The sequence below is a fragment of the Phascolarctos cinereus genome, unplaced genomic scaffold (genome assembly GCF_003287225.1).
Source record: "Phascolarctos cinereus isolate Bilbo 61053 unplaced genomic scaffold, phaCin_HiC Scaffold_1;HRSCAF=81, whole genome shotgun sequence".
Taxonomy (NCBI): Eukaryota; Metazoa; Chordata; class Mammalia; order Diprotodontia; family Phascolarctidae; genus Phascolarctos; species Phascolarctos cinereus.
The window spans coordinates 134,108,720-134,169,667 of record NW_027555514.1 but is presented as its reverse complement, the minus strand read 5'-3'; the positions used below and the strand labels follow the sequence as shown (position 1 = coordinate 134,169,667).

The following is a 60,948-nucleotide window of genomic DNA, read 5'->3' as shown; positions in this document are numbered from 1 at the left end:
TCTTAGGACCAACCTAGCAAAATGGAGAGAGGCCCCTAACAGAAGGCTGGCTACAAGCTGATGAATTTTTCAGCTATGGCTACTGTCAAAGATGATATACTAAGTTGTGATCTACCCATGTAGAGTGTGGAGGGAGTGTCTACACTAGTGAAATCATTGATTATGGAAGTATTAAAGGATGGATCTATTTGATGATGTTATGAGAAAAAAGTAGCAGTGGTGAGACAATGACAGTGTTAGGCCTGGTTCTAAGTAACTTATTAATCATCTTGGTGAAAACTCTGAATGTGCAGTTATTCCTTGGGACAAAAGTTGCTGTAAAGGTTTAGGGCTAAAACAGTATCTCCTCAAATCATTTTGGGAATTCTGGATAGGAAAGAGTGAGATGGGAAGTGGATAGTACCATGACTGCTGCCATCTTGTCATTCTATCATTAGCTTATGTGATCCCTTGTTACATAGACTAGGAACAGAACTTCTGACAACCATAGGTACTTTGAACCCAAATGATAATGATTAGGCCTTTTCTAGGGGGTTTCTTCCAAAGACACATACCTTTGGACTGATAAACAAGTTTATATCAGTGACTGATTTGCCATTTATCTCTAAATTTATCTCTTTGGATAATGCTGTGGCACATTAGAAATAACACTGTTGTTAGAGTTAGAAAGAAACCTGGGTTTGAATCTCACTTCTAATACTTGTTTCACTGTGGGCAAATCATTTAACCTCTCTAAGTTTCAGTTTCCTCATCTGAAACTGAGGATAATTAATGTCTATCGTCCTTCCTCATAGGGTTAAATTAAAGATCAAAAGAGATATAACAAGAGTCTCCCTCTGTTCTGGAGCCCTTGCTACTCTAGGTTCAATGTGAGGTTGTTGTTGTTTTGTAATCATAATTATGCAAATTATGGCCCCAGCTTCCATACCAACACATCCTTTATTCACACACCAGGCAAGAACCACAAGTAAATAACAAAACATTTAATTAATTCGTAACAGAATAGCATAACATAATAACAACAAAGGGGGAAAGAATTGATTCAGAATAAGGGCAGGTTAAGGGGGAAGATAATGTGCTCAATTTTAGGCATGTTGAGTATGAGGTATGAATGGGGTATCTAGGTAGAGATGTACAATTGAAAATGAAGGAGTGGAGTTCAGTGGAGGGGTTGGGAGTGGGGCACATGATGATAATTTGGGGGGTCATAGGCATAAAACCTTTAATTGAAGCCATAAGTATGGATGAGATTGTCACAGAAGAAAATGTAGAAGAGAATAGAATGGAGCTTTGGACTGAACTTTGGAGGATGCCCATTAAGTTCTGGGAGGAAAGAAAGGAATCTGTGTAGGAGGGTGAATTGGAAAGAAAGGAGCAGAGCCAAGGTAGAATAGCATCTCAGAAAACAAGAAAGGAAAAAGTATCAAGTTGGGTAACAGTTTTAAAAATGACAGAAAGGTCAAGAGATATGAGACCTGAACAAAGGCCCACTAGATTTGGCAACCAGAGGCCTTTTGTAGTCTTAGAATAAATGCTTTTAATAGACTAATCAGGACAGAAGTCAGTTTGCAAAAGGTTAAATGGTAAGTGAATAGTAAAGGCATGGAAGCAGCAAATACAAGCTACTATTTCTAGAAGTTTGGCATTGAAAGTGAAAAAGAGATGGAATGATGGCTTGAATGGTTAGAAGGGTCAAACTTGTTTTTTTCAATTAGAGGAGATACAAGCCATGCTAATCCTACCATCGCCATCAACCTCCTTTCAATTTGACACATTTGAATACTGGCAGAATCCAAAAACAATTTTAGTTCAATCTATAAAATCTTTGAAGAACTGTCTTGACATATCTGGGTTGGTGATAATATTGATTTATAGCTCCAAATCATAGTCCTGTTTTTTTTAATCTAACTCCCACCTACTTAAAATAATTACTGAGGATTATATTTAAGACAAAATAAAAATGACTACCTAGCTTTGGTCTTCATAAAACTATATTTATTATATTTATTAATAGATAACAAATAAACTTATAATAAAACAAAATTATGTTAAAATTCATACAAAATATGATGTTAAAAATCATACTTTGTACTTGAAAAAAAAGACCAACAACTTAAAAAAAACAAACAAAAAGGTATCCTACTTTACCAAAATAGACACTTCACAAAATAAGATGTAGGCCTGGAAACCCTGATCAATTAAGCTTCCATCCCACTAGATAAAATTGATTGGGAGCAATGGATAATAGAGACAATGAGCCTTTGTGGGGTGTGCCACTTTTTGGACACTGAGTGGCTCATTTGTGCTTTGTAACTAGTGTGATACTGCCCAATTTGCATATGAAAAGGTCAGGAAACTCATCTGGGGATAGGTGGTGGCTGTGGATTACCTTGCGCCCTTTTTCTGCTGTCACAGCTCTTTTACTGACATAGGAAAATATGAGAATTTTTAAATAAGGAGAACTGACCCTAGTGAATCTGCTAATAATAACAAAAATAATGATAGTTTGCATTTATAAAGTGCTTAAAGGCTTTTAAATCTAATGTTAAGTCATTTGATCGTCAAAGCAATCTATGGGGAAGGTACAATTGTTATCTGTTTTACAGATAAGGAAACTGAAGATTAAGTCACTTGCACAGGGTCACACTGCTAGTGAGTGTCCAAGGCAGTATTCAAACTTAGGGCTTCATGACTCTAGGTCCAGTGCTCTATCCACTGTGCCTTTTCACCTTTATCTTGTTCCTCTTGGAGAGTTCAGCAAGGCGGCTGAGGGAGAGAATTTCTCTCTCCTCCTCCTTCATTGGCAGTGGCATCTTGCAGAAGAATAAAGTGGCAGCATCCAGTGGAGAGAGAAGTCTAACAGTTGAGTCAAGTTAAGTTCGGTTGGCAGAAGTCAAGAGACTGGTGCTTGCAGCTGAGATCTTGTTCAGTAAATGGCAGGCCACAGTGTTCAGACTTCCGTTGGTTCTAGAGTATGGGTTCTATAACTTTCTGAAAGTGTATAGCAAAAAAAAAAAAGAAAGAAAAGATGGAAGGAAGAAAGAAAAAAGAAAAAAGGAAGAAAGAGAAAGAAAGAAAGAAAGAAAGAGAGAAAGAAAGAAAGAAAGAAAGAAAGAAAGAAAGAGAGAGAGAAAGAAAGAGTACAGGAGCACCCTAGGCCAAGATCTCAGCTGAGCCCAGAGCTGGAGATGGCAGAGACCATGGCCAAGCACTAGAGCCTTATACCCAACCCACGAGCAGGCCCAGAAGGCCAAGTGATACGGGAAGTAAAAGTTACTTTGTCTATAGGCATTCCTCTGTGTGTACCTTTCCACCTGTGAACTCTATTTTCCCCTCTAATTTGGTTTGTATTTATGAAAGAGAGTGCTATAGGTTTATGGGAAGAAGTTTTATGGTGACTTTTCTTACTATGCTTTTTCAGTAAATGCCTTTGCTTTGCTCTAATGATTGTTGACTATTGAGAGGTAAACAGAGTAGTAGTTTTGTGTTTTTAGTTTTTGTGAATTATAATTTTAGGAGTGTGGACCTGCAGAGTGCTTTCAACCTGAGGTAACTATGTGAGTTTGGGAGGAGAGATCAAATGTGTGAGACACATAAATATATATACACACACACACACACATACACATACATATATGTACATATACACTTGTATGTATACATACATACACATATCTGTGACAACATTATACATATGTGCATATAGGTATACTATTATATTTACATAAAAGCTACTACAGCTTAAAAATGCACCAAGATTTTGGGATACCCTGTCCTTGTAGCACTGTATTATATATACACAAACATACAAACATACACATACACACACATTTTATATATATATATATATATATACACACACACACACACACACACACACACACACACACACATATTTGCACATATAGATACCTATTTGTATATATATGTCTACATCTATGTGCATATATATGTGTGTGTGTTTGTTTGTATGAATATGGTATTAAAGCTTAAAAGCCTACCAAGACTTTTCAGATACCCTGTAACTGTAGCATTCTTTTGGTCTTGCATAGTTGCAACTTGCAACTTGCATAATTGTCTCCTGGGAGAGTTTAAGGCAATCTCTAGTTCCATATTTCTAAAACTATAGCTCACAAGTGTCTATACATATATGTATATTCACATGTACATGTTAATAAAATGCCATATAATTAATTAAATGTAAGCATCTCGTTAAATAATTAAGACAAAGCAAAGGGTTTTTTTTTTCTTTGCTACTTCAATACTGCTACTACTATTTTACTACTTCAATACTTCCAGGTAACTAACGCAGGTATTCCTTCCACCATCACAGATTGTAGCCTACACTGTCTCATCCTGTGCAGTCCTTTTCCTCTGTCTTTCTGATCCCCCCATAGAGGATCTACTCATCCAGTGCTCTGGAGACTTTCTTCTGCTTCTCTGAAGATATCATGGATAATGATTGTTCTTGTTGCTCAGTCATGTCTGACTCTTTGTGACCCCATTTGGGGTTTTCTTGGTGAGGATACTGTAGTTCTTGGCCTTTTCCTTCTCCAGCTCATTTTATGGATGAGGCAGCTGAGGCAAGCAGAGTTAGGTGACTTGCCCACGGTGACATGGTGACATTCTGAGGCCCGATTTGAACTCGGGAAAGAAGAGTCTTCCAAGCCCAGTCTTCTATCCACTGTGCCACTTAGCTGCCCCAGTTGTTTAAAACTTTAAGTTGCAGAAAGGTTAGTGATCTATATTAGTGAAGGGAATTCCCTCTCCTGATGAAATCCCTGGTCTAGAACAGAAAAACCAAAACCAAAACCAGAAACAAGTATAGCACCAGCACTCAGCTGTCTGTCTTTTAACCTCCTTTCTTGCTGCATTGAGCCCTGCAAAGTACTACCCTGATGCTTCATCACAGTGTGGAGGTGACCCTGGGCTTTTAAAGGTGATGCAGGTGGAGTAGAGAAGTTCTGGCAGATCCTACCAAGCTATAAAGTACAAGCCTAGGCCCAGAGTGTGTCTACTGTCTAAATAGCCTAGTGAAGTACTGAGAGGCTCCTTACCAATAGGTCAGCTACTAGATGCTGACTTCTTTCACCAGAGCAACCAATGAAACAAAGGAAAAAATTCCATATTTTCCTCTATCCTACACATTCCCCTTCCAAAGTGACAAGGGAAGAGTAGAGGGCACTAAGAATCTTGGTTTCTACAAAGCTGTATTAAAACAAACAAAAAAACCAAATTATTTTTTAAAAGTGAACCTTAAGCTAATTCAGAAAACATTATATTTTATGAAAAAAGGTATCTCATCTTCCCTATTACCAAAGTACACATTTATCCAAAATGCTATTTATTAGTAAATGTAATCAAAACATGTATGAGAATTAATTAAATTTCAGAATATAATTAAATAATGATTATTTATTTTTATTATTTGTTATTTAATGCATAAGCTACATAAAAAAAATCACTTGCAATAAGTGGGATCCTTGCCTTCCTCTTTATTAAATATACTGTTCTTCCCAATTTTAATTTTCTTCTTTGGTGTAGAGGATTGTGCTTTTGATGATTCATCACTACTGGTTGTTTTATGTATTTCATCATTGCTATTAAAATAGAAGCAAGTTAAGAGTACCTCCCCCTACCTCATTGCTCCACCTCCCCCCCCCCCACAATATTTTGCAGGCTGCAAACCATTGAAATGAAACAAAGGATTCCAAGTGGCCCCTAAACTGCAATGATTACCCACACCAAATGGACGAAGTTCCTTCTGAGAAGCAGTGTAGTATACATTGGATAAGGTACTGGATTTGGAATAAGGAAGCCCTGGTTTTAACTGTTGCTGCTGATACTTACTAGCTGTGTTACTGTGGACAAGTCATTTGACCTTGGAGACTCAGTTTTTTTTCTCTGTATAATGGGGCTAAAAATACCTGCTTCACAGGATTGTCTCAAGGTTAAGGCTCAGATGGGATCACATCAATAAAGCACTTGGCAAACTTTTAAAGGTTATCTCAATGTCAGTTATTATCTATCAACCAGCAGGTATCCATTTACTTCTATGTGACAGGCACTGTGCTGTATGATTTAATAGGAAGACATAACTGAAACCACCCCTTTCCTCAAGGAACTTACATTCTAGACATGGAGACAATATGTACGTACGTATAAATGTAGATGAAAAATGCAAAATAAAGACCAAGGTAGTTTTTGTGGGGAGGCACTATTAGTTGGAGGAATCATGAAAGTACTCATGTAGGAAACAGTGTTTGAGTGAACTGTTGAAAGAAACTAATTCTGTAGAGAGGTGATCAAAGGTATTTCCTTGAGTTAGATGGTCAATAAACATTTATTGTCTATCACATGACTGGTACAGTGCTAAGCTGGAGCTTCCAGGTGAGTTTAACTTGATGAGCTTGTAGGGAGGGGAGCCTTTAATGAGGATTTTTGAAAGAGTCTTCCTATAGAGATGCATTTGCTTATTGCCACCTTTTTGAGAAGACTAAATAGCACCTGGGCAGCTAGGTGGCTCAGTGTATAGAGTGCCAGGCCTAAAGTCAGGAAGACTCATCTCCCTGGGGTCAAATCTGGCCTTAGGCTGTGTGATCCTGGGTAAGTCACTTAACAATGTTTACCTCAGTTTCCTCATCTGTAAAATGAGCTAGAGAAGGAAAATGGCAAACCACTCCAGTATCTCTGCCAAGAGAACCCCAAATGGGGTCAGGGAGAGTAGGACACAACTGTTCCAAGATGAATTGGTTGGTTTGGAGCCACCTTCTGACACTTCTTGGAGGGCAGGTTTCAACGACAGAGGCTGTATTAAAGATTAATTGGTTGGCTCGGACTTTTGTGAGGACTTTTACGCTTGTGAGGGAATGCATCCTTTTGCACAGACTTATAAAGGGAGACTGTCTTTTCCACTTCAATCTTTCTTTTGGAGAGGTCCTAAGAGTGCAACATACCAGAGGGGGAAGGTGTTCACCTGCTCCAAACCCATTAATGGAATCTTTGGAGTGCCATGTGGTATGCCTGTGCTTGTCCATAGTGCCTGAGAGGGAAACAGCTAGACAATGTTGTTTATTGTCCTCAGCCTGGTAGAGGAGGGATGATTTCTGGGGCAAGGATAGCCTCAGGAAGACAACCTCTTGCAAAGTAGTCATTTATTGCTAAAAGGGGAATTATCTGAACAGTCTGCCTTTTGGAGAGATTTAGGAAGAAGAGCAGCGAGGGACTAAAGTCACAATATGAAAGAACAAGGGACCTGAATTTAGCACTCTGGTATTACGGTGAATTATTCAATTGGTGTGGCTCCACTGGAAAGTGGTGTGGGTGTGGGGGAGCAGCGTTGCATAGCTAGCACTCTGTTTCTGCTAGGGGCTATCTAAGACTCTAGAAGTTTTGAGTTTAAAGAGAGACTCATCAGAATGTTGAGGTGCTGTCTGTCTAGTAGCCTCATGTTCAGTTTTTCTCTGAGGGGAGTACAAACCATAGGATGACACTTAGGGACTTTAGGACCCTGTAGAGAAGTGGTACCTACTGGAGAAGGGGGAGAAGTGCATTGATAATTTATAGGCTCACTGATTGGCAACTCTATTGTTTATACACAGTTCTGGGCCACAGTTCCAGGGCAGAGAAGAGCATAAGCACTTACAGCTGCAGGGAAGAAGGGGCCTTTCCTAGGTAAAGACCAGAGTATGGACCAGGAAAGCAGTAATCACACCGGTTCCCAGATCACACTGCCGTGGATGAACCAAAACCTTGCAGACACCTAAAACTAGCTTGAAAGCTTGAGAAGGTGCCTCCCTACTCTCAGGTGAGCAGAGCCCAATTTTAACATAAAGTTCAAAGTCAAAACATAGCTGAGAAAATGAACAAAAAACAACAGCAAAAAAGAACTTGGCTATAAAAAGCTACTACAGTGTCAAGGAAGACCAAGACATGAACTTAGAAGACAACAATGTGAAACTAGCTATAAGCAAATCCTCAAAGAAAAATGCTAATTGGATCCAAGGCCAGCAAGAATTTCTACAAGAGTTAAAGAGATAAGCATAGTGGAGGAAGAATTGGGAAAAGAAATGAGAGTGATGCAAGAAAATTATGAAAAGAGAGTCAATGGCTTGGAAAAAGAGACACAAAAAATACTGAAGAAAATAACACTTTCAAAAACAGAATTGGCCTAATGCAGGCCTATACAACTTATAGCCCACAGGCCGCTTGTGGCACACCAGGATTTCAGGCAGCCAGCAAAAAATGTAGAGAAAAACATCCTTTGTATGTAGAGGAAATCCTTTAGTGTGTCACAAGCAGCTCAAGGCCCATAAGTGGCCCAAATGCAGCAAGTTGTGCAGGCCTGGCCTAATGGTAAAAGAAGCATAAAAATTCACTGAACAAAACGATTCCTTTAAAAGTATCATAACAGTCCAAAAGTAAAAGGAAGTACAAAAATTCACTGAAGAACTCTTTAAAAATTGGATTTGGGCAGGTGGAAGCTAATGATTCCATGAAACATCAAGAAACAATAAAACAAAGTCAAAAGAATGAAAAAATAGAAAAAGAACGTGAAATATCTCATTGGGAAAACAACTGACCTGGAAAATAGATCAAGGAAAGCTAATTTAAGAATTATTGGACTCTCTGAAAGCCATGATCAAAAAAAGAGCCCAAACATCACATTTCAAGAAATTATAAAGGAAAATTCTCAATGTCTTAGATCCAGAGGGTAAAATAGAAATTGAAAGAATCTACCAATCACCTCCTGAAAGAGATCCCAAGGGGCAGCTAGGTTGCACAGTAAATAGAGCACAGGCCCTGGGGTCAGAAGGACCTCAGTTCAAATCCAGCCTCAGACATATAACACTCACTAGCTGTGTGACCCTGGGCAAGTCACTTAACCCCACTGCCTAGCCAAAAAAAAAAAAAAAGAAAGAGATCTCAAAAAGAAAACTCTCAGAAATATTATAGCCAAACTCCAGAGCTTCAAAGTCAAGGAGAAAATACTTCAAGCAGCCAGAAAGAAACAATTCAAATATTATGGAGCCACATAAGATTTAGCAGCTTCCATGTTAAAGGAGCAGAGGGCTTGGAATTATAATCAAGAATAACCAACCCAGGAAAACTGAATATAATCCTTCAGAGGAAAAAAAAATGGTTATTTAATGAAATAGGGGACTTTCAAGCCTTCCTAACAGAAAAGGCCAGAGCAAGGGGCAGCTAGGTGGTTCAGTGGATAGAGCAGTAGCCCTGGAATCAGGAGGGCCTGAGTTCAAATCCGGCCTCAGATACTGGACCTTTATTAGCTGTGTGACCTTGGGCAAGTCACTTAACCCCAATTGCCTCACAGAAAAAAAAGGCCAGAGCTGAATAGAAAATTGACTTTCAAATAGAAGACTCCAGAGAAGTATAAAAAGGTAAACATGAAAGAGTAATAATAAGGGACTCAATAAAGTTAGACTATTTATATTCCTATAGGGGAATATGATTCATGTAACACCTAAGAATTTTATTATTAGTAGGGTACTTAGAAGGAGTCTACACAGACAGAGGGCAAGGGTATAAGTTGATTACGTTGGGCAATCTCCCAAAAAAATGAAGAGGTGAGAAAGGGGGACGCCCTGGGAGTTAGGAGAAAGGAGAGGTAAAATGGGGAAATTTTTCTCACATAAAGGAGGCGCACAAAGAAGACCTTTTATAGTGGAGGGGAAAGTGGGAGGGTGGCAGATCATGCTTGAACCTCACTCTTTTTGGAATTGGTTCAAAGAGAGATACTCAGCTGGATATAGAAATCTATCTTATCCAATAGGGTAATAGGAGAGGAAGGGGATAAGGGATACAGAGTTGGGGGAGGGGGAGGAGGGATTATAAAAGAGAGGATGGATTAAGGCAGGAGTGGTCAGAAGCAAAACAGCCTTTTGAAGAGGGATGGGATAAAAAGAGAAAGAAAGATAAATAGAAAAAAAATAGGATGGAGGGAAATACACAACCATCATAACTGTGAATATGAATAAGATGAAATCACCCATAAAATGGAAGTGGATTGCAAAATGGATTAGAAACAAGAATCCAACAATATATTATTCAAAAGAGATACACTTGAAACAGGTAGACACACACAGAGTTAAAACAAATGTTTGTTTTAGATTCTGCTATTAGAGCAGAATCTATTATGCTTCAGCTGAAATAAAAAAAAGTCAGATATCTCAGACAAAGCAAAAGCAAAAATACCTAATTAAAAGAGATAATCAGAGAAACTATATTTTGCTAAAAGAGTAACAGTATCAAAAAAATTTTAAGGACAAATTTCTCTGATAAAGGCCTCATTTCTCAAACATGTAGGGAACTGAGTCAAATTTATAAAAATAATATCTATTCCCTAATTGATAAATGATCAAAGGACATGAACAGGCAGTTTTCACAAGCAGAAATAAAAGCTATCTATGGTCATGTGAAAAAATGCTCTAAATCACTATTGATTTAAAGAAATGCAAATTAAAACGACTCTGAGGTACCACTGCACATCTATCAGAAATAACAAATGCTGGAGGGATGAGGGAAAATAGATACACTTAATGTGGTTGGTGGAGTAGTGAACTGGTCCAGCCATTCTGGAGAACAATTGGGAATTATGCTCAAAGGACTATAAAACTGTGTCTATGCTTTGACCTAGCAATACCACTACTAGGTCTGTACCTCGTACAGGATGGAAAATATATACAAAATGTTTGTAACAATTTTTTTTGTGGTGGCAAAATCAAAGGACTCATGATGAAAAAATGCCATCCACTTCCAGAGACAGAACTGATGAACTCTGAGAGCAAAATGAAGTATAATTTTCTTTCTTTCTTTTGCAATATTGCTAATATGGAAAATGTTTTGCATGATTTTATATAAATGTACATATATATACACATATCAAAAATTTGCTTGCCTTCTCAGTGGGTAGAGGATCAGCAGGAGGGAGAGAGAAATTTAGAACTCAAAATTAAAAATAGAAAGAATGTTAAAGGTAAATAAACAATTACAAGTGCCAAATAGGGAAGTGTGGTAAAGGAATTTCCTTTGGCTTACAGAGTTTTACTTTTATTTTGAGAAAGGTTGAATTTGAGGTGGTAGTAAAATATTCAGGTCTAAAAAATAAAGAGAAACATGGGACCTCCCTCTGTTATTATCTCTAATTTGTCTTATATATAGCTTGTTTGTACATAGTTATTTGCATGTTACCTCCCTTGTTAGAATAGTCTGTCTTTTGCCATTTTTTTTGTACTTAGCACATAGTAGGCACTTAATAAATGCTTGTTTCTTCCTTCCATTAGTTTTAGTGGAGAGAGAAGTTTTAATAAAGTGATGAGAAAGGAAAACAGATCTCAGAAGATTATGTAACAGAGTCAAGAGGAAATGGAGACAGCAGATTGATTTACATGGCAAAGGGAAAGAGAAATAGGATAATAACTTAAGAACATAGCAGGGTCACGTGAAGGATTTTTTCAAGGGCAACTTATGCTTGTATGAAATTCGAAGAAAAGAGGGCAGAATGATCCTGAAGAAAGAGGAAGCAGAAATGATCAAGATGTTGGGAGAGGAAGAGACTGAGATCATGGGAGAGTGGTTAAACTTGGAGAGGAGTAAAATACCTTCCTCAGAGAGAATTGAGGAGGTGACTGGAGGGATGTATATGAGATGGAGAGGAAGGCAGATGAATGGGCTTGTTCCAGATGGTCTTGATCTCAGTGAAGTAGATGGCAAAGCCCACTGATGGTCGTAGGTGGGTGAGCGAATTGAGGGTTTGAGAAAAGTGTAAAAGAGATAAAACAGTAATCCATAAGGGGAATAAATAGTTGAAGAGCAGAACTTAGGGCCCAATACCTTTTAACCCAGCAATAGCACTTCTAGGGCTATATCCCAAAGAGATCATAAAAAAGGGAAAAGGACCCACATGTACAAAAATATTTATAGCATCTTTGTCTATGGTGGCAAAGAATTGGAAATTGAGGGGTTGCCCATCAATTGGGGAATGGCTGAACAACTTGTGGTATGTGAATGTAATGGAATACTATTGTGCTCTAAGAAATGATGAGCAAGCGGACCTCAGAAAAACCTAGAAAGGCTTGTATGAACTGGTGCTGAGTGAAGTGAGAAGAACCAGGGGAACATTGTACACAGTAATAGCCACGTTGTGTGATGACCAACTTTTATAGACTTAGCTCTTCTCAGCAATGCAAGGATCCAAGACATCTCCAAAACTCTTATCCTGGAAAATGCTGTCCACATCCAGAGAAAGAACTAAGGAGTTTGAATGTAGATAGAAGCATACTATTAGCTCTTTTTTCCCCTTCTGTTTTATTTTGTTTCTTCTTTCTTGTGGTTCCCCCTATTGGTTCTAATTCTTCTTTACAATATGACTAATGTGAAAATATGTTTAATAGGAATGTATATGTAGAGCCTATATCAGATTGCATGCTGTCTTGGGGAGGGAGGCTAGGAGAGAGGGGGAGAAAATGTAAAACTCAAAACCTTTATGGAAGTGAATGTTGAAAACTAAAAATAAATGAATGAAAAAAAAAAGAAAAAAGATTAAAACAAAGAAGTTTGGGCCTAGCTGAAGTTAGTCAGCAGAAATCTGTAGTGGTACAGGTGTAACCAATTTTCTAAATGTGATTTGATTTTAATCCAAAAACTCTGCAAGTGTAATAATAGTTCCTTTGAATAACAGGAAAGCTTTTTACACAAAATAGTCCAACCTCCCCCTACCTTTTTTTGGGGGGGGAGGAGGGGTGTTAATGGATGGAGTAGGAAGAATTAGGTTGCTGAAGGACCTGGCTTCTTAATTAGGCATAGGTTATTAGAAACAAGTTAGGCCGCTAGGTGGCCTAGTGGATAGAGTACAGCACTTAGATAGAGTTAGGAAGACTTGAGTTCAAATCCAACCTGAGATGCTAACTGTGTGACCCTGGGCAAGTCAATTTCTGTTTGCCTCAGTTTATTCATCTATAAAAGGGTGATAGTAATAGTAGTTACTGCTTAGGATTGTTGCGAAGATGAAATAAAATAATATTTATCAAGTACTTTGCAAACCATAAAGCATTATATAATGTTAATTATCATTATTATTAAAAAATTCTTTTATTCTTTATGTATAAAGATTATATCCACTTCACTAGAAGCTCCTGTCTGAAAAGCAGTATTACAGATATTTTACTGTCTTCTCATACTGAAAAAAAAAACCAACCCCATGGTAGCAGTCATTTTAGGAAATAGGAACTCAGGAAATGCCCACATTTTTACTGTTATCATTTCCTTTGGGTGGTATTCTACCTAATTTTAAAATTATTTCCATTCTACCTAACTTTAATCATATTGTCAAAATATATAGACTCTGCTAGCTTACATTGGATGATTTTCCTGTAAATCCTTTGATGCAATTTTAAAGCAAAAACCTTGGCAAAATTAAAAAATAAGTGTTTTATTTTGATGTCTCTGTAGGTCTCCTTTCAGCATCCTTTATTCCCCTCCCCTTCTTCATTTTTTCCATCCCAGAGAAGGGCAGCCGTCTCCAGCGTTCTGCCTTTCACAGCTCTGCTAGCAGTCTATCTGCGTGTCAGGCCTTACTCTTAAGCCATCATGCCTGTCTCTTTTTCACACTTTCCCCCTACCCTTTCCCTAGAAAGAATTGTAATCAGTTAGAAACTCTAAGTGAAAGGACATTTAAGGGAGGAGGTTTCTATTCATTTGAATGCTAGAACCCTAGAATGTCAGAGCTAGAAAAAGCCTCAGAAATCATCTGGTCCAACCTCTTCATTTTACAAAGTGGAAATGGATGCATAAAGAGGTTAGGTCAGGGCCACCCAGTAAGTTAGGTGGAGGCAATAAAGAAAGCCAGATCATATGCCAACTCATTGCTCCTTCTATGATTCCATGTTGCCTCTCTCAGAATATATTCCTGCTATTTATCAACAGAAGAAATTAAAAAAAGCTCCACATACCTTTATCATGTTTCCCTGATCCTCTGCATTACATTAATTATAGGGAGTCAGTTGTGGTACAATGGAGAGAACATTGGCTTTGAAGTCAGAGGACTGATATTCAAATCCTTTCACTGCTGGGTGACCTTGGGCAAGTCACTTAAACCTTTTTTCTTATCTGTAAAAAGAGCAGTATGGACCAGAGGACCTGACATGTTCCTTGAAGCTCCAAGTCTGTGATCCTAGATTCCATTTTTTCTTGATTACTATGATTACTGCTATCAATACTAAAAACAGATGGATAAACTAGAGTATGCTATGTATTTTAATTGTCTTTTTTAAATGTAAAATTACTCTCAAGAATCACTGATCATTCAATATCAATATGGTATATTCCTAGCTTTCTGTGTTTCCCCTGGAACCTAGAACACCGTTTTTCCTTATTCTCTCTCATACAATACCCTATTGTGCACCTGGGGCCCTATTAGCACATGCAGATACATGGTGATTCTAGTAGAACGTAGCTCTTGGAGGACACATACTATTTCGTATTTATTCTCTGTAGTCCCAGAATCGGGCCTGAAACATGGTGGGCATTTAAATAATACTTGCTTAATGGAGTTGAATTGAGTCAATCTTACGTCTTTACTAAGGTGGATCCTATTTCCATATACACACCCTTTTTCTACCATAATGAGACTATGGGTCCTATTGTTTCCCAAGCTTTTGGGACTTTTGTTCTATATGATGACAACAATCCTACATGGTGAAACCACCTCCCTGCCAGGAGGATCATAGGTACAAAGTAAAAAAAAAACAAATCAAAACAACCTGAAAAATTTATCTGACTTGTCTACTCATGCCCCCAGTAAAAGGTACACACACACACACAGAAACACACACACACATTCCATATATGTGTGTATTTGTTATATATACACGCCTAACCAGTATCGGAGGGAACACAGCATAGAAGACAGAGAGTTAGCTATGAAGCCAAGAGGACCTCGGTTCAAGCTCCATGTTGGACACATATGGGCTTTGTGACCTAGGGCAAGTCACAACCCTCAGTGTTCTAGGCAACTCTCTAAGACCATAAGTTATAGAGCATCTGCATTGGTAGAAGGAGTTTCCTTACTTGGGAATCCTGGGATTGCCATGAAATGAAAGGTCTAGGTTGGATTTCCAAAGGGTATTGCTTTGAAAGGGCCAATATTCAGTTTGATATGAAAGTTCTAGTGTTAAAATATCAGTCCCATTATGGAAAGAGTGTTGGATTTTAAATCAAAGGACTTCTGACCTGTGATTCTAAAATAATAATAGCTAGCATAGTGCTTTAAGGTTTGTGAAGTACTTTATAAATATCCCATTTTATCCTCACAACAACCCTGGGAAGTTAGGTACTACTATTATCCCCATTTTACAGATGAGTAAACTGAAGCAGACAGAGGTCAAGTGATTTGCCTGAGGTCACATGGCTCAGGTTGATTTGTGACTCAGGTTGGATTTGTCTTCCCAACTCCAGGTCTAGCTATTCATAACTGGTATGTGGAAATTATGCACTGTCACTAAAGGGGATTTACTCCTAAAGAAAGGAATAAGTGTAAGGGCTGGGTCAAAGGGCACAAAACAACAGACAATCCAGGATCTGGGTGTGGTTACTAGCCAGCAGATTTCCTAACACAAATGGAGTGATGCCGAGTCTAATCTTATTCCCTTCATGTTGAAGATGCAGACAGACTTTAGGATTGAGGTATCACAGTGTGTTTTCCACGGTGGCTAAAGCTGTCACACGGTGGCTATCGGCTGGGATAGCATCATCTGAGAATTTTTTTTATGCTGACAACTGCCCCCTGAAAACACACAGGAAATAATATATCATAGGCAATATGGAGAATGAATATAAGTGGGCAAATGCACTTAAGAAACCTATGGTCATACACCCCAAGTCTGCCTTGGTATTAGCCTTGAGAACATCCCTTTGAAAATACACAAAGGTTGGTTGATTCCATGTTTGTGCCACAAATAGCCCAATCAATGGATTGGTCCATCAACAGGCAGGTATTAAGCCCCAGCTACATTAGCTATTAGGGTGTGAAAAGAAAAAACAAAACAAAACAATAGGCCCTGCCCTCAAGGAGCTTATATCCTATAGAACTTATGGTCTATAGATATCCTATGTCTCTAGTCTGTATATTCCTTTTATACAGAATAAATGCAAAGTATGTCTGTGGAGGATTAATAGCAGCTGGGAAAATAATGAAAGGCCATCTGTAGGTGGTGGTGTTTGAACTGAACTCGGAGGGAAGGGAAGGAGTCTAAGAAGGGGAGAGGACGCAGATGTGTTCTTAAGTAACTGGGCTGGAACTTTCAGGACCATAATGTGCACACCATCAAAAATCATTTATAATGGAGATCATTCATATGGATAAATAAAACACGTGTAAACACATATTAATCACAAAAACTGCATTGCAAAAACAATTTATGAACATTGCCTTATGGGTAACCATTATTTAATCAAACGGTAAAATTCATCAACAGTTCTCAGGCTTCGTGAGTCTCTCTTTGAACCCAGCAGCTCAGCCAGTCATTCAGCTACCACAGCAGCATAAATGTTAGAACTTCTCCAGCCACAGGGACCCAGGGTCCCTTCAGGAATCAAGTCTAAGGCCAACACTTCTCGTCCACTGCCTGACTGTGAGGCTGCCTTCTCTGAGGCAAGAAGCAGGACACATCTTCTCACTAGGATACTCTTCATTGGGAGGTATCCAACCAACAAAACACACCTGGGATTCAACCAACCAAATTAAAATAGTGACGGGGTCTCTAGTGACCATCATTTAACTTGTGATGCAGCTGGGCATGGCAGAGTGTAGAGCAAAGCCCTAGAACATTCCTCCATGATAAGAGGTGGTGTTGCAGTGGATTGAGCATTGGACTTGGAGTCAGGAAGACCTGAGTTTGAATCTTGCTTTAGACACATACTAGCTGTGTCACCATGGGCAGGTCACTAGGCCCTATCAGCCTCAGTTATCTGATCTGTAAAAAGGGAATATTAACTACTTCACTGGGTTGTTGTGAGCATTAAATGAGATAACATAACTACATGTACACACACACCTATATGTTTATACGTAGGAGTATGTATATATATATATATATATATATGTATCTAGATGTGCATACACATATAAATACATACATCTGTCTACATATACATGCATGCATGTACACCTACAGACATACATATGTATGGAGAAAGACAGTTGCTGTTGTTCTTCAGTCATGTCTGACCTCTTGTGAACCCATGGCCTGTACTGTCCATGGGGTTTTCTTGGTAAAGATACTTGGACTGGTTTGCCATTTCCTTCTCCAGTAGATTAAGGAAGGCAAACAGAGGTTAGATGACTTACCCAGGATCACATAGCTAGTGAGTGTCTGAGGCCAGAGTTGAACTCAAGTCTCCTTGACTCAGGCCCACTGCTTTATTCATTGAGCCACCTAGTTGCCGTGTGTGTGTGTGTGTGTCTGTGTATAGATATAGATATATAGCTATAGCTATAGATCAGTCTATCTATCTAGAGACACATACATATGAAAAGCACTTTTAACATTTTAAAGCACTATATAAATATTAGCTATTATTAGTATGGTCTTCTCTTGGGTTCACAAGTTGAATAGAGCTGCTCTCTCAGCTTGCTGCCCTTCCTACATCAATTAGTGTGTGGGCTGTTTTCTCTGGGGTGGGAGTGGTAGGGCTACGGTTTGTTTTTATTCTTCCCTCTCAAGACAATCCGTAATCATACTCGTTCAGCAGAGAAAATGAGCTGCCCCCGCTTCACTCAATTGAAATCCAAAAATGAACCAAATGATGAGACTATAGTTTTCACTGCAGAGGGCTCAGATGAAATCAGTTCCTCATTGCTGCCTGCCGAAAATGTATAATTACAATATTTGTAACACATTAGCCTTCGTTATTTTTGGAAACTGGAAAATGGACATTTCACCTGATTAGGGAAGCTGCTTCTCCTGGAAGGATAGAATTTTAGATCTGGAAGCGATGCTTGAGATAACATAAATTATTTGTTGGGGGTTGGAGGAGGGAAACTGAGGCCCAGGCGGGATGAATGATTTGCTCAAGGTCATATAGCCAGTATTATAGTAGGTGAGTTTTTTCACCTTAAATGAGGTGCCGTCTTGAAAAGCTGTTGGCTAAATAAGTATAATTGTAGTCTTTTACCATAAAACTACTGAGTTTCGTGTAGATATCAAATCTTTACCTTATTAATTTTTATGACAGGATGAAAGGACTGCTCTGACAAATTTAAATCTAGTGTGATCCCATGTTTCCTGTATAGTTCAGTTTTGGTCTTGAAGAGCATATCTGGTTTTAATCTCTTTTGTTAAATAATTTATGTACATTTTTCCTGAGTATAATTACCTTGATTAATACCAAGAAATATGGTATTTATAATCCCAAATGCTTAACAAAGTGCTACATGATTATCACTTAAAAATTTATTAACCCTCTTGTATGTAAAATCCTATAATTTCACCTAGAAAGATGAAGCATTAACTAATATTTTCCACATTCTAATCACCCTTATGTACCACTGGTTAGGAGAAGTGGAAAAAAAATATCCAACTACTATAACCCCAAAATCCAATTTAAAGAGAAATGAAAACCACATGTCATTCTCCTATGTGCATCACACATTCTCCAGGTATCTGCCTTTCACATTTCCATATATAATCTGCATTATCTAATCACTGATTAGATTTTAAAACTGAGTTTACTAAAAATAAAGGGGAAGACTCAATATCACAAGATTATTAATAGAATCATTTACAACATGACTCTCCAACAATTCAGCAATTGCAGTAGTCACCTAGGAAATATGCTCTCTGCAAACACACCATCAACTGGGCCCTGTTCATCCTGAAAAATGATGCCATCCATTCCTGGGATTAGTAAATCAAAAGAGAGACTTTTTTCTTTCCTTTTCCTTCTCTTTCCCTTTTCTTCCTTCCTTCCTCTTCCTTCCTTTCTTCCTTCCTTCCTTCCTTCCTTCCTTCCTTCCTTCCTTTCTTTCTTTGTTTCTTTGTTTCTTTCTTTTTCTCTTTCTTTGTTTCTTTGTTTCTTTGTTTCTTTGTTTCTTTCTTTCTTTCTCCTTTTCTTTCTTTCCTTTCTTCCTTCCTTTCTCTCTCTCTCCCTCCCTCCTCTTTCTTTCTCCTTTTCTTTCTCTTTCTTTCTTTCTTTCTTTCTTTCTTTCTTTCTTTCTTTCTTTCTTTCTTTCTTTCTTTCTTTCTCTTCCTTCCTTCCTTCCTTCCTTCCTTCCTTCCTTCCTTCCTTCCTTCCTTCCTTCCTTCCTTCCTTCCTCTCTTCTCTTTCTTTCTTTCTTTCTTTCTTTCTTTCTCTTTTCTTTCTTTTCTTTCTTTCTTTCTTCTTTCTTTCTTTCTTTCTTTCTTTCTTTCTTTCTTTCTTTCTTTCTTTCTTTCTTTCTTTCTTCCTTTCTTTCTTTCTTTCTTTCTTTCTTTCTTTCTTTCTTTCTTTCTTTCTTTCTTTCTTTCTTTCTTTCTTTCTTTCTTTCTTTCTTTCTTTCCTCCTTTCTAATAGAGAACCAAGTGTAAATAGTTTTTATATGGTCCACATCTTTCTGGGTGATGAGATGAGTTGATGGCAACATTTTTATTCCCCTGGAATTTGAAAGAAATCTTTCATTTTCCAGAATGGGCAAAACAAAATGCCTGTTCTGTCCTCAATGGACCTGAGTAATGGCTTTTAAGTTTTGTTTTGTAACTTTATTAAAGCCTGTGATTACATACCTTTGAAATACTGAAACTGATCTGACTCTCTCCCTTAACCCACTCTTCTCATCTTCTTCCTTCTCTTCCTCCCTCCTTTCCCCTGCCCCTCTTTTTGCAGTCTTAGGCATAAACAGGTAAGTTTGAGAAAGCTTGAGAAAAGCCATACTTCTCGTTTCTTCACAGAAGCAGTTTTCTCATTTCATCTGTTTGCAAAGCCTAAGGCAAAAAAATACAGAAAACAACAAAGAAAATAACCAGGCCTTGAGCCTTGTCCATGGAGGCCTCACAGAAGCTGACAAATGTCAGATTTGAGAAGAAGGGCAGGTGATTACAGAGTTTGTTCTGTGGACATGCTGAGAGTTATATTTAAAATTTAAATACACTACTGTCCTCAGCAAGGATACCCTCCTCCTAAGAAAACACTCTCCCAGTGCATAGGGCCAGATGTTCGGCTCTTCAGGGGAGAGCAGAAAGGGTGATGTTCAAAGAATTCTTTCCTTTTGTGCTATAAGCTGAGATGCTGTAGGAATAACTTGTTGGAACTTGTCAGCAGTGCCAACAAGTGTGAAAGCATGCATTTGGGTATGGGAAGCTATGAGATTTTCTGTGCCAAGCTAATTCTCACACAATAACTTAGACTAAAGCTGTTTTTCAAGGAGTTGATCACTGACGCCCTCGAAGCAGACAGAATAAAACTCCAGGATGTCCCTTATAGCCAGCTTCCAGTTCTCCCACACTCCTTGTTTGTGTATCTCTGGCACTTATTACAGCTTGGCATGTCATAGTTACTTCATAAATACTTTTTCCCATTCATCCATTCCTGCTGTCTACGTTGTGATGGGTTTTCCTCAGCTTAGCTTCTTGTTGTTTGTCCTTTGTTCTAGAAGAGGACCATGACAACAAGAAGGTGATGCTGTGACTTGCAAGTGAATTGGATTTAAGTGAGGCAGGACTGTGCAAAGTCACCAGCCTCACTCTCTCCTCTGAAACCACCTGGGTCCAGTAGCAGGACAGAGATCAAAGCATAAGGAAAAGGATAAAATACGTGTTCTGGGTGGTAGAGGTGGTGAAAGAGAGGAGCTGAGCTGTGTTCTTCAGAAACTGAAAGGTGAATGGAATGGAATGAGGCAAATGATTTTTTTATCTGATATTTCATGTGTCCATGCCTGAACAATAAGCCCGAGGCTAGTCAACAGATAATGAACTCCCTATCATGTGTGCAAGAACGTACTTAAGTTTCCGAAGACAATTTAAAAAAAAGAGATCTAGAAATGCTTTTTACAAAGAACATCTGGAATATGTGTATACACACACACACACACACACACACACACACACACAAACTCATGTGTGTGATATGCTTTCCAAAGGGGATGCCCAAGAAGGGGCTAGGATCCATTTGGATGTGTTAGTTCTGGTATATTTATTAAAGCATCAGTCCCTTTGCAGAAGGCAGTTAGGTGGCACAGTGGATACAGTACTGGGTGTCAAGATGAGTCCTCTCCATGAGTTCAAATCTGGCCTCAGACACTTACAGGATTTGTGATCCTGGGCAAGTCACTTAACCTTATTTGCCTCAGTTTTCTCATCTGTAAAATGAGCTGGAGAAGGAAATGGCAAACCACTCCAGTATGTTTACAAAGAAAACCCCAAACAGGGTCATGGAGAGTCAGCCAGGAATGAACAACAACAACCCTTTGTGGAAAGAAAGCTATGGTATGTACTTTGGAGGAATCTGAAAAAAGTATGATGAGAAGAAGCCTGCCCCTCAAAACCCAATCAGTCATTCAACAGCATTTTATGAAGTCCCTGCTGTTTGATAGGCTCTGTGCTAGGGGCTGGGGATACAAACGCAGAAATGAAAGGTGGAACAGTTCAGAAAGGGGAAAATGTGGTGAGTGAAGAACAGTAAAGTCAATTTGGCTGAACCATATAGAATGTAGGAAAGACAGTAATGTATAAATTCTGGTTGAAGGCCAATTTGCTCCTAGAGGAAACAGGGAGCCTCTGGACTTTATTGAATGCGGAAGAGACAAGGTCAGACTATACTTGAGGAAAATCACTGTGGCAGCAGTGTGAAGGATGGAGTTGGGGAAGGGAGACCAATTAGGAGGTTATTACAACAGTCTCCAGGAAGAAGATGTTGTGTTTTAGGAGTATGGAATCACAGAGTACCTGGAGCAGTCATCCCCTGGGAGACCCAACCTGTGAGTGCTAGTTGATGAGAATAGCCCAGAGATGGTTAGACAACCTGTTTTAAGAAACTTATAGTTAAGTTGGGTTAAATTATTATAACAAAAATAGCATTTACACAGTGCTTTATGGTTTACAAAATGCTTTATAAATATCATCTCATTTTATACTCATGACAACCCTGGGAGGCAGATGCTATTATTTATCACCATTTAAAAGATGAGTAAACTGAAGTAGTCAGGTTAAGTGACCAGCTTAAGGTCACAGCCGGTAAGTACCTGAGGCCATATTTGAACTCAGGTCTTCCTGTCTCTAAGACCAGTGCATTATCCACGGTATCACCTTGAGGCTATGAGCATAAAACTCTAAGAATCATAGGTCAGGGCAGCTTAGGGAACTTGGGTGTTAGTGGATCTGGGGCTGTCATCAGGGTCCATAGGAAGGACCAATGAGGATGGGGCTACCCTATGTGGAGCTTCACCCCTACCATGGTTCTATAATTATCTCCTTCTTCTGGACAGGTATTCTGAAGGGCAGGGCAGGGCAGTTTTATTACCTTCCCAAATCATCTCACCCTCAGGGAATTTGCCTCTTTGGCTCTTTTGGATGTGAGATTAAAGGCATAGGGCATGAAGCAAGTCCATATTCTTCAACTTAATCTCTTTATTGTCACACTACATTATTTTCTGCCATTTCCAATAAATAGCTCCAGGAGGAACATTTCCATTTGTCTCCTCTGGCTCTAACTCTGCTTTCAGTTTAAGTTTATTGGTAACATTTATATGCCAGGCCCAGTGCTAAGTGATTTACAATTATTATCTCATTTGATCCTCACAACAATCATCAGAGGTAGCTATCATCCCCATTTTAGAGAAGAGGAAACTGAGAGGGACAGAGATTAAATGACTTGCTCCCAGTCACACAGTTAGGAAGTCTGAGGCTGAATTTGAACTCAGGTCTTCCTGACTCCAGGCCCAGACACTCTACACATTGTATCATCTAGCTGCTCCCCTTTAAACAAATCATGGGACCACAGGCCTGGAAGAAAGCCTTTCTATCCATCCTCCTTCCTTCATTCAGAGCCATGGGAACCATACTAACACATGGGAGGAATGATCCCATGTCGAAAGCCTTTTAAAGGAGCAGCTCTCACCATCTCCCTCAATATCGTATGCCTTGATACTCCTCTATCTTTAGGGGGAAAAAAAACCAAGAACATAATGTCCCCCCATTTTTCTTAGGCATTTTAAAAGCACAAAAACATATTTTCACTCAAGATAGATCCTTTCAACCCATTGTCTCATTTTGAGTATCATTTTAATAGCATCAGGCAGGGATTAAATGACTGTAATCTTCTGCAGTGTTGAAGGTGTTTTGCTGGATTTCACAGGCTTAATGGATACATTTAGGCTTGCAGGGAAGGGACAACATCTGGCATGCTGCTGGGGTTGCATTGGACAACTGCAGGAAACTCTTCAACAGCCTGCCACGTTTTTTCTTTACTCATTTTAAAAATATATTTTAAATTTAGTTCCAGTAATTCTACTATGCCTAATTACCAATTTTACAGCTGGAAGGGACCTTAGAGATCTAGTCCAACCTTCTTTTTTTTTCCTTAAATGAAGAAAAGGGAGACCTGGGTGGAGAGGTCAGGTGACTTGCCTATAACATAGGAAGCAAATGACAGAACCAAGATCCGAACCCAGATTCCCAGGCTTCAAATGTAGCATCTTTTTGCACTTTAAAAGCTGCACATCCCTCTTCCCCTCTCCCAAAAGGACCATTCGTTGATAAAAAAAAATTAGTGAAAATACAGATAAATTCATTTCCTCTATAACATTTGTAAATATCTACATGCTTTCCTCCCCATCTCCTTTACTAGCAGACCCTTATCACTCTATATTTAGACATCACAGTGTAAAGAATTTAATCATCTTGCTGCCTTGCCTTCATTCAATATAAAGTGAGGGTCCTAATATCACAATGACACAGCTTGGATACTGATGTGTCTCTGAAGTCCTTACTTGCCTTCTCACTGGTCACTCCTAGTGCAGACTCCATTTGCTCAATCACTTTTATACTGCCCAACTTGAACATTCTTTCTAGGCTGCGCCTTTTTGGTTTTTTTTACAATTCCTGGGGACTTTTCCCCATGGCATCTCTCATAATATCTCTAGTCAGTTTCTGCTATGCATTCACCACTTCTTGGTTTAAATTTCTTTCTGATTCTGTCTCCTCCAGGAAGCTTGTTCTGATTAGGTCAGTCAAGATAAGGTTTCTTTTCTCATGGCTAAAATAGAATGAAAACTTAACTCATGGTCTACATTCCTTAAAAATAACAAACCTCCCCAAATAAATGAAATCAAACATAAGTATTCATTTTGTTAGCACAGCAGTCTAATGTTTATTTTAATGTGTTTCACAGAGGTGCTTAGTAGTCAATATAAAACTTTTTTTTAAACATTAAATCTTTCCTTTATTTAAACAGCAAATATGTAGTAACATACATGTTTCTGAATTCCTTATGAAGAAAGAATTTTCTAAACTTCCAAATGCCTACTAGGTGAACTTTTATGTTTAACTGTAGTATTTATCTGGGGCTACAAACTAGACAAATTTTTTTATATAAATACAGAACAAGGATTCTTCAACTCCTCTTTGGATAATATTAGGGTACAGAAGATATCTGACGTCCAACAATTTTAAACAGGTAGTTCCTTTTTCCTATATCTTCGTTACTCCAGAAGTCATGGAATACCACTTAGATTAAATGATAGTTACTTTATTTCTTTCACAGCACCCTTCACCCTATCCTATCAGTCCTTACAAGTTATTGACCAATTTTCACATTGATGAACCATCAGGCTTATACTGAACGTGAATAAAATGACCCCTCCTTCCACTTTCACATAAAGCAGCTTTTACATTTTAAGGCAACATCTTCCAAGGAATAGAAAATAACCATTTGCTTACTATCTGGACCTTGATGTTTAAGAAACTGATTTCTCAGTTTGAAATCTCAAACACAGAGAGGTTTTCAGGTCCATGTCTGACTTGGGAGACCCCATCCCCCACCAAAGTCACATCTGTCCATTTCTCTTTCTGGCATATATCCCCAAACAGGCACAAATGCCTGTAAGGCTCAGAAACATGCCCAACAGAAGTGCTATGCCATCCCCAGCTTCTACTGCTTCAACAACAGGCAGCACACAGAGCAGGGAAAGGAGGACCAGGAACACTTTGGAGATATCGCCAATGGAGGCCATGTTGCCTGGATCTTGAAGGCTGAAGGAAAATAATCAAGGCTAGTATCTACAAAACAAACATGGGGGAAAATGGGGACCATTAAGGCAAAGAGACATGTAGGCATTTCCCCCAAATTGTAAGGCTACTGGGAAAGATGATAGGCTATGCTAAAGTAAAAGAGGTCACTAAAGAGTCTGAGGTAACAGCCAAAGAGAAGTTAAGGGAGGGGTTAAGAAGAGGACAATACTTTCTTAAAATGTTTATAATTTGCCAGGTATTGTGCTAAGCTCTTTAAATTATTATCTCATTTGATCTTCACAACAACCCTGGGAGATAGGTGATATTATTATCCTCATTTTACGGATGAGGAAACTGAGGCAGAGGTCAAGCAACTTGCCCAAGGTCTAACAGCTAGTAAATGTTTCAGTCCCGATTTGAACTGGGCCCAGCACTTTATCCACTGTGCAACCTAGTTGCCCCATTTATGTGTGACACGTTCCTTAACCTTCGTGGGCCTCAGTTTAGTCAACTGTAAAATAAAAGGGTTAAGCTAGATGATCTAGGTAGGTGATCCTTAGATCTTGAAAGCTTAAAAAAAAAGCTGTGCTTTCATGTATACAAATCACACTTCCTCAGAAATCCTTCCATACTCACTGGGGCCAGGAAAAAGAAAAGTTGTAGGGCCTTTTCGACTTCATGAAATAACTAAGACTTACCAAGAGCCGGGCTATGCACCGGGCAACGTGCGGGGCACTCTCCCTTCTGGCTGAAGATCAAGGCTTCCCTTTATGGCACCTATTAGCAGAAAACAGAATTAGACAATTAAATGACTGAGGGCACTCAGTCTGGACTTTGCTTTTGGATGGAAGCTGCAGCTCAAGGTAGAGCTCCGGGTAGGGCGGGGTGGAAACCAGCAGGAAGAAGGAAAAGAAAACCAACCCTACAAATCAGTTTCTCCATCGCCTTCCTCCTCCCTCGTCCCCACCTCGCCCAGCCCAGGAACTAGGGACTTCAAGTCAATGCGGGGCATTCCGACGCCAGGCAAGCCCCGAAATGAACCGAGTACTTCGGCATTCAAGGCTACATTCACGGCTCCCAGGGGGCACAGAGCTACCTTTCCCCGGGAGTACTCGGCGCTGTGGCAGCAGCGACAACAGCTAAGGATCCCTGGGGTCAGGACTCTTATATTACCGGACAGGAAGCAGCCATTACAGGAATCAGGATAAAGAGAAGGCCACCTCTTGGGACTACATTTCCCACAATTCAAGTGGCCTGCAGCTCCCGTGATGCTCGAGACTTTCCCTCACTTCCTCCTTTCCCCTTCCCACCCCTTCCATCCTTCACCCTGAAGGAGCTCCTGAATGGACAGCCATTTACAATTAATTATTTTATTTTCGGGAATAAGGTGACAGCCATTTTGGGGGCTAGCAGGATCAGTTTGCTGTTAAAGGAGAATTAAAATAATCTGATAATTACATGATATTAGATGATGCTTAGAATAATTTGATTTGAAGTCAAGTCAGCAGGCTTTTATTAAACGCCTTCTGTGTGCCAAGCACAGGCTACACTTGAGAGGTAAAAAAGACAGTCCCTGCCCTCAAGGAGCTCACAGTCTAATGGGGGAGACAGCATGCAAACAACAATGTCTTTATACAGAATAAACTGGAAATAAGCAACAGAGGGAAGGCACTGGAATAAAGGACAGAGAAAAGCTTCCTGTAGGAGGTGAGATTTTAGCTGGGACTAAAAGGAAGCCAGGAATGGAATGGAGAGCATTCCAGGCCTGAGGGACGAATGCCTGAGCAGAGATAGGGTGGAGAATTCGAGGTGCCACTGGCTCTGAGTGAGGCTTTAAGGAAGCCTGGTAAAAGGGGTAAGGGTGCAGGTGATGAAAGGGTTTGAATGCCAAGCAGAAGATTTTGATATTTAGTTCTGGAGGTGAAAGAGAGCTGCTCGGGTTTACTGAATTTACTTCAGTAAGCATTTATTAACCTCCTACTATTCGACAGGCACTGTGCTAATCACTGGGGATACAAAAAAGGCAGAAGAAAGAAGGGTTTGTGGGGTGGTGAAGATAATGAATTGAGTTTTGGATATGTTGAGTGTAAGATGTCTATAGGACTTCCATTTCTAGAGGTTGAAGATTGGGGTAATAGATTTGAGAATGATCTGCATAAAGATGATAATTGAATCACTGAGATCTGATTGGATCACCAAGAAACTTTGGCAAGTCTCAGTTTCCTTATCTGTAAAATGAGGAGGTTAAACTTGGTCTCTGAATTCTAAATCTCTGTGATCTTTTCTTTTAGTTGTACCAGTCATCTGGTGCTTGGAGATTATTATTATTGGAGTAGATTCAATTTATATTCCTAGGATTTTTATAGAATCTTGATGTCACCCTTGAGATGTTGGGGGGAAAAATGGGGCATTTCAGATCTACATTATTGTTTTAGGCATTGGAACCTAGGAGCCACACTAGATGAAGTCTGAAGAGTCCTTTCAATTACATTGTTCTATGATTTTTAGTATACTGATGTTATGTTTGTGGAAGAATATTGAAAACCTTTTTAAGTTTCTATAGAAAATATTAAGAACTTACATTTTTCTCAAAAGCTCTTTCTAACACCTTTGGAAAAGCCCCTGGAAAGGAGTATAAAGAAAGGTAGTAAGCAGTTTTAACTGGTTTTGTTCTGGTCCCCCCCCCCCCACCTGGAGTAATGGGTGTGGGACACATCCATCTCCATTGATAAGGATTAAGATATCAGTGGAATGGAGACAGTTATTTTGTTTTATCTTCTGGAGTCGTGGAACTGTTCCAAGAGGAATGGGATCTTGCCTTGATTGATTAATTTTGGAATCTTAACCCAGACTGTATTTTAAGATAACTTTTTCTTGTACAATATTCTTTCATGGTAGAGATCATGGGGAACTATACTAGTTTGTAGATCTTTTTCCAAGCTAGCTTGGATGGTGGATTAATGTTTAATGAAATAAAATTATTTCTCAAAGACTTGAGTTTAAATAGCCGAGTATTGTAGTAGTATTAATATTTTTTCTTCAACATCCAGAATCAGTGATTGATAGATTGCAACAGGAATTACCAGCCTGGTTTTGAAAAACTTCAATTTGTGCCAATTTAATTGGGAGTGTTATGGGTTTAATTTTTTATAAACCATCAACATAAAATTAATTTTATAGAAAGAATCTATGATTTTCTTATTGGAGTCCTCCTCTATTTATCAGCAAATAAAATTTCTAGGAAGTTTTGTTGAATTACATAGAGGTTAAATGACTTCTTTTAGGATCATAAACAAAGTGTCACATGTAAATTTTGAACCCATTCTTCCTGACCCAAAGCTCAGAACTCTATGCACTAAAACACATGCCTCTCAAAAATCAATTTTACTTCATTTCAGTTCTCGTCCTCCTTTTTTATTAGGTCCAGATCAAATTTCATTTTCTCCAGGGAGCCCTTGTCCTACTTTGGGTTTCAGGCATGGTTGTCTCCTGTGAACTCCTTTAACACCTTTGACTATTTCACACATTGGACACTTAGAATCATAAGACTGTGGAATTGAGGAGGTCTTGCAACCCTTCCAAACCATCCTCCCATTTAATACAGGAATCCTTCTTACTTGTTTTTTAAATAAAGGGGAAAGTCCAACTACATTTAATGGGAAGTTGGATTGTCTGTCCTATGAAATCTCATGCTCCAGAATTCTATAAACAAGCAATCACATAGTAATAACAATGGAAAGGATGTTATCAAAGAAGTGTATGACTGAAAAACCGGATGGTTTGTTCAGGGAAGGGAGAGTGTGGATTAACCTACTAACAGCCCACATCTTATGCTGTCATCATTGTGATGTCAGGAGAACTGGATGATGGCTCCTCCATGCCCTTATTGGGTGTGGAATCCCTTTGGTGAATTCATGCGGGTTCTTGGGTAGGATCACACAGGATAGACAGACATGGATAGGTTGTGATCTGCATCATTGGAGAGAGTATTCACACTGATGAGATAACCGATCATTTGGTATATATCTCTTCTATGTAAGCACCTTCTATGTTCCAGAAACTCTAAAAGGGGGGTGGGGGGGATACAAATACAAAAAAGACAGTCCCTTGCCCTCAATGAGCTTACTATCTAATGGGGGTAGATAATTCACAAAAGGAAGCCGAAAAGGGGGTACCTGTGGCCTTCTAGGTCCTTGGGTATGGTCTTTTGACTGAGGCTAGGTTTTACAGAACAAATCGTTTTATTAAGGTTTCCCACCGTTGGGGTAGGAGACAGGCATGATTGAAAAGTCCAAAAAGTAGGGCAGCTAGGTGGTGCAGTGGATGGAGCTCTGGCCTTAGAGTCGGGAGGACCCAAGTTCAAATCCAGTCTCAGACACATGACACTTACTAGCTGTGTGACCCTGGGCAAGTCACTTAACCCCGATTGTCTCACCAAAAAAGCAAAAAAAAAAAAGTCCAAAGAGTCTCAAAGTAGTATAGTACAGCCAAGTGAGGAGTGAGATGTTCTGAGCTGACCTCTCTCCTTAAATGGAAGTTGTGGAGTTTGTGGCTCCAGTGTCCAATCGGAGCGGTAGAGGGTAGTAATGAGGTGTAAGACCGAGGCTGATGGGGGTTTTGCCAGCTGATGAGGTTTTCCCAATACGGACATCGTATTTTGACAAGGTTACTAGATAGGTCAAGGAAATGCTTTAGATGTAGGCCATCTGCAGGCATTTGACAGAGTCTCATGTGATAGACTTGTGGATAAGATAGAGAGATGTAAGCTGGGTGATAACATAGCTGGGCGGAATTATATATAGCTGGGTTGAAAAACCATACCCAAAGAGAATTAATTAATTAATGGATCATATGACAACCTAGAAGAAGGTTTCTAGTGGCATGCCACAACAATCAGTCAGTCCTAGGTCTTAATCTGTTTAGCTTTCTATCCCAACTATGAATAAAGACATAGAAGGCATGCATATCAAAATTTCAGATGTCACAAAACAATGAAGGGCAGTTAATGTGTTGGATAGAAGAAGAAGATTTCATAAAGGCTTTTGACAGGCTGGACTGACTAACAAGATTAAATTTAATTGGTATATCAGTTGAAGAATGGCTAAGCAAACTGGTATATGAATGTCATGGAAACAGGAAGAAGTGAGCAATATGAGGAATTCAGAGAAATATGGGATTCTGAGGATGAAACTGTGTGTTGCTAATACCCCTTCTTCTTGGAAATTCAACCAAGTGTATCTCTAGTTTAGATGATGGACTGTACCTGTAGGCAACCTTGTTTTGGGCAGCAGGCAGCACAGTGGATAGAGCACTGGCTTGGAGTTGTTAGGATCTGAGTTCAACTCTGGCTTCAGACACTTGCTGTGTGACTCTGGACAAGTCACTTAACTCTGTTTACCTCAATTTCCTCATCTATAAAATGAACTGGAAAAGGAAATGGTAAGCCATTCTAATATCTTTGCCAAGAAAATCCCAAATGGAGTCAGGAAGAGTCAGACAGAACTGAACAACAGTCACCACAGCCACTTTGTTTTACCCTAATATTCCAGTTGTAAATAGTCCTAAGTAACAGAGTGAACCCATGAGAGAGTGTGATAGCCAGCCTGGGCTAGCCACAAAAACAGAAAAAGACCAAGAGTTATTTATATAGTTAACCATCTAGAAACCTGGGAGGTCATGGTAGAAGCACTGAAACTATTACCCATCGGCTATACTGCTTTAGGACTTCTCTGTCGTTATACCCTTGCCCAACCTCTTTCCTTTCAGGTTTTTTTGGTTTATTACCTTCCCCTACTAGATTGTAAGTTCTTTGAGGGCAGGGACTGTCTGTATTTGTATCCCCACCTAATGTATAATAGACCAGTAATAAATGTTTATTGATTCTTGACTATTAGTTAGTGACCAGAGATATTTATAATGCACCAGTAAAATCAGGAGAAATGGTCACATATAGTGCTTTGTGTGCCCCTGCAACATATTTTGTTATATATTTCACCATTCATTGGTGCTATTGAACTTTAATTTGTTTATAATGAGGTATAAATATAAATTATTTTGGTTTGTTGTTGCTGTTCTGAATACACTGTGGGTAAGTATGACCTGCCTGTCTTCCTGTTTCCTCCCAGGCTCTTTCTCTCTGGGCTCACTCACTTCCCAAACTCATACCCATATTAACAGTTCTTCAGAGGGGCAGCTGCTAGAACTTTGTCTTTGGACTCTAGGGGTTGTCCTTGTGGGTGTCTACATTCCTACTACCATGGTTCCTGAGCCTCAACTGGTATGCTTCCTTTTAGCAATTACCCTTATTTATCCATTTTAAAATAAATATTGTAATAGCTAGATATATCAACAAATGAGAGCAAAATGATATGTATATATATAAATATACATATATACATATATAGTATATACATACATGCTATTCATATACACATATGTTTATGCATAAACTACAATATTTTGGCTATGATTAATGTCACTGGCAAAATCACCACAAATCCTGAAAATATCAGTAAAATGATTCCACTTGTCTGGAAACTCAGCATTAATGCATTCAGTGTTTCTCAGGTTAGAAAGCAGATTTTCTTCTTTAGAATCTTTTTCATAAGATAAGGTTGAAAACAGCTTCCTCAGAAATGAGGTTCTCATCTTTCTTCTCTGTCTCCTTCAGCTTTTCTTCAGGAATGACAGTGAAAGTCTCAAGTCTAATAAAGATTCAGAATACAGAGAAAGTAATATGCCTTCTCCTTTTGGAAGAGGGGTGAAGGACTTTGGGTGCAAAGTATTATAAACACTGTCATTGGTTGATTTTTGCTATTTTTCTTTGTTATGAGGGAGGATTTAATGCTGATGGGTTGGAATAGGATGCCATATAGAAATAATAAAAAAAAACATATAAATACAATTTATTTTAACAATTGGTATAAATGATTTCAAAAATCAACTACACATATTGAGGATGGGGGAGACTTTGCTGAATTTTAGTTGACTATAAGCTCAGTATGAGTCAACAGGATGATGTCGCTCCAATAAAAAAGCTAATGTAATCTTAGGCTACAGTAATAGAAATATATTGTTCAGAACAAGGGATGTAATAGTCCCACTATACACTGAGCCAGACAGAACACATCTGGAGTATTGTGCTCATTTCTGAGGTCTACAGTTGAAGAATGTACATATTGACTTAAACTGGAGTACACTGAGATGAGGGAATTAGAAACCATCTCATGAAAATCTGTTGGAAATAGCTGGGGATGTTTAAACTGGAAAACAGACTTGGAGTGGAGGGATATAATAGCTACCTTAAAATATTTGAAGGGCTGTCATGTGGACAAGATATTAGTCTTATTCTGTGTGGTTTCAAACGAAAGAGCTAGGGGCAATAGGTAGACATTTGCAAGGTGGCATATTTTGATTCAATATAACGACACCTTTTTGACAGTGGTCCAATAAACAGAATAAACCTCCTTGTAAAACATTAAGTCCTCAGTCACTGGAGTGTTTGAGCAAAGATTGGATGCTTAGGAATGTTGCAGAGATGGCTTCTGCATGAGAAGAGAGTTTAGAGTAGAATAGGCCTATCCAGGAGTTATATACCAATGAAGATGCAGAAACAGTTATAACCTATATAAAAATGGTTGCTTAGTAGTCTCAAACACTTATAAACTGTGTGATCCTGGGCAAGTCACTTAATCCTGTTTGCCTCAGTTTCCTCTTCTATAAAATGAGCTGGAGAAGGAAATGGTAAACAACTCCAGTATTATTGTTGAGTTGTTTCAGTTATGTCTGACTCTCTGGGACCTCATTTGGGTTTTCTTGGCAAAGATACTAGAGTGCTTTGCCGTTTCCTTCTCCAGCTCATTTTACAGGTAAGGAAACTGAGGCAAACAGGGTTAAGTGATTTGCCCAAGGTCACACAGTTAATAAGTGTCTGAGGCCGAATTTGAAGTCAGGTCTTCATGACTTTGGTGCCAGTGCTCTATTCACTGTGCCACCTAGCTGCCCTCTACTCCATTATCTTTGCCAAGAAAACCCCAAATGGGGTCGAGTCAGACAGGACTAAAAAATGACTGAACAACAACTATAAAAATGGATATCTCTTAGAATGTAGTAGAACTTCTAGTTAGAGTCTGAGAATCTCCAAATAGGATTAGTGTCCAGAAAGACCATTGCATTTGGTGTCAGATGACCTGAGTTCAAATCCCAACTCTGTGACTTATATCCACGTGGCCCTTGGGCAAGTTAATCAATCTGGTTTATTTGCTCATTTGTAAAATGATGAAATAGGTTTAGATGACCACTGAGATACTTCCCAGGTCTGAATCTATGATCCTTTGATCTTTAAACTTGTCTTCAGCTCTGTGTTCTCAGTGTCATTACCATCCTCAGCTAGACAACTTCAAAGGATTTTTATTCTCTATAGTTGCTATTTTTCTTTTTCTTGTGTATCACCTGCCTTCCCCACAGTAAGCCTGAGCACTGAGGTTGAGGAGCAAGACTGTGCCAGAAATTTCTTTGTATATCCATTGCTGAACAGATAGTGCATGCAAATGTTTTGTGATCATGATCTGAGTGTAAATAAGGCCACTTATAAAAAAAGACATTGAGGTAGGGGACCTCTACATGTAAGTAGGGTTTATTTCATTGAGGTATTGGGGCAGCATAGTGTTAGTGTGAACTTCAATGTAAATAGGTAAAGCCAAGATTCCTCAATATCACCCTATGTAAGGCATACCCTTTCTGGTTTCTGGTGTGCCTTGAGGGCTTAAATATGTGTAACAAATGAATCTGAGGCACAAAGTTCTGAGCATGATTAATTTATTAGCAAGGCTAACAGTTGACAATAAAAAGAGATCCAAGACTCTTCAGCAGTCTAGAATGCATTAGAGCAGATACGGTTGGTAAATTTGTTGGGTGGGCTTACATTTGACATTATTATGCTGACTTGCTTGTAAAAGGGGATTTCCAAAGTCCATGGTAAGGGGAAAAATACAGAGTTAGTCAACATCCTCTGGGACATCTGGGTTAAGTCCCACATCTGAAAGTCCCATATTAGCAACCCCCTGCATCACAGTGCATATGAACAAGCAGAACATTTCATGAACGGGTCAATTCATCCTCCTTGACCTCTCACCCCCATCCTTGTGGGATAGGGCAGATTGAGTCCAAGCTGTACCCCAGAGAAATAGGGTTGTTAAACTCTCATAAACTCTTAATATGAAATACTAATCCCTCATACAATAAAAATCTAAATCTAATCTATATACCTAACTGATTCCAGTGGTTAACTACAGTGCTTAAATATCTGTCACATATGTTAGGTCTAAGGGCATAGATAAATTGTGGTTTATGTTTATAGGTTCTCTTATTTATATCATTAATCTAAGGGATATGATTATGATACATCTCTCTTGCTTAAGGGAAATCCAAATGGAATCCGTGCCCACCCCTTCCCTAATTGAGCAGGAAGGAAGGTGGGGTAGGCATGGATTTCATTTGGATTTCCCATAAGCAAGAGAGATATATCATAATGATGAGATGATAAGAATATTCCACAGGTCAGCTGAAAATTAGGAGGCTTTGAACTAATACCCTTAGTGGGTGTTGAAAAGAAGCAGTGCTCAGGCTGCCTCAGCATTTCAAACCTTGACAACATGCTGGGCAGCCTGTTATCAGTCTCTCTCCTCTCTGTTCTGATACTGCTGTCCAGCAATGGCAGTAAGAAGTGGGGTTAGGAAGCAGGCATCCCACAGATTAGATGCACCATGCTTAATCCTCTCTGCCACCCTTCCACTGGGTGATATGCAAGATGGAATCTCTTCCCCTTTGCTTTCCCACAAATCTCAGTTCTCATCTGAAAAAAGCCACCAAATTGGACTTGGGGACCAGTCTGTTTAGCCATTTCTGGAGTCTGACATCTCTATGGCAGCCCTCATCAGGTAGTGGCAAGGGAACTGGAAGATTACACGAACAAATAAATGCTATATAGTCTTTATTAAGGGAAAGAAGGGTGTCATGGAGTCAAACAACAGTGTTATGCTGCAGGCCCTGAAATCATTGCACTAAATGCCTTGGTGTCATCACAAGAGTTCTAGGTAAGACCTGACTCAGGCCAGTCCCCTGGTTGTTTAGGTTCAATATGGGAAGGAAAGTAGACACTTGTAGCTCATTTGACAGCTAGCAAAAGGAGTTTTACTGGGTCGTAGCAGAGGAAGGATATTTACCAAGGATAAGCAGAGAGGATCTGCAGTTATCCCATCCACATCGTGACTTTTCCCAAAGTGATTTTGATATTTAGTGGGTTGGCATAAGAAATTAAATGGGGATATTTTGGTAGTTTTGTGGAAGCCAGACACAACACACGAAGACCCGTAGATGACACAGAGCCTATGATCAAATACTTTACAATAAGGTACTGTAAATACCCCATAAAAAAAGAAAAAAAAATTAGGACTTCTTCTCCAGTATGAGGGGAGGGCCAAAAAATTTTACTTGGATTTTCCAGATCACAGGGGTGCCATGCCTCTAGCCCCCAAGAGGTGGAAGGGATAACTGTAGTGAGTTGAAACAGCAGAATAAAGTTCCCCTTCCTGTGTGACCCATGGTGGTCTGACAGTTAAGCCTGAGAGGGAGGCTTGGAGTGCCTAGTGGTTGTGTGGTGTCAGGGACTAGGAAGAGATGTCAGCAGCCCAAGCCTGGAATCTCCTGAGCCAGTCAAATCTCAAGGACAGTTTTAATACCTGTTAAGGAAAAATTGGCCTAACTTACTTGCGTGTGGGAGATCAGTATATTTTTTCCACAGCTCTATATTTATATTTTTGTTTCTTCATTCTACAAATATTTACCAAGGAGCCTACTAGACTCAATTCACTCACCGTTGCATCTCTATACCTGATTTCTTTGGCAAGTCCTTTCCAGTTTCTCCATTGTGTTTTGGAACCATTAAAAAAATCAATTGCTATTTTTGAAATACCTGTCATTTTTCATGGCTTTCTCTTTTCTACTTTAGTGAAAATTTGTAGAAAGATTTTATTTTTCCTCTAGGTTTATTCCATTGGAAATCAGCCAAGGTGACTTTAACTGTGTTTCCAAAGAATGTTTACACTGCACTTGATGGGCTAGTTATGTGTTTGAAGAATTTTTGGTTGGTATAAATACTGTATTTTGAAAACTATCAAATTAAGAAATCAACCAATATAATGGTGTACATCTGCAAAAGAATTTTAGAATCTTGTCCTTATACTCAGTACAGGATTACTTTGATCCGAAGCAGTTCCAGTGCAATAATGGGTTAGACTCTCTTTAAGTAGGATACTCCTCCACAGTGTCATTCACCTTATGAAATTACATATATCCCTGGGTTTCCTGATTTGAGGGGCCATTTTTCCTAGCTCCTCCCTACTTTGCCCCTTAGCAAAAATTTGTGATTTTATGACTATGTAATATTTAATGTTTGGCAACAGAATGAATTTTTTTTTAACAGAAATTGAATACCTACTATATGAAAAATATTGTGCTAGGCATGATGAGAGATACAAAGATGAATGAGACATGGTGGTCCCTGGTTTACAGTCTAGTAGGGAGGACAACAATTAATTACATAGAGAGCTAACTGTAAGATAGGTTATGATAAGAGATATAAAAAGTACAAATAAACTATTATTAGATTTTAGAGGAGAGACATACCATCCCACTGGAGGGAAGGTAAATCATGGAAGACCATGAAAGAGATAAGATTTGCTATACCTTAATAGATGGGTAGAATTTTGACATTCAGATATTGGAGTGATGGGATTCTAGGTAGAGGGAACCGTAGGCACAAATGAACAGTGGGAAGGTGTGGGGCAGCAAGGTACATTGTTGTAGGAAAGTCTGTTGAATTTAAAGTCAGAGGACCTGGATTTGAATTCCAGTTCTACCACATACTACTTGTGTGACCTTGCCAAGTCACTTAACTCCTCTGGGCCTGAATTTTCTTATTTACAAAATGAGGATTGTATTGGAAAACCTCTAAGATCCCTTTTAGCTTTGAACCAATATTCTATATTTAGAGAATGGTTCCAGTTTGGTTGGATCAAAGATGTCAGAAGAATAATGAAAAATAAAATTAGAAACATAGGTAGGTGACATATTATAAAGGGTTTTGAGTCAGGTTGAGGAGCTGAGACTTTATTCTAGGCTTTAGGGTTGGGAACATGAGATTTCAGATCAGGGGAATGGCATTTTGTAGTTAATAGAATGGATTTGTTGGAGGAGAGTCTGGAGATAAGATAATCAGGAAGGAGGGTACAGAAATCATCCATGTGAGTGAATGAGGGTCAGTGAGAAAAGAGAAAAGGGAGTAGATGTGAGAAGTTGGGTAGGTAGAAATGACAGGGGGAAGGAAGAGGAAGATCCAGAGATGATTCTATAATGACTATTCCGAGTGCTTAACAGAAATAAGGCAGTCAGGAAGAGGAGCTGGTTTGTGGTTGGATTTGTTTTGTTTTCCCATGTTATATTTTTAGTGAAGTACCCTGGGGAGTGGGGGTGTTCTAGAATTTTACCAAGAAGTATTTATTAAGCACTTACTACTGTGCCAAGTACTGTGTTAAGAGTTGGGGATACAAATACAAATGGATGAAAAAGAAATTCTCATTTGCAAGGAGTTATTTAGATATTTGACTGGAATCTGGGCAGGGAGATTTGGTGTGGAGATCATCATCACTGCCATGAGAATATTAGCTAACCTTTACATGGGGCTTTCCAGTTATAATGCACTTTTACATACTTGGTCTCATTTGATCATGCCGACAGTCATGTAAGCTACATAGCCAAAAATCTGAGACTCAGAGAGGTTAAATGATTTGCTTAACTATATACCTAATAAGTGGCATTTGGGACCTGAACTGAGGTCTACAAACAAAAGTTTGATTCATTATTATATTGTTCAGAATATAAATGGACCCAGAACACAACTATTTTGCATTTGGGTTCAAAGGTAAAGAAGTTTTGGCTTGATGATTAAGTTGAATCTTTCAACTAAATTTTTGACCCCTTTTTTCCCCCCTCCTATAACCTTTTTCATCCATAAAACATTATATCCACGAGCAAGTTTAAGACTGATAGGCAGTGATTGTCATGGCATGGAAAAGAAAGGAAGAATTATGTGTTAAAAATCACACAATTCTTAGACAAGCTATGAAACGTAATTTAACTATTGTCATTCTTAGCCTGCAATCTTGGTCCAGTGAACAAAGCTGTCACCTTACTGGAACAACTGAATTACATTTATACTGACGTTATAGTCTAAGTGCAAACAGAATATACAAAGAAATTCCAGCTGAATAGAAGAATTGACGAATCATAGAATCTAATAACTTAAATGGATCTCAAAAGCTATCTAGTCCAACTTGTACCAATTCCCAGTAAGTGACTGTAACATCTAGAACAGGGCCTGGAACAAAGTGGATTCTGAATAAATGTTTATTGTTGTTGAGTTGAATTGATTTGTTTATCTTAGGCTGCCAGGTGTACAGTAGTTAAGCTTGCTAGGCTTGGAATTACGAAGACTTGAATTCACATGCTGTGTTAGACACTTACATTGTGACCATGGGCCAGTCATTTAATCTCTCTCAGCCTCAGTTTCTTCCTCTGTAAAATGGGAGTAATAATAGCATACACCCCACAGGGTTGTCATAGGTATTATCAAGGAATAACATGTAGAGAGCTCTATAAACCTTAAAACATTATATAAAGTGCTAGCTATTATTATTTTTGTTATTGTTACTGGTTAGAAGACACTGAATATGGGGAGATTCCTCTATCCTCTAACTTTCAAAGCAGGTCATTTCAATTTAGGGGAGTTGTGTGGGAATTTTCCCTTATATCAAGACTGAACCTGCCTCTCTATAACACCCATCATCACTCTTGTTTTTGGCCCCTGGACCCAAGAAGGACAAATCTAATCGTTCTTCCACATGATATCTCAGATCTTTAAAAACAGCTATTATGTCTCCTTCAAGGTACTTCTTCAGGTTAAACATAGCCAGTGCCTTTAGTTGTATCTCAGATGTCTACTCACCAGTCCTCTCCTATTCAGGTTGATTTCTGGTCCTGTTTCAGCTGGACTTTATTTTTCCTAAAATGTGGTTCCTACAACTGGACACAATACTGAACAGGAAAGGGTAGCTAGCTAATGGCTAGAATTTTACAAATATTATCTCATTTGATCCTCATAACAACCCTTGAAGTAGATGTTATACCCATTTTGCAGATGACAAAAACAGAGACAACAAAGCTTAAGAGACGTGCCCAGAATTACATACCTACCAAGTATCTGAGGCTGGATTTGAATTTAGCTCTTCCTGATTCTAGGTCCAGAGCTCTAGCGGTGAAATGTCTGTTACAGTTTACTTGTAGTGAGTTTACGCTGCATTAAAACACCCAGTTTTAGTCTAGTCATATCTGCCCCATCTTGGATTTGTAAAGTTGATTTTTGGAACCCAAACATGGAAATGTACATTTATCCCTGTTAATCCCTATTTATTCCATTTCATTGCAGTCAGCCCATTATTTTAACCTATGAAATGTTTTTCAATCTGCACCAACACATTAACTTCTGGCCAAACTTCATCTAATCAGCAAATATGATAGGCATGCCATCCATTCTTTTGTTGAAGTCACTGATAAAAATGTTGAACAGATTCCTAAGCATTCACTAGAGATAACTCTCTAAGTTGATATGGACCCATTAATGATTACTCTTTTTGGGCCTGGCTATTCAATCAGTTGCAGATCCACCTAACTATATTATCACCTTCCCATTTTCTACAGAGATAATATGCATGAAAAATTATGTGAAATGTTTTGCTAAAATCCAAATATACTGTCTTATTAACATTCTCCTGGTTTTACCTGTCTGAAAATGATAGGAAATTAATCTGGCATAACTTATTCTTTTTTTTTTTTTAGGCAATTGGGGTTAAGTGACTTGCCCAGGGTCACATAGCTAGTGAGTGACAAATGTTTGGTCTGAAGCTGGATTTGAACTCGGGTTCTCCTGACTTCAGGGCCAGTGCTCTATCCACTGGGCAACCCAGCTGCCCCAGACATAACTTATTCTTGATGAAGCCATACTGATTTTTAGTGATCAAGGTAAGGCAAGGCAACAAGCTTTTATTAAGCATTTACGGTGTGCCAAGCACTGTGCTTAAGTGTTGAGGATATAAGCAAAAAGAAAAAAGTCTCTCTCTACAAGGAACTTATGTTCTAATGGGAGGAAGAAAACACACAAAAGGGAACTAAAGAGAGGGGAGGAGTAGGGGTGGGAAAGGGGATAAAGGTTCCTATATGGATCATGATTTTAAAGTCTAGTAAGGGAAGAGCAGAGGCTGGAGGGGAGTAAAAGTTGGCTGGCCTAGGCCCCTCCACAAAAATGGGGGAGGGAGAGGAGGAGTGCGCAACTTGGCAGAGGGATATTCCAAGGTGAGAGAACTGCAGGGATGTTGGGATGTTCTGGGATGAGGAGAACCCATGTGTTGAGGGAAGTTGTAGGAAAAGACATCAGCCGAGGTACAGTTTTGAAGTCCACAAAGTCAGGAGCAAAGTCAGGCAGGGAATGAAGGTTGGATGTCTTTGGCTCTGTCACTACTTCTTCTAAAGTGTTCATGAGCCACCTCTGTAGACTTAGGACACAAATTCATTGGGCTTTGTTTTCAGACTCTACTCTTTCCCCTTTTTTTTTTTGAAAATTGACATAATATTTTCACTTCCTTTCCCATTCTCCAGATGATTTCAAAGAACTCCTTTAGTAGTTCAACAATCCAAATAAACTAGCTCCTAATGGTATTGAATCTGATTCACTTCACAACTGTAACTCAGTGAGCTAATTAATCTTCACCCATTGTGAAAGCTTTACTGTGGTTTAATGTTTATCCTGGAAGAGGTGAAAAAAAGTTGCTTAAAGGTGCTTTCATCATGCACTCAAAAGCACTAAGAAACAACATTTCATGGAACATTTGATCATCTTGCCTTTTGATGAAGGCTTATATACCAATAAAAACTGTGATTCAGAACTGCATCAAAACTTTCATATGGAACAGAAGCTGTGGTCTTTTGTGTGTGTGTCTGTGTGTCTTTTTCCAGTCTCCTTTTCCTTCATTTTCTGACTCTCCTCTGTCTTTTAAAGAACAAGGCCAAGTATAGCTCAAGTATATGAACTGAATAAAAATCAATTAATTATTTGCCATATGTTGTCAATAAGGTAATCCAGGAAAAGGCAAGAAATTCATCAAGGAATAAGTCTCTTAACTGGAATTTCAAAGCTTATTAAGGAGCAGTCATCAATGTCCAAACAAATTCTTATCAGGGGAACATTATCCAACTTTTTATGGAAAATATTAATTCCAGAACAATGTTCTCATTGCTGTAGGAAATAACATAGGCCATTGCTTAAGGATAGCTCCCACTTTCTCCTCCCAGGTGAAAAAAAAAAATTCAGTTCCCAAATGCAGGCTTTTTATCTGGGGATTTAGGAAGGTTCCCTGACTTCGGGCAGTGTACTGGGTACAATAGCTACATCGCCTCCCTGAATATCTTTCTCAGTACTTTAAAATTTCTACAGATACACAATGACTTGTAAAGTCCTTTTATTGGCATCCTTGTCTCAAAGTGAAAAGTTCTTTATGATGGAATAGACCTCTTTCAATTAGATAGCCTCGGTGTTTACCCTCACCCAAGGTGCATAATTGTTCAGGGAACCTTGATGCTTGCAAAGGAGCTATCTAAACTCAGCCATTAAGAGTGCCAAAAGCTTAGTCCCAAACAAAAATAATCTATTACAGATAGTGAAGTAGGAAAAAAAAATTTGTGATGAAATAAATCATATACATGGTTACTCAATGACTTCATTGTGAAAGTGGGCAAAAGGAAGTATGGTGAAAGCAATGTTAGAAAATATAGTTTGGAATCAAGAAATAAGACAAAAACTTAAGAAACTTTATCATGAATATTTTTTTCATTTTTTGTTTGGCTAGGTTAAGTGACTTGCCCAGGGTCGCATAGCTAGTAAGTGTTATGTGTCTGAGGCCGGATTCGAACTCAGGTCCTCCTGAATCCAGGGCCGGTGCTCTATCTACTGTGTCACCTAGCTGCCCCATGAATATTCTTTTCAAGAAGAGACATAGAGTTTCTGGACTTAAGCTCAGAAAACTATTATTTTAAAAAAAGGGAAATTGACATTATCTTATCAAATAGGTAATAATTAGTCATATAGTTAGCCTTCATTTTAGTATAAGGGGAGGGTTATGAAAGGAACCCTTGATAAACTACTGGACATCCACCTGATGAGATTACAGGAGGTAGATTACTGGTGCTTTGTTGAAAGGACACTTAGAACACTTCTGATTGGTTATGAAGTGCTAGTGACTGAGACTCAGGGATCACCATTCTCCCATTAAAAGGAAGCACTTCAGTTGTTAGGCGTGTATGAGGTCTCTTGCTATCCAGGATTCCCTCTTTGCCTTTTTCTGAAGTGTAGCAAGATGAAGGGAAGAATATTTATTTCTTTACTCTTTCTTGTTTTTCCTAGGAGCACAAATGTAGAAACTCATTATGAACATGACAGGGATGCTCCTGGATATCCAGTTCCTGGTCACCTCTGTCTTTCTCTTCCTTTTTTTTTTTAATTTTATTAATTTATTTTGATTTATCAACAATCACTTCCATATGCTTTTGAGTTGAAATTTTTTCTCCCCCTTCCTCCCCCACACCCTCCCCAAGATGGCACACAATCTGATATAGGCTTTACATTTACATACCCATTAAACATATTTTCACATTAGTGAAGTTGTAAGTAAAAATTAAAACCAATAGGAGGAACCGTCAGAAAGATGAAACAAAACTCAACAGAAGGTAAAAATATGTGATAACGATTCGACTTCCATAGTTCTTTCTTTGGATGTGGACAGCATTTTCCATCCGAGGCCTCTGGAGATGTCTTAGATCCTAATGCTGAGAAGGGTTCAGTTTAACAATCTTAGTCATTGCATAACATGGCTGTTATTGTGTACAAAGTCCTCTTGGTTCTGCTCACTTCACTCAGCATCAGACCATATAAGTCTTTCCAGGTTTTTCTGAAGTCAGCCTGTTCATCATTTCTTATAGCACAATAGTATTCCATTACATTCATATACCACAACTTGCTCAGCCATTCCCCAATTGATGGGCATCCTCTCAATTTCCAATTCTTTGCCACCACAAAAAGAGCTGCTATGAATATTTTTGTACATGTGGGTCCTTTTCCCATTTGTTTGATCTCTTTGGGATATAGCCCTAGAAGTGCTATTGCTGGATCAAAGGGTATGCACATTTTTAGCCCTTTGGGCATAGTTCCAAATTGTTCTCCAAAATGGTTGGATCATTTCACAACTCCACCAACAATGTATTAGTGTTCCAATTTTCCCACATCTTCTCCAACATTTATCATTTTCCTGTTTTGTCATGTTGGCCAATCTGATAGGTGTGATGTGGTACCTCAGAGTTGTTTTGATTTGCATTTCTCTAATCAATAATTTAGAGCATTTTTTCATATGACTATAGATGGCTTTAATTTCTTCATCTGAGAACTGTCTGTTCATATCCTTTGACCATTTATCAATTGGGAATGGCTTGTGTTCTTATAAATTTGTCTTAATTCTCTATATATTTTAGAAATGAGGCCTTTATCAGAGAGACTGGTTGTAAAAATTCTTTCCCAATTTTCTACCTTCCTTCTAATCTTAGTTGCATTGGCTTTGTTTGTGCAAAAACTTTTCAATTTAATGTAATCAAAATTATCCATTTTGCTTTTCATAATGTTCTCTATCTCCTGTTTGGTCATGAATTCTTCTGTTCTCCATAGATCTGATAGGTAAACTATTCCTTGTTCTCCCAGTTTACTTATGGTATCAGCCTTTATATCTAAGTCTGAACCCATTTTGACTTTATTTTGGTATATGGTGTGAGATTTGGGTCTATGCCTAGTTTCTGCCATACTCTTTTCCAGTTTTCCCAGCATTTTTTCAAAGAGTGGGTTCTTATCCCAGAAGCTGGGGTCTTTGGGTTTATCAAATAATAGATTACTATAGTCATTGACTACTGTGTCTTGCATATTTAACCTATTCCACTGATCCACCTCCCTATTTCTTAGCCAGTACCAAGCAGTTTTGATGATTGCTGCTTTATAATACAATTTAAGATCTGGAATTGCTAGGCCACCTTCCCCTGCATTTCTTTTCATTAGTTCCTTTGATATTCTGGACCTTTTGTTTTTCCAAATGAATCTTGTTATTATTTTTTCTAACTCTATAAAATAATTTTTGGTAGTTTGATTGGTATGGCACTGAATAAGTAAATTAGCTTAGGTAGGATTGTCATTTTTATTATATTAGCTCGGCCTACCCATGAGCAACTGATGTTTTTCCAATTATTTAGATCTGATTTTATTTGTGTGAAAAGTGTTTTGTAATTGTGTTCATAGAGTTCCTGGGTTTGTTTCAGGTAGACTCCTAAATATTTTATAATGTCTACAGTAAGTTTAAATGGGATTTCTCTTTCTATCTCTTGCTGTTGGGCTTTGTTGGTAATATATAGAAATGCTGATGATTTATGTGGGTTTATTTTATAGCCTGCAACTTTGCTAAAGTTGTTTATTATTTCAAGTAGTTTTTTACTTGATTCTCTAGGATTCTCTAAGTATATCATCATGTCATCTGCAAAGAGTGATAGCTTTGTTTCTTCTTTGCCTATTCTAATGCCTTCAATTTCTTTTTCTTCTCTTATTGCTAAAGCTAAGGTTTCCAGTACAATATTGAATAACAGTGGTGATAATGGACATCCTTGTTTCACCCCCGATCTTATTGGAAATGCTTCTAGCCTGTCCCCATTACATATAATGCTTGCTGAAGGTTTTAGATAATGCTATTATTATTTTAAGGAAGACTCCATTTATACCTATGCTTTCTAGTGTTTAATAGGAATGGGTGTTGTATTTTATCAAAAGCTTTTTCTGCATCTATTGAGATGATCATGTGGTTTCTGTTGGTTTTGTTGTTGATATGCTCAATGATGCTGATAGTTTTCCTAATATTGAACCAACCCTGCATTCCTGGTATAAATCCTACCTGGTCATAGTGTATTATTCTTGTGATAAGTTGCTGCAATCTACTTGCTAGTATTTTGTTTAAAATTTTTGCATCTATATTCATTAGAGAAATTGGTCTATAATTTTCTTTCTCTATTTTGACTCTTCCTGGTTTAGGTATCAACACCATATTTGTATCATAAAAAGAATTGGTAAGACTCCTTCTTCACCTATTTTCCCAAATAGTCTATATAGTATTGGAATTAATTGTTCTTTAAATGTTTGATAGAATTCACATGTAAATCCATCTCCCTGAGATTTTTTTCTAGGGAGTTCATCAATGGCTTGTTCAATTTCTTTTTCTGAGATGGGGTTATTTAAGTATTTTACTTCCTCTTTGGTTAATCTGGGCAATTTATATTTTTGTAAATATGTATCCATTTCACTAAGATTGTCAAATTTGTTGGCATATAGTTGGGCAAAATAATTCCTAATTATTGTTTTAATTTCCTCTTCCTTGGTGGTAGCTTTACCCTTTTCATTCTTGATACTAGTAATTTGGTTTTCTTCTTTCTTTTTTTTAATTAAATTAACCAAAGGCTTATCTATTTTATTGGTTTTTTCATAAAACCAGCTCTTAGTTTTTTTTAGTTCAATTATTAGTTCAATAGTTTTCTTAATTTCAATTTTATTAATTTTTCCTTTGGTTTTCAATATTTCTAATTTGGTGTTTAGTTGAGGATTTTTAATTTGTTCTTTTTCTAGTTTTTTTAGTTGTATGCCCAATTCATTAATCTCCTCTTTTTCTATTTTATTTATGTAAGCATTTAGAGATATAAAACTTCCCCTAAGAACTGCTTTCGCTGCATCCCATAGGTTTTGGTATGTTGTCTCATTATTGTCATTCTCTTGAATGAAATTATTGATTGTTTCTATGATTTGTTGTTTGACCCAATCATTTTTTAGGATTAGATTATTTAGTTTCCAATTATTTTTTAGTCTATCTTTCCATGGCCCTTTATTACATATAATTTTTATTTTGTCATGATCTGAAAAGGATGCATTTAATATTTCTGCCTTTCTGCATTGGATTGTGAGGTTTTTATGCCCTAGTACATGGTCAATTTTTGTGTATGTGCCATGTACTGCACGAGAAAAAAGTATATTCCTTTCTATCCCCATTCAGTTTTCTCCAGAGGTCTATCATACCTAACTTTTCTAATGTTCTATTCACCTCCTTAACTTCTTTCTTGTTTATTTTGTGGTTAGACTTATCTAGTGCCAGAGAGGGGGAGGTTCAGGTTCCCCACTAGTATAGTTTTGCTGTCTATTTCTTCCTGTAACTCCCTGAACTTCTCCTGTAAGAATTTGGATGCTATACCATTTGGTGCATATATGTTTAGTAATGATATTACTTCATTGTCTATGGTGCCTTTTAGCAGGATGTAGTTTCCTTCCTTATCTCTTTTGATTAGATCTATTTTTGCTTTTGCTTTGTCTGAGATCAGGATTGCTACCCCTGCTTTTTTCTTCAGCTGAGCATAATATATTCTGCTCTAGCCTTCTACCTTTACCCTGTATGTGTCACTCTTTTTCAAATGTGTTTCCTGTAAACAACATATTGTAGGATTATGGTTTTTAATCCATTCTGCAATCCGTTTCCGTTTTATGGGAGAGTTCATCCCATTCACATTCACAGTTATGATTACTATCTGTGTCTTTTTCTCCATCCTTTTTTCCCCCATTTATGCTTTTCTTTCTCCTTTTTCCTTTTCCCCCTTCACTAGTGTTTTGCTTTTGACCACCGCCTCCTTCAGTCCCTTCCTTTTATTATCCCTTTCCCTTTTCTTCCCCTTTAGTCTTACTGCTTCTTCCCTCCCTTCTTTCCCCCTCCTTTTCTTTCCCCCTCCCTTTTCTTTCCCCTTTTCCTTCCTACTGATTATAGGGCAAGTTAGATTTCTATACCTAACTGATTATATTATGCCCTTCTTGAGCCAAATCTGATGAGAGTAAGGTTCAAACAATGCTCCCCCCCCTTCTTTCCCTCTGCTGTAATAGGATTTTGTGTCTTTTCCTGTAATGTAATTTACCCTTGTCTGCCTCCTCCTTTCTCAGTACATTTTCTAAGATCAGATTGATCCACTTATTTGGATCCATTTAACCCACTTGATTAGATTTTTTTTATCATTACATCAAAGTCAACTAATATCCACCCTCTTTATGTATACTCCTTTAACAAGGTGTAATAACAATACAGTTCTCAAGGGTTGCAAGTCTCATATTCCCTTGTAGGGGTTTAAACAGCCCCCCCCTTATTAACAACATATTGTATCCTTCTGTCCCATTTACCTTTTTAAGTCCTTCTTGAGTCCTGTACTTGAAGATCAAATTTTTTGTTGAGCTCTGGTCTTTTTATCAGGAAAGTTTGGAAGTCTCCTATTTCGTTGAATATCCACCTCCTCCCTTGAAAAATGATGCTCATTTTTGCTGGGTAATTGATCCTTGGCTGCATTCCAAGCTCCTTTGCCTTAGGAATATCATGTTCCATGCCCTGCGGTCTTTTAATGTAGAAGCTGCAAGGTCCTGTGTAATCCTGACTGTGGTTCCATGATATTTAAATTGTTTCTTTCTGGCTGCTTGCAGCACCTTCTCTTTCATCTGGTAATTTTGGAATTTTGCTATTATATTCTTGGCATTGTCAATTTGGGATCTCTTTCAGGTGGTGATCGGTGGATTCTTTCTATGGTTATTTTCCCTTCTGGTTCTAGGACTTCTGGGCAGTTTTCCTTTATGATTTCCTGAAAGATACTGTCCAGGCTCTTTTTTTCATCATGATTTTCAGGTAGTCCAATAATTTTTAAATTGTCTCTCCTGAGTCGATTTTCCAGGTCGGTTGTTTTACTGATGAGGTATTTTACATTTTCATCTATTTTTTCATTTTTTTGTTTCTGTTTGACTGATTCTTGCTCTCTCATAGAGACATTAGTTTCCATTTGTCCAATTCTAGTTTTTAACAGATTGTTTTCTTCTGTTAGTTTTTGTACTTCCTTCTTCAACTGGCCAATTGTGTTTTTTAGGGACTTGTTTCTTCAGTATACTCTTCTGTTAGTTTTTGTCCTTCCTTCTTCAATTGGCCAATTGTGTTTTTTAGGGACTTGTTTTCTTCAGTGTATTTTTTTTCCAATGGCCAATTGTATTTTTGAAGGACTCTTTACCTCTCTCATTTGACTATTAAAATCCTTCTTGAGCTCTTCTAAGAAGGCTTTTTGGGCTTCAGACCAGTTCATATTCCCTTTTGTTGTTGCAGATGTGGGTTTGTTGACAATGTTGTCCTCTTCAGAATTTCTGTCTTGATCTTCACTCTTCTCATAATATGAATCTATGGTACGTTTCTTTTTACTCATGGTGTTTCTTTATTCCCTGGCCTTTAAAGAGATTGAGCTCTCCTGCTGGGGAACAGAGGGTACTGACCCAAGCTTCTTGTGTTGGGAGCCTAGGTCTTGGTCACTGGCTTTGTGCTGGGGCCTCTTATGCTGGGAATTGGAGGCTGTAGGTTTCTGGCAGCTTACCTTGTGTTGGGCTGGAATCAGCAAGGCTGGAACTTTCAGGCAATTCTAGGTTGCCTGCTTTTCCTTTCCTTTAGCTTTCTTCAGCTCCTTTTAGATGGGTGCTGCAGGGTGTTTATCTGCCTGGGGCCCCCTGCAGTGTTGTCTCCCTCGTTTCTGCTAATGCACTGGGAGATTCCTTTGCGTGGAGTGCCGAGGCACCTGGTGGTTTTCTGAGCTGGTTTCCACCGGTTCCCCCCACCCTCACTGAGGCACTCGGAGGTCCAGGTGTTGGTGTTTGCCTGCTCTGCCACCTGGGCTTCAGGATTTCTTCACAATTGGAAGCTGCAGGGCTCCGACAGCTCACCTGGTGTTGGGTTGGAATCAGCAAGGCGCGGGCTTTAGGAAGCCTTTAGCTTGTTTTCTTCACCTCCTTTCAGATGAACGCTGCAGGGTACTTATCCGCCTGGGGCCCCTTGTAGTTCTGCCTCCCTTATTTTTGCTGAGGTACTGGGAGACCCATTTGCTGGGCTGCTGCACTGCTGCTCCCTGTCTTTCTTCTAGTTCAGCTGTTCCAGGGTTTTTTCTGGGGTGACATTTTCTGGGTTTTCAGAGGTTGATAGGGGAGAATGAGAGTGACTACCTTTTCACTCTGCCGTCTTGGCTCCCTCATCCTTCGTTTCTCTGTCTTTCTCTTTCTTCCAAAGAGAAAAAGTCAGCTATTAAAGTTGCTGAGAATGGACAGTGTGTTTTTCAGACAGAGGAGAGGATTGTCCTTTAGCTGAAGGAAAAAATCATGTCATGGTGATGAAAGAGAGCTGGATATTGCCAACTCTGCTACTATGAGTTGCTCAGCCAGTGTGGGTTCAAGGTGAATTGGGAGTGTTTGTTCCATAGCCCGCAAAGTGTCTACCTTTTAACCAATGGGCTGAGGGTTTTATATTTCTGCATTTATTCATGGCTCTCAGGAATCCTTGTGCCTTATTAATGTTCTTATCTAATATCCCTAATTGTACACTACCTGTGTGGGCATTGGAAACCCTGTTACTCACATCTGGAAAGCCTATCCAGGGGTGGGGAACCTGTAGCCTTAAGACTGCAGGTTCCCCACTCCTGATCCTAGACACAAACTATACTGTGAAAGTACTTTGAGATTTTCTTGGTAAACTCTAAGTGGGGAGGAATGTGCTAAAGAAAGAAACTGACATTTTGGGATCAAGCCTCCATAGCTGGAACTGTTTTTCATGACTCTGGAGTCTTGGGACATAGGTTATGTTAGCATCAACTTTCTATGTGAGATCAGATCATTGGCTATTTAGAACAAACATCAAGGTAAATACAAAAATTAAACAAAGAGTAAAGAGAAGATATTGTGTGCTTGCAGCAATTCTAGCCTAATTCGTTTAAGCATGTTATTAACTTCCCCAATTGGAAGAAAAACAAAAGTATGGACATTCCCTTTGTTACCATTACTTAGAGAAGTTTAACTGACATGAACCAATGAACACTACAAGGACACTAACTGAGAGGCCTCCAAACTGCCTTTACTAGGAAATGATTTTTTTTTTTGGTCAAAAGTAGACCATAGCAATCAAGGGAAACACTGTTGTATAGTACAAGGTTGTTTGCAGAAAGAAAGTTTGCAGAACATTATCAGTGCTATCACTTTATGAAACAGTAAAGAAGCAATTGAGAAGAAAAGTCTATAGAGACTTTGGTGAGGTTTGAAATCTACCTAAGCCAGAGCTCCCCCAAGAACATTTGTAGATAATAGGTAGACAACAAACATATGCAGTGGAACACATATGCTTGTGTTTTTATAGTGATAGTTCTCAATGACAGCAATAACAGAACCACCATAAGTTGCATCCTACTACCATTATACTCCAAGATAAAATTGGAGAGAGTTGCTGGACTTGAGCAAATACATTAAAAAAAAAATCAAAGCTGGATGTGACAAAACAAAAGGCAGCCAGGGACTGATTTTTAAAATATACTCCTGAGGGAAAAGTTCCAAGAGAATGGAAAAGAACATGAACAATGCTCTTATCTAGAGAAGGAAACTCAAAAGACAGTTGCTGGCTTCATGATTGCTTTCTCTTTCCCATAAAATGTTCATGCTTCCAGGATATCTTAAGAAAAAAAATGAGAAAGCAACAAACAGGCAGACTTTTGAAGTTGATTTCTGTAGCATGCCACCTATTCAGTCACACAAATGAGAGGTGTAGAGAATATAAGATCCTGCCTTATCTATTTTTTATTGATTTTTTAAACAAAGCTATTTTATTCTAGAGAACTAAATCCAGCCTTGAGATTTATCTTCAAACATATCTTTCTTGAAAACTTTAAATTAATGCAAAACTATGAAAAATGTGGCTATGAAGATTACTTTGTTCAATGATCTGTTTGGTTTCAACATAGACAGGAGTAAACAGGGACCAAATATGTTCTTCTTAGGTATTTAATAGTATCTTGAAAGATGTCCTATACAGAGTCCAAACAAAAGACAAATTATTGACATTATGCTAATTTCATTGAACCCCAGAACACTTCAAAGCCTCGTCAGTGAAATCCACAGCAATATGAAATTGGTCTTATCATTTACACTGGAAAAGTAAAGTAGATGAAAAGTACAGACTGTAACATGCAGTTGGATAGACATTCTGTCAAATTGATCCCTCATTATACATATCTTGGACAGGAGATGCAGATGGACTATGAGCTAGGTCCAGCATTAAGAAGTAGGAGGAGATCAGCCTAGATTTCACTTGGAAATCTGTTTTCCACAATCCCAAAATTTCTATTGCTTCTAAAATTCACCTATTTAATATTAATATTCTCCCACAATACTATGTGTTGGAATAATATAGTGCCATGATCTTTGAAGAATCAAAATAACCAGTGACCCAAAAGGCAATGGAAAGATGCATATTGACTGCTCTCGTTCTTAGCTGTGATAGGAACGATATTTCCCATGATGCTGCTGTATAGATTGAACTTTTCCTGAGCCCCTTACCCTAAATAGGTTAGGCTAATTCTTTTCTTTAAGAATTATTGAAATATATGTCATTCACCAGCCAGAGAGGTGATGACTTAAAATATTGAGAGAAACATACATTTTTAGGTGTAGATAATTTAGGAATTTGTTTTATGGGACTATACATGTTTATGATAAAGGTTTTATTTATTTGGTTATTTTTTATTCCATTCGAGGCAGTGGGAGAAATGGATTATTAGTACATGTAAAATCAAATAAATGTTTTTAAAAAGAGGTATTCAAATTCTCTGTAAAACTTGATTGGCTAAGAGTACCAGCTTAGGTTGTTGAGGTGGTTTCCTGGTATCTTGAGTACAATGGGCCATGAGCATATCTCTTCCTTTTCAGATGCTTCTTTCTGTGGACTTACGGTATAACCAACTTCCCTACTGGGAAGCTAGATTCTAAGCTGAATCTACATGGTGCCCTCATTGAATATCTTTTTTGAATATCTTTCCCCTGTCATGGGTAAGTAAATCTTCTTTTACTAAAGTTGAATCAACTATGAATTTCTCATTTCATTTCAATATTGGACCTAAATTATTAGGCAACTGGTTTGAGTCAGGCTTAACCCACAACAATAGCACTAACCCATCAGTTTCCTACTTTACATGAAATCCAAGTAGAGGAAGAAGCAAATGTTCAGACTGAAGCACAAGATAAGAAAGATGAGGTAGTAGTTTAATGTAGATTTGAATGTACTGATCCAGAGGTCATGGGAACATGTGGAATACCAAATCCCTGCTTACACCTAGCTATTGCTTTTCAAGATGTCATTTGATCCAGTTCTATACCATATGTCCCACTTGACCCAGGACTTTTATATCTACCATATGATGAATAAATGAATGAATGAGAAAGCATTTATTGAGTACTTACTATGGGGCAGGCACTGTGTTAAGAGCTGAGGATACCAATACAAGGCAACAAGATACTCTCTGGCCTCAAGGAACTTAAGACAGTATATAAAGGGGGACAAAAAAAGGAGCAGAGAAGATATTGGCACCATGAAGTACCATGGTTTGTAAATGGCCAGCAAATGGTGTGTGGCCTTATACTGAAAGCTCACCTATCAGAGCCCTGGATTCCAAGGGCAGAGTCTGAGTTATTTTGGGATTCTTATTCCCTTTACCATTTGAATTCTTTTTGATTCAGGAACATTCCATATTATAATGCCAGTAATCAATTCATTTAGAGTTGCATGCCATGCGTCCTTTTGATTTGTCTAGGCTTGTTCTGGTAGTGTGGTATGATGGAAAGAGAACTCAACTTTTCCTCAACTGTTGAACTCAGAGTAATGGCACCTGATTGTGAGTCCTTGATCTTCCACTTACTACCCAGGTAAGCTTGAACAAGCCATTTGGCCTCTTTGATGCTCAGTTTCCTCACCTGTAAAATTAAAAGGTTAGAGAAGATAACATCTGAGGTTCCTTCTAGAATCTAGATCTAAATCTATGACCTTATGATCTTATGATTCTGTGAATATAGAATGTTCATAATAAATGAATATTCCTTTCTGGGCAAAAAAATAAGATGTATGATAGACATAAGTAGACAGAAATATGTTGTCAATTATGACTTGATTGCAGAAGTTTTATAAAAGGCATCATTGAAAGTATGTATAACTGGAAAAGGAGATGAGTCAGTCATATAGCAAGAACGAACAACACAAGTACATTCAAGATATTAAGAGAACTACAGGAAGATCTGCAGTGTGTTGTGTAGATCCTCTCTGAAGGATTTATGGGAGGGTAGGGACAGGAATCACATGGGATGGAAGGCATGGAGAGACCACTCACAGTAATGAAATCATGACTGCATCAAAGTATAAGCAGATTATTTGCAACAGTTCACTGTATTCTCCAAGAGCCACACAGAAGAAAAAGACACTATTAGAAGCTTTGCTAGAAGGGAAATTACAATAATTGAGTCTCATGGGCTTGGAAGCATGTATTTGTTGTTGATAGACTGTCATGGGACAATTAATTGCATAGCCTGCACAGCTGAAGGAAATGCTTTTGTACTACCCCAGAGAGAAGGCATTCCACAAACAGTCAAGCAGGATGCCAAGATTATCAAGTCATCTCCTTACTTCTAAGTCAACTGTATCGAAAAGTCAAAGGGGGATTCCTATAACAACCCTTACTCAACTAAAATTCCTGTGTACCCACGGATTAAAAAGGGATAGCTCAAGCTTGCCCAAGCTTGCTTAAGCTTTCTCTGCCAGAGAAGAGGCCAAGTTATCATTGTCTCTAAGACAAAGAAATATTTTTGTTATTATTCAGCTATTTCCAACTCTCTGTGACCCCATTTTGGGTTTTTTGGGGTTTTTTTGGCAAAAATACTGGAGTGGTTTGCCATTTCCTTCTTCAGCTCATTTAACAGATGAGGAACTGAGGCAAACAGAGTTATGTGACTTGTCAAGGATCACACAGGATAGTAAGTATCTGAGGCTGAATTTGTGCTCATGAAGATGAGTCTTCCCGATTCCAAGCCCAGTGCTCTGTCCACTAGCTGCCCAAACACTTACACACATACGTCTATATATATATACACATACATAGATATATGTCTATATATTTATATTTATATCTGTCTATGCATATATAAAAACACAGAGGCAGAGATAATAAATACAGAGACAGAGGAAGAGATAGAGACAGAGAGGGAGAGAAAGATGATAATCAGTTTATGACACTGAACTCTATGTTAGAAGTGGTATTACTTGCTCACTGGACACCTGTATCGAGTGATGAGATTAATTGCTGGAATACTCTGTGTGTCTGATAATCTTTTTCAATCTGAGATGACCTACTTTTGATATTTGATTGATGATAGGTCTTGTAGTTTAATACAATGGACTATTATTTCCTAGCTCTGGCTAAAACTCAGGTACTATTTCTAAATCATAGGCCAGTGACAATAACTTCTCTTACATTGGAGAGCCTTATTTCCTGAATAATAAGTTATCACTAAAATGATGCCAGATAGTGAGGTCCCTGCTGAAACTCAGCACCAGTCAGTATTAAACATCCTGTAGTCATGGCCTGGCTTAGTGCTTTTCTAAAGCAAGGACTGCTTTACAGTTAATTTCAGTGCTCTCTGTATTCTTGCATTACTTCCTTAATAGTTATATTTTTGGCCTTCAACAAAAAAAAATTACTGAACTTGAAAATTTGGTCTTAATTGAATAAAATTTGAATCTAGACTGGCCTTTTAAGGGAATGAGAAATTGTGGGTACATAGCTGTACCAGGAGATGAAATACCCTCATTGTCTTAGGGTTTTCAAGTGATTGGGGTAGTAATTGTCTCATATATATCAGCTCTTTGAAAAAAAAGTCACAGTGGAAAGAAGCATGTGTTAGCACATCAATTTAAAATGGTTGGAAATTTTCCATTTGAGTAATCCATGGCTAACTTCCTGAATGTGATCACTTCTGCTTAAGAAGGCAGAATTGACATGCATCAGAGCCATGCAGTGGTGTCAAGGAATCCAGAACACTCAGATTTCACCATTAGCGACTGAGTCAAACCAAGTGAGGAAGAGACAGTTTATTGGAAGCTTTTATAATTTAAAGAAAGCAACCTGGAACTAATCAGTATTTCCTATTAATAATAAAATATTTGTCACTGGAGTCATTATGTTAGGACTAATGAATCATTAAGCTTACAGAATGGGGTGTACTTTGAAGAACTGTTGAGCTTCTGCAGAAGAGAATCTGAGGAATCTGAACATTTCCTGTATAAACTATTTCTATGACTGTGTAGAAGAGCTATGTCAGAGATTCTTTTGTATCAACCATAAGTTATGTCTTGGGAACATTCTGGACAATTGGCTTTTTTATCTATCATCAAACTTCAGTAATCTGTACAAGTAAGGAACACAGAGCATGACAGTCATAGTACTCAAGGAAACAGAGGAACCTCTCCCCCTCTGATATTGATGGAAATAATCTTTATATTTTGGAATATAGGAACTGCAGGCATAAGGAATGAGACATATGGTCCTGGATGCAGTGACTTCATAATGGTCATGTCTATAAAGGCCTTATTTTATATATATATATATATATATATATATATGTATATAAAAACAAACAACCCACCAAACAAAATTTCTAACATTTTCTATTTCTACATCACAATTTTTCCCCTGGTGCAAAAACAGCTGAGTGGGGGAAATGTAAGGTGGCAAAGCAATGTCCAGCTGAGGGTACAATTGCATGAAAAGAGGAGATGGTATGGCCTTTATACTTAAGAGTGGTAGAAGGTGGGCCCACAAATGAGGTGCCATAGAAACAGTCTTGACATGAGAGGCTCCATCTTGAATTTGTGATAAACATGTACCATTCAAGTATTTAAGTGAAGAACTTGCTTATGTAGATCTGATAACCAGATGCTAGAGTGTTACACATCTAATTATCTTGACTAAATGATGTTTATACCTGTCAGGATGGCTTGGCTGCTTTATTGTGAGTTCTTTATACTAAACAGTTGAAAAGTCACTGTAAGTATGATATCATTGACACCCTGGGACAAAGCTCTATTTCCCCTATGTTAGTTATTGCTGTGACAAGAAAAGCCCTATACATAACAGTTTATCCAACAGTTAGACTAGTGTCCCTGGAGATATAATGGAGGTGATGAATTTTCCAAAACAAATCCATTCTAGTTATAATCGTAATCAAAAAATACATATTAATGGACCCCTTAGATAAGTTTGAGTCAGGGGCACATACTGTCCTTAGAACCAGCTAGACAAATTTTTACAATGTCCCTGGTCACAGGGGAAATGGTTATTATGGGACAATGTATGGGAATGCATTAGGACACTAAACAAGATTTACATACAAATTTACATATCTACACATACATATCTACATCTACATATATACATATATATATGTGTGTATATATATATATATTTATATTAAGATTGAATTGTTCACCTAGTACTCAGGGGAATTAGCAGTGTTTCCTAAGTAAGTGGCTGAAGGTTTTATTCTTTTTTGTGACTTTTACAGAATTATGCAGCAGGAAAAATTGTCTTCAGACTCTCTGTTTCCCTGTTCTATGCACTTTTCCCTCCTTAGCGTTCTTGGGTAACATTTACAGTTGTACTATTTTTTAAAAAATAAGTTTTTATTGGTGTTTTCTGTTTCTTACCTCACCATAGTATCCCATCTATTGTTCCCCCTACCTTTTCCAGAAAGCCATTCCATATGACAAATAGCATTTTGTAGAAAGGAAAAAAAGTCAGCACAACTGATTGATATTTGAACAAGTCTGAAAACATGTGGACCTCCCTCCCTTAACTTTCTGGTGTGTTGTTCTTTCCATTTACATTATTGCACTTACTGTGCATATTGTTCATATAGATCTTCCTATGCATCTTTGTGTTCATCACACAAATCATTTTGTATACCAAAATAATATTTCATTACATTTAAGTACCACAACTTATTTAGGTGGCTTCCTTGGGTTATAAGCCCATTAATGGAATCTCTGGTTCAAAGGATATGAAAATTTTAGTTTTTGCATAATTTTTGCATAATTTCAAATGGCTTTCCAAAATGGTTGCACCATTTATAGCTCCACCAATGATTTATTAGTGTGCCTATCTTTCCAAAACCCTTCCAGAATTGACTTTTTGCATTTTTTGTCATTTTTGCTAATTTTCAGTCTGTGAGGTGAAACCTTAGGGTTGTTTTGATTTGCATTTCTCTTATTATTAGTGATTTGGAACATTTTTTTCATGTGATTGTGAATACATTGCAGTTATTTTGAGAATTATTTGTTCATGTCCTTTGACCATTTATCTACTGGGGAATGGCTATTAATCATATGTGTGTATTTATTTGTTAATTGTTTAAATATTTTAGATACCACAGCCTTATCAGAAAAATCTGATACAATGATTTTTTTCCCATTCAACCACTTTCTTATCCTAAATGTATTAATTGTTACCTAGCAAAAGCTTTTCAGTTTCAAGCAGTTGTCTATTTTCTTTTGTAATTAACCTTATCTCTTGATTGTTTAAGAATATATCTACCCATAGCTGTGAGAAGTATATGATCTGTTTCTTTCCTAATTTTTTTCTAGTATGATCTTTAATATTAAGGTCATGTTTCCATTTAGGAAGTATCATGGAAAGTGGTGGCAAGCATTGATCTAAGCCTATTCTGCCAGTCTACTCTCCAGTTTTCCCAGCAGTTTTTATCAAACAGGGAGTTTTCCCCTATGTAACATTTTTTTTTTACTGTATAAACACTGGATTATTGATTTCTATTTTTTTTCTCTGAATCTCCCTTGTCTAATCTGTTCCACCGATCTCTCTGTTCTTGAAGCAATATCAGATGGTTTTGATGACTGCTGCTTTATAATGCAGCTTGAGGTCTGGAACTTCTCTTCCTCCTTCCTCCTTACTTCTTTTTACAGTTGTACTGTTAACAATGGAGAATGAACTCTTTCATCTAAATGAATCAAGCTTAACCACCACCACCACCATAAAATCATTGCATCATGAAAGATCTGTGCAGAGGGAATAGAAAGCTCTAGGTGAAAAACCTATTTTGAAATGGAGGGGATGGAAGAGAGGAAGAGAGAAGCTTACCTTTGTACCTTAGGCATCCAAGTCCATGAGCCTTCCTCTGCTCTGGTTGCCAGTGTCCTATCTGTTGGTCATGAACATCTAGTCTCCTGGAAGAGTCTCTTCTGTCTTGGTATCTTCATGGAATTAGCCTTTCCACAGTCTAGATTGTCAACTGCCTTTCACTGGGGAGCTGTCTCATTATTTCCTGGAAGCCAGTCTGAGAGAATACACCACCATTAGTCATTCATTGCTCTTACTATCTCTGCTCACTGATCACTCCAAGTCAAAGACATTTACATTTAAACTGGAAAAGATTTTAGTTAAAGAAATGAAGCTCTGTTTGTACTTTTTCGTTAAGCTTTCAGGTAAAATGAGGGGTTGAATTACATGCCCTTTGAGGTCAATTAATCAACAAGCATTTATTAAGCACCCATTGCTGCCTGGCACTGTGCTAAGGGGCTGGAGACATAAAGGAATTTAAAAGTTCTGCCTTGGGAGCTCATTTTCTAATGGGACACAACATGCAGGCAAAACAGGATACACACAGGGAAAACTGGTGGTAATCTAAGAGGGAAGGCACTAGCATTAAGGAGGATCAGGAAAGGCTTTTTGTACAAAGTGGGATTTTAGGTAAGACATGAAAGAAGCCAGGGAAGCCAGGAGGCAGAGACAAGGAGGGAGAGCATTCCAGGCACAGGAGAGAGCCAGTAAAAATTCAGAGTCAGGAGATGGAGTGTCTGGTTTGAAGAATAACAAGGAGGCCAGTGGCACTAGAACATAGAATACATGGAGGGGAGTAAAGTGTAAGAAGACTGGGGGTAATAAGTTGCTACTGGAGTTTATTGAATGGGGTGTGTGTGTAACATGGTTAGATCTGTACTTTAGAAAGACAATTTTAATAATGGAGTTGATGATGGACTGGAATGGGGAGAGACATGACGCAGGGAGATTGACCAGAAAGCTGGAGTGAAATGGTGAGGACCTGGGTTGTTTGGGAGGAGAGAATAGGGTATTACGAAGGTCTAATTGACAGGACTTTGCAATAGATTAGATATAGTGGGTAAGAAAGAGTGAGAAAAGGGCAGCTAAGTGGTGCAGTGGATAATGCACCGACCTTGGATTCAGGAGGACCTGAGTTCAAATATGACCTCATACACATAACATTTACTAGCTGTGTGACCCTGGGCAAGTCACTTAACCCCACTGCCTCATCAAAAAAGAAAAACAAAACAAGAAAGAGTGAGAAGTCACGGCTGATACCCTATGTCTGGGTGCCTGGGAGGGCGGTGGTCTCCTTGACAGTAAATACGGAAATCAGAGGATTTGGGGGCAAACATAATTATTTCAGTTTTACTTATGTTGAGTTTAAAATGCCTGAGGACCCTTCTGAATGTATGATTCTATGATCTGTTGTCGGTAAATAACAAATTTTTGTGCAGGGCCGTCTTGCTAGCAACCAGAGACCTCCTTACCTGTTATCTGTGGTCTTAGGACTAACAGGCTGCTTTTCTAACGTCACTTCCGGCGTGAGGACTTTCCCCTACTCTCCTTCCCACCTCCACCTCCTTCCCGGGAGTCTGAGAAGATGGAGCCAGTGAGCCGAGTCGGTGCGCTGAGCGCTGATGAGGGACCGGAGCCCGGGGGCCTGGAGGGGCTTGATCACCACAGCTCCCCCCCGCCCGGCCCCGCGACATGCGATGGATGTTGTGAAGGTGGAGGGCCTATATCCGGTCACTATGGTGCCTGGCGATGGTGTGGGGCCCGAACTCATGCTAGCTGTCAAAGAAGTCTTCAAGGCAGCCAAGGTCCCCGTGAAATTTCAGGAGTTTCATCTGAGTGAGGTACAGAACAGGGCCTCAGAAGAGAAACTGGAGGAAGTGCTGAACTCCATAAAGAAAAACAAGGTTGCCATCAGTGGGAAAATCCACCCGTCCCTGGACTACACCGGGGACCTGACCTCGTACAGCATGATGCTCAAGCGGAAGCTGGACCTGTTTGCCAACGTTGTTCACGTCCAGAGCCTCCCGGGATGTAAGACCCGGCACAGCAACCTGGACTTGGTGATCATCCGGGAGCAGACCGAGGGAGAGTACAGCTCGCTGGAGCACGAGAGTGTCCGGGGTGTGATTGAATGTTTGAAGATCGTCACTCGTGCCAAGTCTCAGCGAATTGCCAAGTTTGCTTTTGACTATGCCACCACTAAGGGTCGAGAGAAGGTCACGGCTGTGCACAAGGCCAACATTATGAAGCTGGGCTACAGGCTCTTCCTGCGGTGCTGTGAGGAGGTGGCCGAGCAGTACCCCAAGATCAAGTTTGAGACCATGATCATAGACAACTGTTGTATGCAGCTGGTGCAGAATCCATACCAGTTTGATGTGCTCGTGATGCCCAATCTCTATGGAAACATCATTGACAACCTGGCAGCAGGTCTGGTGGGGGGTGTGGGCGTGGTTCC

At 38.6% G+C, this 60,948-nt stretch overlaps 1 protein-coding gene and 1 pseudogene across 5 annotated transcripts; one reads left to right on the top strand and one right to left on the bottom strand.

Moving 5' to 3' along the window:
* Nucleotides 1-24,328: 24,328 nt before the first annotated feature.
* LOC110207040 (small integral membrane protein 30) lies at nt 24,329-26,474 on the bottom strand. 5 transcript variants are annotated; one of them, XM_078154206.1, is made up of 3 exons: nt 26,391-26,474; nt 25,916-25,994; nt 24,329-25,265 (listed from the first exon to the last, which is right to left on the bottom strand). In XM_078154206.1, the coding sequence occupies exon 3, from the start codon at nt 25,217-25,219 to the stop codon at nt 25,034-25,036; it is 186 nt and encodes a 61-aa protein (XP_078010332.1). In that variant the 5' UTR covers nt 25,220-25,265; nt 25,916-25,994; nt 26,391-26,474; the 3' UTR covers nt 24,329-25,033. The 5 variants fall into 5 exon arrangements, with proteins under 5 accessions (XP_078010332.1, XP_078010328.1, XP_078010330.1 ...); XM_078154202.1 differs by having other exon boundaries at nt 26,314-26,453; XM_078154204.1 differs by having other exon boundaries at nt 24,329-25,238; nt 26,314-26,453.
* Nucleotides 26,475-59,982: 33,508 nt separating this feature from the next.
* Nucleotides 59,983-60,948, top strand: part of LOC110206915 (isocitrate dehydrogenase [NAD] subunit beta, mitochondrial pseudogene) — a 1,299-nt pseudogene continuing 333 nt past the window's right edge.

Excerpts from the sequence above, each read along its gene's own strand:
- LOC110207040 (XM_078154206.1), bottom strand. The coding sequence starts at position 25,219 with ATGGCCTCCATTGGCGATATCTCCAAAGTGTTCCTGGTCCTCCTTTCC.